This window comes from Larus michahellis, chromosome 1, assembly GCF_964199755.1.
Source record: "Larus michahellis chromosome 1, bLarMic1.1, whole genome shotgun sequence".
NCBI lineage: Eukaryota > Metazoa > Chordata > Aves > Charadriiformes > Laridae > Larus > Larus michahellis.
This window is the reverse complement of record NC_133896.1, coordinates 102333836-102405924: the sequence shown is the minus strand read 5'-3', so window position 1 is coordinate 102405924 and position 72089 is coordinate 102333836. Positions and strand designations below refer to the sequence as shown.

The 72089-nt window shown below is 39.8% G+C and overlaps 1 protein-coding gene across 1 annotated transcript; it reads left to right on the top strand.

Annotated features, from left to right (window-relative positions):
- Positions 1-24422: 24422 nt before the first annotated feature.
- Positions 24423-59778, top strand: GUCA1C (guanylate cyclase activator 1C). Its single transcript, XM_074572841.1, has 4 exons — positions 24423-24626; positions 53613-53762; positions 56523-56610; positions 59648-59778. Exons 1-4 carry the CDS (start codon positions 24423-24425, stop codon positions 59776-59778), a joined length of 573 nt encoding a protein of 190 aa, XP_074428942.1.
- The last annotated feature ends 12311 nt before the right edge of the window (positions 59779-72089 follow it).

The following is a 72089-nucleotide window of genomic DNA, read 5'->3' as shown; positions in this document are numbered from 1 at the left end:
AGTGCACCCAAACTAATTTTCCTTGAGGGATCAGTTCTGTCATTTCTGTGCCTAGACAGCTGTAGGGAGGAAAAGGCCACATGCAAATAGCAGGCTCTAAAGGTGCTGTACTTCAGGACAGAGACTTCCATCCCCAAAGAAAACTAGATCACCTAGATGACCAACATACTCTCTTTCCTTTTTGAACCATGGGGAGCATGCCCATGCTCCTGAGGTACAGCATTGCAATCCCTCATTTCCCTCCTTACTTTAGTTCTGTGTCTGCAGGGTGTTTATTTTGTAACCAGGCAATTTCAAATGTGCTTTCAGAAACATTAAAGATTGTGCAAATACTACCAAAAGTAGTATTCACCGGACCTAATTTGAAGTAATATATTTACCCCTTCTTTGCGAGCCCAGGTACCTCTGCGTGATGGCTAACGCACGCAGCTAGCGAGAGTCTGTGTGCAGATGAGAAGCACGCGAGTGTCCCCCAGCAGCCTCGGCGGTCCCCTGTGCTGCCTTTTGAGTTGTGTTTTTACGCAGCTGCCTGCGGGCTCTCTAGTGACTAGCTGCTGTGCCACCGTGGTAGCAAACGGTTTCTTCACTAAAGCTCTGCGGACTAAATACCAAGAGATTAAGGCAAGACAAACCTCAGAAAGAGGTTTGTTATGTAGCAGAGTCTGATGTGAGGGGACATCAAGTACTGAATCTTGCTTGCTTTAGACACATTACAGATGAAGTTTCTTGAGGTTCGGATTGTTCTCTGTATTTTTAAAAGGGTCCTTGCCTCCCAAAAAATGTCCTTAAAATGCTGTTGGAGTGTGTATAGTAAATGATTTTGTGTTTTCCTTTCTGACAACGTGAGAAACCTCATTTCACGTTCTGAGGCAGTTTTTAAATAAGTAAGAAATCAAAGATTTTCCCCAGGGGATCTGCATTTGTGTTCACAGGCCACAGTGTCACTGAAACACAAGTTTTCCCTTTGTCATTGGACAGCCAGAGCCACAGGGAAGAGGGGACGTGGTAAAAAAATCTGTTCTGTCAAATACCATACAGGCAAGACTCAAAAAATGAGATCAAGCAAAGAGCAGCCTAAGGTGCAAGGCAGTTACTGAAACTTGTGTACAACCTAAGTGGCATTTGATTGTACAGGAAGAATTAACACATTTAGTGTTATGCTGGTTTGGTTAGGCTTTCATACATAAACGATAGCACTGCTTACCATTACAATGGGTTCTAGTTTCCCTTGAAGAATCTCCAGGTCTGCCAGCAGTAGGTATGCACTCCTCCTGCTGTTGTTACACACCTATTTTTCATGTACCTCTCCGTTTGTTTGACTCACATTTACTGCACACCCAAACACAAATGTATGGTTAGCTCTTGCTGGTGATGTTATCATGGTGGTGGTTCAGGGAACCTTTAATATGTTTCCCTCAAGCATGCAGAAGTTGGTGTGTCTGCTAAAAAGTTGCTCTCCTACGACCTTTACCCTGCGTGGTGTTTTTAGAATTGTAAATATGCTGATTAAATTTTAACATATCTCATTTCTCAGTGAAAAGTTTCCTTGTAATTAGAGACACCAACTACAAGTTTTAACATCTTCATTTTGAAACCAGTGTAGCAGTTAAGAGCACGATGATGATTTTTTTTACTGCCCTTGACACTGGCTTTGTGAAACACCAGGTTCAGGAGCATGTGTTTGGTATATACAATATAGTTAGCAAGCGCTTTGGAAAAGGACATTTGTATGCTGAACCACAAACATTTCCACTCATCTTTTAGCTCATGAATGATGATGAAGCTCCTCTTCTGCGTTGGTAATTTTATTACAGTGATCAGATCAACTCAGGATTAATGCTTCTTGGATTTGGCAATAGCCTCTTATGCTGTGATATTGCAGGTCATGCCTTTGACAAGAGGACTAATTACATTGCTCCTGTGAAGGTTTGTCTGTATTTATGTTTTTTCATTAGAATAGCTCCTAAGCCATTTTTCAGTTAGCTTACAGTACTTTGCTACAATTTTTTATTCAGAACAAAAAAGTAACTTTTCTTGAATTAGATTGTTCTCACATTCCCTCAAGCGTCAAAAAGACAGAACCACTTTTATTTCAGATGGCTGAAAATTCCACCCCCACATACATCTTCCAAGATTAAGGGGTGGTGGGGGGGGGAAGACTAAATAAATGGCTTTGCCTTGGATAGAGACCAGGCCTCCAGCACTACATATTTCATTCCCAAAAGAAAAGGATCAGAATGTTAATGTATATACAATTGGGAAAATAACATTGTGGTGTTATAGCTCCTATAATTCAACTTGCCCAACATTTCTACGTTGTGCTAGAAGAAATAGAATGTCAGAGAGCAGTAAATAAAGTTCTATGTTAATACGAGTCTAAATTATAAGGCACGGCATGAGTAATGCTTGTAGTTAAACTGGCTGGGATAAAAACTTATTGGTGCTGTCAGTCTTCATGCTTCAGGATGTACATCGATCACTCAAAAAGGTCAGGAAAAAATTCATCCCCTCGCAGCCCATTCGTCCTCCTTTCACTGCAAGTTTGTCGAGTATGAGTGTATTGATTGTTTGCATCCTGGTTTATTTGCTTTTGCCTGTTGTTGACTCCTGCTGAGGATTACATGAAATATTGGCTTAACCTGATAAAATAATTCCTGGTCATATCTGCAGCAAGCAGTGGTGAGGAATTATGTGGCCACGTGTGAACCAATTAGCATTTTATTTGTTTTCTGATTTCCTGAGAAAGAGGTGCGTCAGATCTCAGCCTTCGGAAGATTAACCTGTCATTAAGCTAAGTGCTACCAGCAAGACAGAGGGTTGTCAGCCAACAAACTGTTAATTGAAAACCTGTTTTTTTCTATGACAGTCAACCAGAGAAAGGTAAAAGCATCCAATTTCGACTACATTTTTCTACAAAAACTGCAAGCAGGATGTTGCACAAGGAAACGGTGCTTTAAAGACAGAGGCCGCTTGCTTGAAAATTTGGCCCTAAAATCAGAACTGTGAACCAGGATGTTTTAACATGGAGGTGTGTTCCCCAAAAATGTCATTTAACAATTTGTCTTAGGTTCTTGTAACTTAATCTATTATGGCAGTGGTTTGTAGGGGAATTTAATGATATCTTTCTAGACAGATGAATCTGTGTTGCTAAACGGGCATGAGGCAGCTCTCTGGCTCCACGGTCCTGCTCAGCTCCAGGCAGTGGTGCAGTACACAGTCCAGAAAGGTCCACGCAACATCTCTTCCACGCACCCCAGGCTTTGAGGTATTAAGTTGCATCTGGAACGCAGGGGTGATCCTAAATCCCCTGCTGCTTAAAAAACGTTTTTAAAACTGCTGTCTTACAGTATTGTACTATCATCGAGGATTGAAAGCAGTTGTGTATAAATATGAATTTACCAAGTTTCTTGTAAACTGTGGTGGGTTGACCTTGGTTGGATGCCAGGTGCCCACCAAAGCTGCTCTATCACTCTGCCTCTTCAGGGGGAAAGAAAAATATAGCAAAAAGCTCATGGCTGAGATAAGGAGAAGGAGAGATCATTCACTAATTACCGTCACAGGCAAACCAGACTTGACTTGGGGAAATTAGTTTAATTTACTACCAATCAGATCAGTAGAATAATGAGAAATAAAACCAAATTTTAGAACACCTTCCTCCCACCCCTCCCTTCTTCCTGGGCTCGACTTCACTCCCAATTTCTCTACCTCCATCTTGGAGCTGGCTGGCACTGGCTCTATCAGACATGGGGAAAGCTTCTAGCAGCTTCTCACAGAAGGCACCCATGTAGCCCCCCCCCACTACCAAAACCTTGCCATGCAAACCCATACGCAAACCATGATAAAAGATGCTGTGGCAGGAAAAGTAGCAGGGATGAGCTCTAGCATGGATGGGCTTTCAATGGCTTAAAGCCAGTAATACTCTTAACACAGTGACTGAGCACTCTAAATCGCTGGCTTGGGATATCATTTGCCTTAATTACTTGTGGATCATCTGTCTTAAAGTGCTGACTCGTTCTTGTAAACATGATGTTGGTGATGCAGTGAGAGACAACCTACAAACCTGCTAGAGAAGTTCTTCCTTACAATTAGTTACAAAAATATAATCAACCTAGAATAATATCAAACCCTCTACATAGTAGGTTTATCTTTCCCTTTCTCCCCCTCTCCCTCTCTGAAAGAAAAAAAAAAAAAAGAAAAGAAAGAAAGCCCACTGATATAGTATATATGAGGTGAAGGCATCTATTATGTATTAACTTTCAGAAATGGAAATCTGATAGCCAGAGGCTAATTTACAAAATTATAAAGAAATACAGGAAAAGTAATTTCCTGACAATAGTGTGAATTGAACACCCCAGAATCAAGAGGGTAAAGCATAAGCAGAGGATAAATCAGGCAAAGTTTAGAAGGTATTAGTAGGTTATTTTCGTGAATTTGTTGTAGCGCTTCACTACAGCGCACAATGGGTCTTTTAGAGTACAAAGAGTATAAAAAAGCCTTCCTAATGTAATTTTTAATTGAACAAAAGAAATCTGCACCAATTTATGACACCTTTGGCAGAGAAAGAGAGGGACTTTCAAGTTGAGGAACAGTTTCTATAATAGCAGTATGGATGGATAGCAGGCTTGCATTAGGAATTAGCAAGTCAATTTAAGAGCGGAATAATCCTGAGCTGATTGAAAGCAAAATAATTTCCTTCCATTAAACTAAATGTCAGTAAAGTTTTGAGTGCTTATAGCACACAACTGTTTCTCATAAGGAATACACGGTCTGGCACTGAGCAAGGCACTAAAGCTGCGTGTCATTTATTATCAAACCTTGGAACTTATCCATTTTGGGGTGATATCGCAGGAAGCTGTTTAGGTTGCACTCCTTTTGGTCAAAATGAACCATTGTTGTGTTGCCTTCGCTTGCATTGTGTTCCATGTTTTTCCTACAAATAAATACCTGTCTATATACAAATAAAGTAACTTTTAAAAGGCAGCGTGTGTGATAGAACTGGAATATAAGTTAGTATCATCTGGCCCAAATTTACAGGTCTTACCAAGTCATGTTACAAATGAAATTGGCTGCTGGCTGTTTCCTCTCTGTAATAGCGGATCTGTGCTGCCGATGTGCAAACAAAAGTCGAGTCCATACACAGTAGTTAATGCTGCTAAGCCAATTCCATCTTGTGAGGACACTTTTTTGTGTTACACTGAAATTTTTATTTTATCACCAAGAATTCACCACGATACAAGTTCTCTGTATCATTTCATCCTAATCTGTCTTTAATGACGGCTTACACACTATTCTGGTTGTCCTATAAATGACAAATAGCTCTAAGATCCCTACAAATGGTTGTGCTTGAAACATTAACTTTTCAAAGCTACCGCATAATTCTCTCCAGGTATGCTACCCATTACTATGCTTGTCTTTTCTGATTTTTTGTGGGTTTCTTTTAGCCCTTATGCTACTGTCTCAATTTGTTTAAAACATATGTCTTACCCTAAGACTTGTCTAAACCACAACTACATGATCACCGCTGACAATCTAGTCTCAGATTGTTGGTGAACAATCAGGTCAGCTGATCACTGCCTCATGTACCTTTAATTGCTTTTCGATTATGCTGTTCTGTGCTAGAAAATTAACATAAGTTTTAATTGCTTTGTGTTCCCTTAGCAGCTTCTGTTACCCTAAAGCTGGCAGGTTTTAACCCCACTTCCTTTGCTTAGCTATCTGCACACAGTTCTTCTCTCATTTTTATGTTTCAAAGCCATGAAAACTCTGGCATTTTGGCAGAATAAAAGAAGATAATAATTTCCATTACTACTAGGCTCAGGCTCTTTGTTTGTGAAAACTGGCCTGGGTCATCTTAAGTTGCTGGATATCTGGCAATTTCACAGGCACTGAAGCTCAGCCATTTAATCTGTCAGATGGAATAATGTAGGATAGGTTTGATGGATAGTTTGCAGAACACATATTATCCCTGTCTCAGGGCTAGCTGAAATGCCTGATAATCATACATTATATCGTGCTTTACCTCATTTTCATGTGCTCAGATAGGTAGTTCATTATTTTTAACGCTTCTCGTCACGCCTGAATGGTGACAATAATAGTTTCAGTATTGCTTTATATTTGTAGGAATGTGATGCTAAGAACTGGAGTAAATTACAACTGTCTTGATCCTTTCTTTCCTTAGAAAGTATGATTTCACTTCCTTTCCACATCTCTTTAATCGTCTGTTGGGCCTTGTTGTCATTAGCTATGTCAACACACTTCAGGGAAATGACATAGCTAAGCCTTGTCTAAACTGACTTGAGAACTTACTGTGGCCGTCAGAGGTGAACAGGAGCACTTAATGCTGTTCCTCCTGCCGTCCCCTTCTCATCTATTAATAGCATCCTGCGCTTCAGGAGCTCTTTGTTTTCTTTTCTTACATCTTAAAGCTTTAATTGTGGGGAGTTTGAGGTGTTTGTTTGTTTGTTTTTTTCTTTAAGCTAGAAGCTTGCCTGTCTCCTTTTGCGAGCTAATAATTCTTGACTTACCATGACTTCTATACTAGACATCTAGACCTGTAATTAACTTTTGTGGCTGGTCTGATTCGTTCGTAGGTGATAATCAACTTGCTTTTACCACAAAGAAAGTTACAGTACTGTACACGGACACTTTATAAAACCATCGTTCCAGGGTATCTGTACTGGTAAATGACAGTGCACATGGATGGAAGATAATCAATGTCAATTACTCTGTGAGAAAGCCTCTACTATTCTCAAACAGTAACTCTTCTATAATAAAGGCCTGCTGCTACTCTGTTCATATACTCTAAGATAAAGCTTGGTATAAAAAACCTAATATCCAAGAGCAAGTGTGAAATTACCCACTCACTTTTCAGTAGGCAATAAAACGGGGCAGTTGAAGCAGTTATGTGCTATATATAAATGACAGGAAACTGTAGGCTAGTACAAATCTATACCTCTGGTCAAGCAGGGGATTCAGTTTCTGTCTCTGATAGACAGCCTGCAAAACCAATCTTGCTTCTGCTTCTTCCTTTTGGACTTTGCATGTAGAAGGGCAGAATGAGTGAAGAGGCTGACCTGCCACTGCCTTGGGCTGTCGGGTGGGAGGTTTGAGCTCTTTCACTCAGCCTTTCACAGCAGATGTTAACAGCATTCTTCCACTTGCAGCACCAGCTGAACCACTTCCCTTAAAGGTCTGCAGATCTGCTTATGATAGCTTTTTAGTAACTGTCAGGATATAGACACATTTAAGATAATTAAGCCAGTCAAAGAGCTTGCAAAAAGCTTAATCTTTTTCACCAACTCCAGTAAAATGCTTTGTGTGTGCACATATATTTCTTTGTTCTATATTGTGGCCGGCAACTGAGTACCCACCAGCCACTTGCTCACACCTCCACCCACCTCCATCCCTCAGGAGACGGGAGAGAGAATGGGAAGAGCAAAAGTAAGAAAAACTTGTGGTTCAAGATAAAGGCAGTTTCATAATCTGTTTCATAATAATAATGATGAGCTGGTGTCTGAAAATGCATTGGATTGAAATAGGAAATAACTAGCAAGGAAGTATTTATAGCTCAGCTCTGCCGTTTTGAACCCATTAACATCAGTTTCTGATGACAATAAAAGCAATGGTAAAGTAGGATGCAGTTGCACCTGATGAACCAATAGCATCTGACTCTTGTTAGCTATATCCATGCTTTTATCAAAAGTTAAGTAGATTAACACATATAAAACTTGACTTTATTGTAAGTGACATTTTATAAACTTTGCTTTAAGATGAGACTGAAGACTTACTTTGGCATGAGGAAAGTTAAGAATAGGCTTTATTGATGGCAGGGAAAAAACTGATGCTCTGAGCTTTAATTTGCATTTGCAAGATTTTATTGCTTTTGAGTGTTTTTTAACAAAACTACTTATATAATAAGACTAAAGCTTCATTTTTCTAGTATGTCATGTGGAACTGCAACTAACCAATCTGAATGCCATCTGCTTGTTACAGATTATTTGCCTTAAAGAAAAGTCATCCTGAAGAGCCTTTTGTTCTGCTTGCACTCAATACAGAGCAATATGATTCTTCTGAATAAGTTCTTTGAAAGAAATGATTGGTAATATTTTTAAAATAATAAGCATGTACAGCTTTACAAAAGGTAGATAGGTTTAAAAGTTCTTTACAGATACCATTTTCAAATAATTCAACTGATGTTCTTGCCCAAGTCTGCAGACTTGTTTGAGAGCAGTGAAAACGTTATGATGTACAAACATGTATTTGATGGGGAAGAAAAGGGAAGTAGCTTGCTGCTTCTAAACCAGACAGGCGAGAAGAGTAGCCATGCTATTTGGAATAGCTGCAGCTAATGATACAAAACATAATGGGATGCATAACATAGATTGTTCTATATGAAAGAATGAGTTAAAAACTGGGGTTAATGATGCCCTCAGGTTTCAGTGATGGGATCTTCCCTGGAGAATTATGTCTGATGTCTTGTATTTATGCTTTATTTTTGGTGACTGCGTAACCGTTAAATCTATTTCATCGATCTTATATACCAAACCAACTGCTAAAAATGTCCTGATTTCCAAAACCATTCAGACTGTTTGGGTTTTTTTTCAGTCAACAGGCACACTGATATATTGGAACAATCTTCAGTATGACATTTAATTTCCAAAATATAAATATTAGAGTATTAGTATTATCCTAGGATTACATGATCAGGCGTATCCTCCTGAGAGTTTACCACCTCCTCATCCCAGAGTCAACTGTGTCATATAACTCCGTTCATAAACCAATTTAGATCCATCTTTTAGTGCAGCAGACAATCAGCAGCCTCTCCTTTTACCAAAAGAAACAGAACATGTTCTCTTTGCTAGCAACCCTTTCCTAGATTTGAGTGTGATCTTAATTGAGCCTTATGTAGGAAATTTGGCCTTCCATACCCATTGAAATGATTCTTTTACCCTTTTAAAGATTTAAATCATAATTCCAGTCAATTTTGAGAAACTAATAATGATTTTACTGTTGAGATTTTTCTGTAAATATATGCCTCTTGATGTGAATTAAATCTATAGAATTCTTGTTTATTCTTGTTCTTCTTAATTTCCTGGTACTTTATTTGATAAATATAGGGTTAATACAATAAATCTGACATTCTTCATGAAAACACAGCCTCAATTATTTTCAGAAAGAAGACTTTAAAAGCAGTGATTAAACACCTATTCCCTAAAATGCCAAAAACCAGAAAAGGTTCTTCTAAGACCCTGCTGTTCATCCAGTACATTAAAGTCAAGGACTTGCCCAAGGTTTCAGATTCCTTAATCGTGCTAGCTTAGCTTCAGTTGTACATTTTTAGCATGTCGTTAGACCAATATAATTACTACTTTATGCAGCTGGGAGAAAATGTGTGTGCCACTGTAGCTGCTTAACTCCAGTGTGCCAAACACAACACGTAGTCTTGCAAAGCTTGGAACAACATCTGCTCTCATAAATTTTCTATAATAAGACTCCCTAGGCCAGGGTTGTTGGATGCCTGACCCTAGTCTTGTCAGGATGGTTAAATGCAATGCAGCATTCAGCCAACTGTCTTGGCTTTGGTGGATGAACGAGTTTAAAGACATGTAGTGTGTTGCTGCGCGGAGGTAAGATACAGGGAAAAGGCCCTTCAGTAACACTAATGCAGGTATTAAAATAATGCTATATCAGAATAAGGTAGCATCTGGGCGATTAATTTTTCTGCAGTACCTTAGTCATTTATCTTTATGTGGTATCTTGGACTGCTGTTGTCTGCATTATCAATTTCTGCACTTTAGAGTATGTATCAAAACTGGCAATTTTTACTTTGAATTCCTCATGTGCTTCTCTTAAAACTCGGTGAAAGGAAGCCCACTGAATACAGTTTTATTTTTAGCAGATTTCTCAAAGTAATTTAATTTTTTTTGAGAGAGCAACAGTCAGAATATTGGCTTTTCAGTACTAAAATACTAGATATTTTAGTGTAAAATATCCAACATTTTAAGAAAATCCAAAATGCATAACACTAGCTGTTTCTTAAAAGATTTAGTCTGTTTCCCATCTTCCTTATTTCTTTGCAAAAGCACCTATTCACCTGTTACTTGTTTGATTTTTGCACATTTGAGCTAATGAAGTTCTAAGGTTTCACTCCACCAACCACTTCTTATTTGTTCTTTAGTAAAATTTACAACTCTTAATTCACTTTTCTTCCTAGTCCGAAAGTACCTGTCTCCTGTTGGATGGAAGAATAGGTTGAGAGATGCCTTCTGTTCATCCCTGTCTGACATTATCAAACTCCAGCTGGCAAAACAGTTGTTGTAATCAATGTTTTCCTGGCTCAGACTGTGCGTATCACACTCTACCCTACACAGCCAGGCTGTCAAGGAGACCATGCTTTTCCAAGCAACGTATACTCTTGTTCCAAAAGCAAAAGCAGATACTTAATACTTGGGCTGCTTTCAATACACTTCCAAACTCTTCCAGCCCTTTCTGTTCCTGAGAGGTATTAGTACTTCCATAACTTGGAAGGGCTCAGACATATTTGGCCCCATCTGCAAGCCTTTCTGTCAGCCCTTTGTTTTCACTCTGCAGTCTGCTCTTACGACTCGAAATGCACTTTTTCGGCTCCCTGGCTGAAGAGGCTGGGGCAGCCATCCCTTACTCCCTGCTTTCAGGACAGCGTGGGCTTTAGGTTTGTGCTGCAGGGTTGGAGAAAACTGGAGTTCCCCAGTCCAGAGCCCCGGGGGCCAGTGCCCTCAGCCCAGCGGAGGTTTTACTTCCTTCCACAGCCTTGACTCAAAAATAAGGACGGTGCGGTCTCCCTGATTTCAAGTTTTAGTTTGACACTCACTGTGGTGGCTTTAACACGTTAACTGTTAAGAAGGGGATAGGAAGGTTACCTCTGGCTTTCTTTAAGTTTATTCTGTTCTCTGCTTAATTAGAGTATTGAAGAAATCAGTACCGTTAGACGGGAAGCTGATGCAGTGACAGCATCCATGGGATCTTCCCTGTGCATGTGCAGAAGGACACTGGAAACGCCAACCTCTCATTTAAGGTAAGCTTTTCTATGGCAAATACCTGAGCAATCCCACTGTGCTCATCTTGCGCGCGGGCAGGTTTGAATCCAATTTCAGTCTGTGCTTCAGAGCCTTACGCAGAAATACAGTCAAAGTTTGAGCACTGTACAAAATACCCAGAACACAATAAACATCTGGTCAAGTTTTCACCAGTCTAGGACGTGTCCCCTTGCAGTTTTAGTTAAGCTGAAATTTTCAGGTGCACACGGATCACCTGGTGTGTGATCTTGTAAGACTATGCTTGGGTGAGCATTATGGTTTTGAGGACTTGGCTCCTCTGTGTTGTTTGTTCATGTTGGGGCAATGCTATTCAGGTGCAAGAGCAGATTCGAAATAAGGAAGGGAACGGAGAGATTCGTGCCTTCACAAGCTGAATTCCCATTTTACCACACTATCTAACTCTAATCCTGGTTTCAGCACTTCAGCAGGATGAAAGTGGCAGGTATTTGGCTCCTTTCCTGTCACATCACCATAGTGTAATGGTGGATTTAGCAGGGTGAACGAGGATTTTCATCTCTTACTACCTCTTATGTCTCTCTCTCAAGCCGGTAATAGCCATGCTCCCCGTGGGTGTTCAGGGCTGTTTTTCAGGGACTGAAAGACTGTTCCTTCTTCTGGACAGTGAACTGAATTAAAAGTAAAGCTGCAACTAGTTTGTCCTTGGATGAGGGAGGAAATCTTTGGTTTAGTGCTGAACTCGGTGGTCAGGAAATAGCACAAATTGAATACGTACGTTTTTGGCAGATGTTGTGTTTCTGCTGGATTTGGAGGAGGAACAGAGGCTTGAGAGTAGAACTTTGAAACATTGTGCTTACAATTTAAACTATATGCGTTGTGGCAGCAGTGATATCTAAAGTCTCTTTGCAACTCTCTCTCACTTTTTACTGCATTTTTAATTTGGCTTGTCATACACTATGTGTTTCACATAGGGAGTAAAATACCAAAGAGATTCACCTGCAGATTTGGCTTCTGCGACTGTCTGCTCTGTAGTAAAAAGGAAAGTGTTATGTCAGGTTCTGAAGACAGAAGCAAAACCAGTTTTAAATATTTTCAGACCATTTATCTCCTGAAGCAAAAAGGAGTGATGTACTAAGCAAATGACAGAATTAGGGCCATATTCCATACTACTATAACATCGATGATCAAAACCAAGAAGCTCTAGGACAGGTATAAAGAGCACCAGGTCCCATAGTAGGCTTCTGCTCTCCAGAAGTATTTTACATTGAACAATCACTGGGTAAAACAGAGCTTAGTAGATTCTTCTTAAGCTAAACAAAAAAATATAGTCAGGAACTAAGATTAAATACATAAAACTTAACCAGGCTTCTTATTTAAGGATTACCAACTTGTGAAGTGAAAAAGTAGAGAGATGAAGAGCTTTAAAGATATTTGTTAACAATATGACGACATTTTTGTTTCAGTGAATATAGTTGCTGTGTCCAGCTACATCATTAAGATTGTTAATATAAGTGCTCTAAGTCATTTTCTGAGAGGAGAAAAACAATTCCTAAATTAGAAGAAACGTTGAAATCACTCAAAAACCTTTTAATAACTTTGACAGAGGAAAAACTGTTGTGTTTTGTTTTGTTATTCTTTGATTCGGTAGATGCAGTTTGTAAGAGCACGAGCACGCTGCAGCTGAACCGTCAGATTTCAGTTCATGCACTAAACAGTCTCTTCAAATGTGTGTTATAAGCATGATACAGCAACCTTATCGTTATTATGTGCATGAAACTGAGCAGATGTCCAATAAAATCGCCAGAAGTACCAGTGGTTCCCCAAGGTGATTTTTTCTGTCAATAGAGAGAATTGCATTAAATCCAGCCTTTCAACACTGTTCTGTGGGAAAGCACAACTGCCGTAAGGCCAGAAGTACAGGCATCTGAAATGCCACCAGTGTCAGACTTTTTGCAGGTAAAATTAAGCTTGTAAGAAACCGGCTTCCCTTACTCTCTAAGTGCAGTGGCACAATAATTGAATGTGTAAGGTAGGGTCTCACATCAGCTTGCAGTACAGTTTCCAGGTGTGTTAAGCCTCTGTCTGTGATTTGGGTTGCACTTCATTTATTGAAAATAGCATCCACGATTGATTTGCATCCATCTTAAGGCATTCAATAATTCAAGCAGGGTTGTTAGGCAATGCAGACTAGGCAACATGAATATTCTGTCCGAAAGAAGATCCTCCTTCATTCCCTTTCTCTGTTGCTACTAGTACCCTCCTTATCGAACTCACAACCACTGCGTATGCAGATAGTGACATGAGTAAATACACTGTACGTTGTTCAGTGGAAGCTGTCGCATCCCTGCAGCAGAAGGCAGCTCTTCTGCACCCCTTCCAAGGACGGAGCAAGTGGAATGGGAGGGAACCTCGTCCCTGAGATGCCAAGTGAATAAGTCCCGTGTCAGATTTGCACATGCTATTTCTGACCCCAGAGTGGTTTCGCTGCAGCTCTGAGGCAAATCTCTTTCTGTGCTGCAGCGTCTTATCTGAAACACAAGGAAACATTTTGTAAAACATGGAATTTTTCCATCATTGATGTAAAAATAAAATAAAAAAAGCTTTATGTTCTCCTGCTGGCACTATGTGGAAAATACATTGATGGCACCGGATAGCACAGACACATAGTGAAGACACACTGGGTAGCACAAATAGTTGGCCTGCCATCCAGTTCGTTAATTTTAAACACAGCAAGTTACACACGATGGCTGCCAGGTGGTTTAGTATATCTTTAGTATTCATGGTTGAAAAAACAGAATTAATATTCATAAAATTGAGAAGACTTCTGCTACTTAAAAGTGAACTAAATAGGAAACTGCCCACTAGGTAAATTTTCTGCTAGCTTTTCTAACGGGATGGTCTGCACTGAAGTCTTGTAAGTGCACTTTGCCTGTAGGAGGCATTTTCCCAATGTTTCCTTACTCTAAACAGGGGCAATATCCTGCTCTCTTTAGTACTTCCAACAAATAGATGCAGGCAGGGTTCCTATTTCATTGGAAACCGCAGTGACACCGTGTGTGAGCCAACAGAGGCAGGACACAGGAACAACCACAAAACCACAGATGAAATGTAAAGAGTAAATTTAATCTTGATATCTCGCCAACCAGGGTATCTCTGAAGCAGCACCTGGGCAGAGGCGCACAAGCAGGGGACGCAGGCACCGCAGAGCTCGAGAGTCCTTGCTAGAGAGTTTTTGCTTGTTAGCGAGAGAGTCCTTGCTGGAGAAAGAGAGAGAGAGAGAGAGAGCGAGCAAGCTCGAACCTGCTGTTCTTGCCTGCATATCAGGGATACAAGCAGGCGTATTTTTTCACTCTGCTTTGATCTTCTTCAGCAGCAGGGCAGGAATCTCAGGCATGTTTGACAAGGTGTCCCCAAGTCTACCACAGGCCTATGTTATCTAAGTGCAGATGTTCTACTTGTTGAGCACATAAGACTAAACAACAATTAGTGTGATACACGTATTTTCCGACACCCCAGGTGCAAGTCACTTGAGTGTGTTTTCAATCCCCCTCATCGATCTTCTGTTACTTTCACACACACCAACTGACACCTAGACACATGACGACATTACAGAATTGGTATCAAGACCTGCATTGACACAATTTTTCTAATGAGTTTTGTAAGGGAAGCGATTGGCCTCCTGTTTTTAAGTGTGGGCAGTGTCTGCTTCTATCCCCATCCTCAGCTGCGCTGAAATTTTGGTTGAAGCAATGTACAGGGTGCAGGTGTTGACGTGCTGGCGTCCAGGAGCTCTAGGGGTGGCTCTGACCGACCCACCACAGGGCACGGCTGAGCCCCTCCACCATAGTGATGGCACCCTGGGGAAAGCCTGTGTCAGAAAGGGCAAAATGCTGCACAGTGAGGGGAAGAGCATGAGAAACAGCCCTGCAGCCACCAAAGTCAGAGAAGGAGGAAGGGAGGACGTTCTCCAGGCACTCGCACAGAGATTCTCCTGCAGCCCCTGGAGGAGACCACACTGCAGCAGGCATCCACACTGCAGCCTGTGGAGAGGACCATGCTGGAGGAGGTGGACATGACCTGAAGGAGCTCCGACCCATGGAGAGCCTGGACTGGAGCAGGTTTATCTTGAAGGACTGCAGCCCATGGGAAAGAGCCACCCTAGAGAAGGAGACAAGAGTGCGGAGGACAGAGAGACAGAGAGGAGCTGTTACGGACTGATCACAGGTCCCATTCCCCATCCCCTGCGCTGCCCAGGGAGGGGAGGAAGAGGAGTCAGGAATGAGACAGTGGAGTTGATCATGGAAAAAAACGGGGCTGTGGGAAGGTGTTGCTTTTATTTGTCTGTCTTTCTCAGCATGGTACTCTATTTTAATTGGGGATAAATTAAATTAATTTTCTCCAAGTCAAGTCTGTTTTCCTCATGACAGTAATTGGTAAGCAATCTCCCTTGCCTTTATCTCGACCCATGAGCTTTGTCATCTTATTTTCTCCCCCATCCTGCTGAGGAGGCAGAATGAGAGAGCGGCTGTGTGGGCATCTGGGCAGCCAGCCATGGTCAACCCACCGAAATAATGTACAACAGAAATTGGTACACTTTAGGAGTCCCTCTTGGTAGGTACAGGTAGTCAGCTTGATTATTTTTACCAGTCCATATTACATGTGCTTAGTTGCTGTGTTTTGTCTCCGTGAACAAATTGTTACCCGCTTGTTTCTAAAACTTTGCAGATGTATGATGAACTCGGAAGACAGAATTACAGTGCCATTCAGAGAAGCTGCAGCTCACTCTACCCCTGTTAATAAGCTGCTTTCCTCTGCCTTCTGCATATTGCTAATCCAATTTAGAAAGGGAAGAGCTTCCAGACATCTTTAAGGTGAAAGGCAAAGATCGGATATTTTCATGCGAAGTCTGAATTGCTTCCCCATCAAGGACTCAAGGAACGTATAGATTTGTTTTCAGGAATCCTTTTATATTTTGTCCTACGCTGTCTCGCAGCATCAGGAAAGTTTACTAGCTATGCGCGTTTTCTGGGGGCTTGTGTAACTTTCAGATGCCAGAGGTTTTTTTGTCCAAAGTGCACATTCACATTCTCTGACATTTGTTGCAGTTTGTTGAAAACAAAGGTTTTCAAACGTTTCCAGGAATTGATCTACAGAATTAAACAGCCTGTTATGGTTCTTCTGGTGAGCTTCATTTTAGATCAAAGGATTTGATACTTATATTGGTATCAGAGGGCAGGTTTACCAGTTGCTCTGGCCTTCTTTTTCTCCAGTACTGCAGACTTATAATTTTTTTAAATACTCCAGTGTCACCTTTAAGGTAAAGGAGGATAACTCGGTTTTGAACATGTCGTTATTCAACAGCTGAGAGTAAAGAGTTAGTTTGCTCACCTAGGGCTTCCATACCCTCCTGAATTTAACTGGTGTTCTCTCCTTTCTCTATTTGCTTTTGTTCAGCTGTTGTTCCTTTACAAACTTGACTCCTTTTATACATGCACATACTACTCACCTCCTGAACATAAATTCTAATTATTTTTCCTTCTAAATAAGAACAACCAGAGATTCCTCCTGAACAATTAAAGAAGTCAGAATCATGCTACATCCACGCTAATAAAAAAAAAAAATCTAAAATTAATTTCTATTCCAAGATGATGTGCCACTAGATATGTGTAATTATTTTTCGTGGATGTTACTTTCCAAGGAAAAGAGCATCCTTTGGTTTATTTTCTTGAATATATTAACAAAAGCATGATTAATACTCCAAAGAGCCTTCTTAAATTATGTGAAGTAGACAAAAAGGTTCTGCTATGGAAAAGAATTTGGTAAAATCTTCATGTTCGCTGCTGCATGCTGAACATATGATTTTTAAGGAATAAGAATTTTTTCTTGTCATACCATATCTTCCTGACACTTTCTACCAGTGCAGTGGATATTGTTATTCTCTAAGGAAATGGAAGTTTGGCACAGATTAGAGACTTTATTAAAATGACAGCTAATGAAATTGTAAGACCAGCTGAAGGCTCTATTTCCACCTAACTATAATGGCTGAGAGGAACCTTACTTATTTCACAGAACATGTAACTTCCACTTCTTAAGCTAGAGAGCACTTTTCTTTTCATGAAATTAAACCTTCAAACAGTCTTGGAACACAAATCACTCTTTTCCCCTTTGTTTCTTTTCAATTTTGATTGCAAGCCTGAATCCAATTTTTCAGAGCATAGAGTTCAAGTGGTTTACTCTTAACAGTGAATGCTCCTATGCTGACCTACATGATGATGAAAATGCTTTAAAAATGCAAAAAAAAAAAATTGTAATACATCAGCAAATTTGCTTGGAAACAGTGATCTTTACTTTCTAAACTCTATGAGATTTCCTGTGCCTTTATTTTAATTGCGTGTGCAATTAAAATAAGCACGTACATTCTTCTTCTAAAAGCATCGAAGTTGTGCCTTCCTACTCATAGAGTGCAACTTCTTAGCGAAGAGAAGTACTTCTCTAACATGTGTTTTCATCAGTTTTTCAGGCTGAAACACAGAGGAATATTCTTTGTCAATACTCAGTGAAAAAACACTTGAATAAATGTTGTGCCTACTGGGTTTTTTCATATCTTAAAATTTGTCAAGAATTACAGCAGTCAGGAACTATCTTGGAGATTGCTGTGGCGGTGTGAGACAACTTTGCAGCGCAGTCAGTGCTGCATTAGCACAGTGGTGAAGAAATTCGTCTTGAGGAACATAAAGTATAAAAGGTCAAAAGATTTTCCTACATCTTTCTTTTAAATTAAATTCCATGCTGGTTGTATTTTTTGTGTATGGCCTCTCAGGATGTAATACCAAATGCTGATAGTAAGATAAAAAGATACCAGTTTTCTTTTTGTTTCCTTTGTCCTGTCCTGTTAACAGATCTTGCTCTCAACTATTTGGGGTCCTTCTGACAGAAAAACAAGAAGGAAAAACCAAAACTTACAAGGTTTTTCAGTCTGACCTCAATAATGTAAAAAACTGGCGTTGTGGCTATCAACAGGCTGGCAAAGGTTCAGAAAAAACTTTTTGGATATGCTATAAAGTAAGTTACTGTAATCACCTGAGTCCATTCTGCATCAGTTGCTGTTGACCAGACGTGAACCTTGGATGCATCTTACAGGCCATTGTTTGCATGTCCTCTGTTATGGGTTGTTAACCATGATGGGTTATTAGCTAGTAATTTATAGGAGTTCTCAGTAGAAATATATTTTAAGGGGAGTATAGGGTTGCCTTTATCCAGGATATAAAACAAAACAGACTCTTTAGATTTGAAAGATTATTTCATTCAATTTAAAATAAAAATTAAAAAAAAAAGAAAGAAAGAGAAAAATTCCGTCCCTCACTTGCTGCATCTACAAAGCAGAGTATGCCAGCAAACCACAGCAAAGCTGTGAGCTGCAAACACAGCTGTTCACGGAAAACTTAGTAGCCTGAGAGGAAAGATGTCAGAATTACTTAATTGCCCTCACAGGGTAAATGACATTTAATTTCAAGTATTTCTTGTTATCGAACAAAAGAAGAAAAATGTGGCCTGACCTGGGCTTCCAGAGTTAGTTGCATGTTCATGTATACACATAGATGCATATAGATAGCATAGATGTCCATCTACGGATTATTTGTGGTCTGGGAGATCTGCCCTGGTGCACTGGAGCTGAATCTGCTCCTGTTTCCCACCGAGTCCCTCTGCACCCAGGTGCTCAGAGGGAACATGGTGCTTTGTGCGCTGTGAATTCCTGTGCCCGTTCACATAGTGCTAATCCCGCCGTTTAGATAATCCCAGACTCTACCCCAGCAAGGATGACAAATTAGATGCAATTAGTGCTGTCAAATCAAATTATGACTCACTTATTAAATGTAAGATTTCTATTCAAGGCTAGCGGTGCTAAGCATGTTATGTACGTTCTTCAATTTAAGTTTGTATAATTACTTTACAAATAATAATTGTTAATTTTTTTCATTAATACCTTCTGGGGAATTTTATGATATTTAGTGTCCTTCTGAAGGATGTATAACTTTCATTTATTCTGTCTCTTTTTTCCACTTATGGTGGGGAGAATGGGATGATTGCCTTTTGTTTGACTGTTTTAAGATAAAATAGTGTCTGTGTTGTATAAGAGTCCCAGAAAGACAATGATGTCACCTTAATACTTTATAAAGGGCTTTAGTAGCATTAGACTATTACTTCAGTAACCTTACCAACAACTTAGAAACAACTTACTGAACTGATTTTAAGACGCATCTAATAACGTTTATGAGAACCACGCAAATTAATTAATTATAACAATAAAAACAATAAAAGAGGAACAATTACAGGTTAATTGCCATCTAGTCATCTCCTCAGTGTAGGCTATCATGACTCTTTCTGATTTTTGTTCTCTCATCTGCTGACATCAGTAGAACCCTGTTTTGTCCCTCTATGCATCTTGACTTTGGTAGAAGACAGATTTCTGCATATGCATTGCTTTGTCACTTAAGAAAACAGATATAGTACATAACACAATAATAAGCCACTAATTTACGAGTTTCTTACTATGTATTCAGAGTTGCATATTTTCACGTACAAGCACACTGAGTTTACAGGCAAATTAAAACAGAAAGGGTCCTAATAAGGAAGCACTAAGCCTGTGTGAAAAAATGATGGGAAGATGCAAATAGAAACTGTACGAAAAAAATAATTTACATCAATGCTTTTATGATAAATGTGAAAATTACAAATAAAATGGGTTTGCCTGCATTGTACCCAGACATCCATCTAAAATAGGATGTTTGAAATAGATTGCTCTTCATTTGGCCAGTCTAAGCACCCGCTGGATAACTATAAACCCATTAAACATTCTTTGGATCATGTCTGGTGTATAAAAATAGCCATGCTTCACTAGTCAGGTCAAAAGTAATCCTAGTCCACTCTCCTGTCTCTGTCAATAGCCAGGAGCATGTGCCTAGGGAACAGGTAGCCCACAGTCACCCTCTCTGCTTCCAGCAGCCTGTGGCCATTCAATCAAATAATCAAATAACAGGTTCAATAAATGGGTTTAATGGGCTTTTCCTCCATGAAATTGTCTAATTGCTTTTTGAACTCATATTTACTTTTAGCCTCCATACCATCTTTTTTAAAGAAGTCTGAGTGATCCTTTCTCAAATTATTTTGCAGGAATATTTCAAAGAATTCCAGAAAGGCTGTCTTGAGGTTAAAGGAAAATAAGACTTTTCAGTTGGGTGACCTGAAATTTTTATGGCCACAGTTAAGATCGTTGCCTGTCACCGTAGCAAAAGGATCAGATAAAAATTCTAAATGGCACTGTCTTCCTGTGTCCTTAAAATCCAAGCATCTTATTCCTGTGGATTTCAGAGGCTGATGGTGCTAATATATAGCACTGAGAGAGACTTAGTGAGAATTTTGCTATGGGGAAAAAACTGGGGTCTGAGTTTTGTCCCTTGAAACTTCCCCATAAAATAGCTGTTGATTTCTCTGTCCTGATGTTGTTGTTCTTATTGCCTGCGATTTTCATGTTTCGAAGCCTTCATTATGTTTTCCCCTATACTTCATAGCATCATGCATAGAAGACCTGAAACTTCCTAGATGCAGTTTGTCAGGGCCTCAAGGGCCTTTATTTTATAACCTGTGTTAGTGGCCTTGAGTCGCTTCTATTACATATGAAGGTCTAAGCACAGGTGCCATCTGGTACGGTGCTGAGAGGCTCCAGGTGGCCTGGCTTTTTTTTTCCAGCCATGTTCAGAGGAAACTAAGCACATGGTATATATTTGATACAGGCACTACTCAGGCAACAGGTTACTGTGTATGACTGTTGATGCTGGGTTGAAGTCTTCGGAATTAAATTCTGTGTTTCATTCTGATGCGCAAGTTCAGTTTCTTCTTTCCAAGGCTCACACTTATTTTATGGCAAAATTTTATTTTTTATCCTTTCTTGAAGTGCCTTACATTCTCAAAGTCCTGTCAGTCTCTCTGCTATGTGTTTCTTTTCCTCTTCGAGCTGCTTTCCCTCCCCTTTACGTTACATGGCCTGCAGACCTACAATTCCAGTTCTTCACCGCTTCTGCATTCTCCCTCATTCTACTTCTGCACTTTGCTTGTAGGGTCATACGCATAAAGAAATATAATCCTCAGCTAACCTGGATGTGCCGATATGATAAATCGGAGAAAACTGTGCTTTAACTAGAGAAGTATCTTCTCCTCAGAGTGAAAGAGAGGATAGTATTAAACTGCTAAAAAGAATAGTGTTGCCAGGATAGCCCTTCTCATCTGCGTGTTCTTCATGACTATAGTCCCCCGGTAAAGCTGTCCTAGCAGGAACGTGGCCTACAAGAACTCCTTTAAAATCAGTTTCTTCTCCTACTTGCACTCAATTCTAGCTACCATGTTTCCATTTTATTCTGGGCTATCGCACTGCTTCTTCAAGTCTTCTGGGTGTTCTCGTATTTCTGTTTTTAATTATGACTTTTGCTGATACGCATTTCGTGTTTGTTCATACACTTATTTTGTCAAATGCTGCAGTGTAAAATTTAAGGTTTTTTCAGATCCTTCAAATAGATAATTTAGAACAGCTTCATGATTATCTTGAAGAGTTACTTAAATAAAATGTGGATTTCTCTGATGTTTTAACCTTGTCTTCTGTAAGGACAAACGCAACAGAATTAGGAGATTCTTCCATGCCATATGAAAGAAATATGCATGTTTTCAAGCACTGCGATGGCTTAGTCTTTGATACTCACATTGATGCTGTCATACTTTTCAGAAAATTAAAAACATACAAAAAATGATTGTAGACTCCTGTGTTTACAAAAAAATGGTCTATGACTTCTGAAACCTATGGCTGAAATCTTTGATTTTTTTTTTTTCCTTTGAATACTGCTATTACTTCTAGGGGAAAAAAATGGAAGTCTGAGTAACATTTGAGTTTTAAAACAATTTCTCTTTTTGTTGAACAAGAAATTTGGTAGGTATACGCTAGAAAATTCTGTGTCAGCATTTCTAATTACTAGCTATTGAAAATTTAGATTTGATAAGCAAAGATAAAAGACTGAAGATTGCTACTTCAAGCTACCTTTCTTTTGCTTGCTGTTCTTGGTTAGTAAATATACAGTATTCTTTGCCTGCTATTGATATTTTGAAGTGGAGTGTTTCCAAGTACTACTTCATATGTTTCAGATTTATTCTGGTTTTATTCAATATTTTACATAGGTAATCCCTGCTGCTTCTCGGTATTGAAGCTTGATCCTATAACTGACAGCACACTAGCAGACAGCTATTGTTGCTCTGGGAAGACAGTTGAAAGAGGTACAAGGAAAGACTAGAGATTAGAAAAATCACCTTTTAATGATAGCTACAGTATATGTCGCTATTGAAGTCATCCAGGCATTCATGTGTGCCTTTTTACCCCTTCTCCCCCTCCTCAGCAGCATTGCCCTGACTGGCTGCAGACTTGGGTTTATGCAACATAATTATAAATATACGCTGAAAGCCTGTAGTCACAGCCCAGCTTCTTCCAGCCATCACCTTTTGCATTGAAGGCTTATACATACTTCTGAGAAATATTTCGCAATTCTGATCTCACACCATTAGTGTCTCCCAGCTCTTGAATTGCCTGTAGAATCAGAGAATTCAAAATACTGGATGGCTACGTGAAGCTGTATGCTGGGACATAGAGCCTGCCCTAAACCTGCTGTTGCCGGGGCAGCTTGCCCAGGTTTGTTACGCCACCCTCACTGTGCGCACCCAACGGATGCACCATCACTAGTGCCTCCTGTCACCAGAAAACCAGGTTTCATGGCACGTCCAATAGCAGCATTCCATTTCTTTGCAGTTTTGAGATCAAATTTGTCTCTCATGGCTGTTGATACCACTTTTCATAGAATAGAATCGTAGAATCATAGAACCGTCTAGGTTGGAAGAGACTTTTAAGATCACAAAGTCCAACCATCAACATAACACTGCCAAAACCACCACTAAACCACGTCCCTGAGCACCACATCTACCTGTCTTTTAAATACCTCCAGGGATGGCGATTCCACCACTTCCCTGGGCAGCCTGTCCCAATGTTTGATAACCCTTTCGGTGAAGAAATTTTTCCTAATATCCAATCTAAACCTCTCCTGGTTTAGCAAAAGCTTCAGTTTTGCAACTGAACCAGCCTGGACCTTGGCGCAGGGGAAAATTCAAGTCATGCAGCTGCACAGCGCTCCAGGGGGCATCCGGACTGCCTTCTGCTCTGCAGAGTGAAGGAGAAATGCTGCTCAGGTAGTGCTCACCTTTCCTCTTGTGAGACACCACATGTGAGTGCCACAGGTGAGACAACACCTTTACGGTTAAGTGTAACAATTATATTTTTACATTCCAACAGTTTAGTCTTTGACTACTGTGTGCCATAGTATATAGTGTAATAATACTATAAAACTGCAAACTGCTGTGTGCCACTACAAGTTTCCACAAGTAATTTAAATCAGCAAAAGAAGCAGTCCTCCACCCCCTCTACTGCTGGCCACCCTCTTCTGTCCTTCCTTAACCTGTTCTCCTGTACAACCCAATGTTTTCTGTGACCAGGAAATGCAAAATTTAAGTAATGTTTTCTAAAGCTAACTACATTAGTATTCAATTTTATTGCAAGCTTTTGCCTGGATCTGTTCTTACAGTTGCTCCCAAGTGCAACCACAAACACTCGTGCTGGCCTAAGGGCAGGGAAAGCACGGGATTAAATGCGCAGTGGCAGTTGGGGAGCAGTTTTTAGGACAATATTGGCTTATGCAAGCCTCAGATGCTTGTAAGACTGCTTTCTAAAAACAATGGTAAGTATTTTGTGCTTAGTGTATAGCTGCTTTCAGGTTTTTTTCAGGATATCCAAGTCAAATCATGTTGCAGTTTTGGCCTAAACTGAGATTTGGACAACAGTATATACAGAAGTAATAAAAATGAAAAGTCAGTTGCTACAAAACAGCTGCACAAAAGGTATCAAAATAGTGAAATGGGGCTGAAGGTTCAGTTAAAACCTTGTGAATTATTAAAACAAAGGTTTAGAAACTACTGTCAAAGTCCCTGTGTGTTTCTTATTCAATATTCATCCAGTTTACTTAGCTTTAGCACCCCAGAGGCCAACGCAAGGTAAGAATCAGCATAATCAGTCCTCATGCCCTGCTGAGGCTCTGCAAACTGACTGTGCACAGACTGTAATCAGCTGATAAAACCATGGTGCACTAAAACTGGGCGCCAGTAATCTTGCTAGGGTGCTATATTTACCTATTCTATATTGGTAGTGATCTGTAAGAGGTTTAAAGTAGCTCTCAAAGGTAGATTTGGTGTTTGAATGATCATTGTTGGGAAGCAAGAACGACTAAATACTGAAAAAGGTTACCTGGTATGTTTGATGCTATGGGTGCTGCTGGATCAGCGGATGATATTAATGCTATGGAAATTCACCACTGGTACACAAAATTTATGAAGGAGTGCCCATCTGGACAACTTTGTCTGCATGAATTTAAACACGTCCTGGATCTACATGGACTTACTCCAGAAGCTAACAGCTATGTTGAACAAGTATTTCACACATTTGACATGAATCAGGTAAGAACTCATGCTTAACTTGCTGGTTTTCTTATGGATGTATCATTTGATGCATTCAGCGACACGTCTCAGAGGGCTGGCAATGCTGACTATTCAGAGGTAATGGAAGTGATTCAGAGGTGATTCGATAGAAAACTACCCGCAAATAAACAGGAGTGGCAGGCAAGCAATTTTGAATGTTCTGTTCCCGGTACATTTTGCCACTTTGAAAATTGCATACAGTCATTCTAATACATGTTGAACAATTTCTCATCTTTGAAACCCAGATTTTATTATTATTTTTAGAGTTTGTTAATAATTGAAAGTTTCATTTATATGACTCTGCTTGGAAAATCTTTTTTTAAAGCAGTAAATGTTTGGCTGGGTCCATAGGTACTATGGACGTTTTAAGAATATGCAACATAGACACAACATGATTCCTTCTGTTGCCAAATAAAATACTGCTGGATTCATTCCAAGCACCTTCTGCGGCTTAGTTCGGTATCGGTCAATCCCCCTTTTCCAAAGATGCATTTGTCTGGTTTTGATCCCTCATCAGAATTTTACTGCTTAACCTCACAGGTCATCCCAAAGGCATCCAGGGGCTGTTAGCTGTATTGCTGTATTTTCCAAATCGGTGTTCATAAAGGTTCCTTCTAGTCATGAGACCCATCCAGAAGACTGTGCCTTGTTATTTTCCCCTTAAGCCAAAATAACACTTTCTATCAAATGCTACAAAAGAAGAGGAGAGTCATCTGTAATTGCTACAAAAGTGTTTGTCCTTGACTGAAATAAGGTTTAGGCTGAATTGCCAATACTACACAATCAAAGTCTGCTTCCAGCTAATAGAACAGATGGGCCCATCGTGGTCTAAAACCTTATTTTAAAAAAGTAAAATAAAATAAAGCATTAGTGTTCTCTACCTATGCCATTGATCTCAATGAATTCAGAGATATAATGAAAAATGTGTTATTACATTATATTAATGACTTTAGTGTCAGGTTAAAACTGGTCCAAATTGTAGCCAGAACTACTCCAGACAGTTTCAATTTCCAGAAACGTCCTTTCTGTTTTTTATTATTAAATGAATTATATTTGTTTCAGAGAATGCTGAGAGTATGAGGTACCTTGTGTGTTTTTACATCCAACTTGTAATTTCTTGTATGGTGCCCAGTAGACTAAGAATTCCCAGAGTCAGTACCATTGTTACACCAAGTTTTCTTGTTATGCTTTTTTCCACACATACCCCCATCCCCAATTCAGCTTGCTTTTTTGGTATTAGGTAATTCTTTCTTACATAATCTTCAAGTAATGTTCCTATAAAATCAGACTCATTGCACGCTCTTTTATTCCCCCATGCCAATTACCAGATGGTTAGATAGAATGGAATTTGATTAAGTAGAATCACCTAACTCAATACATGTGCTAATTACAGTTGGTGAGCAAACTTCAAGTCTATCAATATGAAATTTGAATGGCAGGAATTGTCAGCTTACTGTGTTCTTTTCATTTAATAAATCGATGCATTATGTTCCCCAGTAAAGCTTTAACAATGCTAACTTTCCTGAAAAATGCACATGGACAATGTTTGAGCTCATCTAACAGCTTTTTCAGTTTAGCTTTAATGTGCATTGCAAAAAAAGCCCCTGACATCTGAGTGCTATTGAGAAATATTTGGAAAAATTTCCAAAATTTATTTTAGACAAATACTTCTAAAGCAACTAGTGACTTGAGGATGTTTCAAAAAAATGAGCCCGCAGCTTGTTTTGGTTACTTTTTTAGAAAACTGGAATGTGATGTGGACACTTCTTGAAAATCAGGCTTCTGTCAAGATCATAGCATTCCAGTGCAGGACCAACCACAGACATTGGGAAACTAAGTATTTGCCATGGAATAACTGAGGGTGTGGAGAGGGGAGAAGAAAGCGCCCTTCAAATAATTTTGCACCAACAGAAATGCCTAGGAGAACTTGCCACTACTATTGGTATTGAGCTATATATTTGAAAATATCTATTGTACCCAGTGAACGGTGCATCCAGCACAGGCAGAGAGAGCAGAACGAATTAGACACAAACTTTCAAGTTATGATTGCTCTTTACCACTACTCCATTCAGCCGTCTCTGTAATTTGTAGTCCTTGTAATACTTCGTGTAATTAAAACTAACAGTTTTCTTCACGTGTTTATATTACTTATTGTATTGAGAATGTGCATATAGACACTGGCGTTTGCTTTTTATATACTTGTGAAGAATAATTTTCCATATCTAGTTTCTTTAGAGTACCTTTCTGTAAGGTAAAACTATTTTGCGAAAATAGCTAGTCATTCGATATTAAGATATATTAAGTTATTATTAAGAACCTGAGACCTGTCTAAATAGGGAAAGAGCTCCAAACCAAAAAGGTGGGGAGGTTTCTGAAGTTTCAGGTTGGTTTGTGGGTTTGGGTTTTTTGCGGGGGGGCAGGGGTGGTGTTGTCTTTTTGTTGGTTGTTTTTTTACAAGTTACTAATCACAGTGCCTCCCTCCCAGTACAACTAGCTTAGCACCCAGGCAGTAGCTCGGTCAAGTTATCTGATGGATATTAAGACACATGCCCTTAAATTTGTCAGGTTATACACCCATCAGAGTTTAACTGTTACACAGTCCTATCCATCAGGATCTGATCCCCTTGTCCTGTTTCCCCACAACTTTTAAATCAATTGGCATATTTCAATGACATTGTAAAGAGTAGGCATTTCAGATAATTAGTTTCTAAAGTTTTCATAACAACGGCAGCTGGGTGGCAAGGACACAACCATAATGAATGCACCACTCGTGCAGAATTCAGTTTTTATTCATTGTTTAAGGCAACAGCTGGCTGGCAAAATAATCAGGCACTTGTTCCCTTTTGCCTGGTGAGGATACCGGGTGGAGCTGGGGTACTAGGGTGAGGAGATTCACGGGACAAAAGACAGAGTCTGTACAAATCTAGGCTTTTGTTTTGCTGTTCCCAGAAGAGCTTGTTTAATTAATGTTCCACATTAGACAGAAAAAGATGTTTCAATGTTTTATCCATTTGGAAGTCTTCCCCCCATTTTAATGAAATTAAACAATGACTTGGCCTTTAGGGCTTCATAAAATCCACTATAAAAACTGCTTATGCTTGGCTTATAACTTCATTATTTAATAATGAGCTGCCACTAAAGATCTGATACTCATTTCCAGTTCTGCGAGATGCTGTAACAATCCTCCATTAGCTACTGTAATCTGAGGCATAGATTTTATTGTATATTTTCTTAATTGAGCTGTTGCAGCAATAGGCCCAGGAAAAGTTATTTTAGAAGGCAGGAGTCGAATGGCACATTTAGAATAGTCATATACCTGGGACTGTCTGTACATACCTATACCTATACCTAGTCTGTATCCTTTGCAATGGGAAATAATACGAAGAATGTGGCATCTACTCCCAGATAAAAGGCTGGCAAGTTTTTTTATCTTGTCCAAACTATTTGTATACTATAGTGTCTGGAAACACTTAAAAACTTAGAGAAATTAATCAAACAAACCATAATGTCGTACCTGGTTGGTTTACTTTCTCATTTTTAATAATAGGAAAAAAAATCAATTTTTGATTAAATAGCAACAGTATAATTTTTAATGAAACGGCAACAGTATAACTAGAAGAGTCAGATACAACACAGAGCATCTAGATAAGCTGTAGCTCAGTTTGATTTTTCTCTTGCCTTAAATAAAGTCTTGTAAAAGCCTCAGTGAAAACCCTGTGGCAAACGAGGACCAGGACCTCTCGAGCCGCATGCCGGGATTTCATAAGCTTCCCCTTTGGTATTCACACCACATCTGTTTAGTTTGATATGATGTGTATATTTAATTGCTGTAACGTATGTTTCCTGTGAAGTCATTCTAAGCGGCTTCAGGCTGGCTTAGGGAACCAATTTACGTAAGAAGAATAATGAGCTGTTGGTATACCAGCTTGCCAAGCGTTAACGCATATGGGATTTTTACAGCTTGGCACCAGCTTTCTCCGTAACAGTACCCTCATACTATTCTTGATCATTCTGACTATATCGACACTTCTCTAACAAGAGCGTGACTTACGTGTAGTACAATCAAAACTCATTTGTCTTCTGGATTCTGGTCTTAATACAGAAATCCAGCTCAAGAATCCTTTACACGCTTATTAGAGCTGAAGGAGCTTATTTCAAGATGACTCAGCTCTTTGCAGGTTAGATGAACAAAGTTTCTACATCCTCTTCAGTGGAACAACAACCTACCTGATTTGGTCCATGGAAACTATTTAACTCTTTCTTAACAGAATAAGCAGGTATAATTTTTTTTGTGACAGAAATGTCGTGGTTTAACCCCAGACGGCGACCAGAACCACACAGCCATTCATTCACTCCCCGCTCCCCCCGAGTAGGACAGGGAGAAGAGGGAGAAAAAGGAAAAAACCTCATGGGTTGAGACAAAGACAGTTTAATAGAACAGCAATGGAAGAGAAAATAATAATAATAATGGTAAAATACAAATACAAAAATACAAAATGAGTGATGCAATACAATTGCTCACCACCTGGTAATTGGTTGCCCAGCCCATCCCAGGCAGTGATCGTGGATTCCTGTCCCCTGGCCAACCCCCATTCCTGTACTGAGCATGATGTCTATGGTATGGAATATTCCTTTGGCCAGCTTGTCCTGTCTGTGCTCCCTCCCAGCTTCTATGGGAAGCTGAAAAAGTCCTTGACTTAATATAAGCATTACTTAGCAACAACTAAAACAGTATGTGTTATCAACATTATTCTCATACTAAGTCCAAAACACAGCAGCTACTAGGAAGAAAATTAACTCTATCCCAGATGAAAACAAGACAAGAAACTACACGTAAGTCAAGCTTATGAAGTGTCATAACAACTTGCCCACTGCAATGCAATTAAATTTTGAAGTTGAAAATTGCAGCGTTAGTTTTCTTTTTTTTTCTGAAGTTTATATGTTATTTTTTCTTCTGTTAGAGGATCAGATTTTGTCTACTGCCATGATGGGTAAAAATCACTGCCAGGTCTTTGACATCACTAGATGAGGAAAAGAATTTGAGATTTAATCTCTTGCAGCATGTATTCGGCATTTAGGAAGTGAGATTTCAAGCAAATAGCAGACTTTGGTGCTGCAAGCTTCTCCCTGGACCTGAAATTGATGAAGGTGCCTCTGTTAGCTTCCAGTTTCTATGATACTGAAAGTGCCATGCTTTAAATATTCAAATTTATATCACTGTATTATCTGAAAACCCATCCCTGAGACTGTGAACAGAATGCGTGTGCTAAGTGGATTATGCAAACGAAGCAATATGATTACTTTTTAGTGCCTCCCCACACTCCTACTGTTTCAGAATTATATAAATAAGGACATGTTCCAAGTTAGTCTTACCTTAAGATTATATGAAAAGTATTTATCACATGCTTGCTTGAGATGAAACGTTAAGTCAAATTCAAAGTACGTACTTTTAATTGGAGAGTCATGAAGAGTCTGCCTTCAGTTAAAAAGTCCCCTTCCTGAGTTTCTCTAGCTCTGATTTATATCCTTTCCTCAGGTTCTAGTCTGTGAATTTCACCAGTTTTTGTATTTAAATAACCTGATATTTCCTGTGAGACATTATCAGAATATCTGTTTTCTGCTAACGTTATGATTCTGTATGGTCTGTTTATATATCTTCCTTCAGCTGGATGAACACTTCCTGGCACGCACCAGAGCCACCATACACATCGTTAGTATTTTGCAGGATTTATGATTCTCCCTGTTTTCCAAGGGGCTGAATGCAAAGCCCTCCAAACAAAGCACAGCAACGCCATTTCACGGTTTGGGAAGCATTCAAAGTCATCTTAGCCAGAGCATTTTCAGTGCAAAGCACTGTAAGTCTGGCACATGTAGCGAGGCTGCAAACCTGACATAGGATCTTGCACAACATGAGCACAAATTTCGTGTTTTGTAAGAGCCTCTGCAGAAGCAGGTTGAGCCCTGGGAACACACTGAGGTGTTGAAGTAGCTCTGGCCAGAGAGAAGCACCCAGCTATTCGTAGGCCTGCTTGCGTTCATACAGATCATGAAGGATGATCCTGTGCAGTTTCTATTTTTGCCTAATCCAGATCTGCAGGGATCTTTAAGAGGTTTATGGTAATTTTGCAGCTCCTAGTTTGTTGGCGTATTCTAGCTGGAGGTGAGCCAGGGCACATAGGAGCACTGCGCAAAGGCAAACAGTGTGGCATGGATGGAGAGGAAGGGTAGATGCTGCGATGGGTGCTGGGGAATCAGTTGATGTTGCTGCAATAGACAACAGTCAATGGTACCAGAAATTTCTGAAATACTGCCCCTCTGGGCAACTTACTCTCTATGAGTTTAAGAAAATACTGGGTTTACGTGACATGACCCCTCAGGCGAACCAATATGTTGAGCAGGTGTTTCACATCTTTGACAAGAATCAGGTAAGAAATTTTCTTGGACTATTTTCACCATAAAATGTGTGTGTTAGCATGAAGAGTAGAGGACTTTGGCCTAGTGATAGCAAATAAGAAGTGTTGGGTAACCAGGAATTGGCTTTTTTCTCATTAGTTTCCAGCAGCTGTGCAGCATTACTTAAACTGAGAAAACTGGATTTGCTGGACTGTTTTCAATGTCATTTAGGTTGCTTAAGAGAAGAGCTCTTAAAAAAATCTACTAAACAAGATTGATTCCTTCTAGGTAGGACTGGGAAAGAGTCCTAAAACCCTCATGGTCCCTTCTTTCGCTATTGGAAGGTTGTGTGACTATTTCTGTCTTCCCTCTCTTTTTTAAAAATCATTTCCCCCACCATTTCCAAAGCTAAGTCTCTTCAGATCTATTGAGCTGCATTTTTGGACAGTTACAATGAATCTTTTTCTGGTTTGTTTTTGGTTTTTTGTTTTGTTTTTTTTTTATTTTAGTTTATTTTTTTATCACCATTTTTATTCTTATTTGTAAAGTTTGTAAAAGAGTGATACAGCTGTTTTGCTTCCGTATCCGCCCCTTAAAAAAAGCCTTTAAAGCTCAGCAACGGAAGGAAGGTAGACTTGAATTATTGCATAGATCAGAAATCAGAAGACTGTGTTACTTCTTCTGAAAGATAAATGGAAAGAATCAATAAATGCAGTGGAAAATGTACAGTCAAAAACAGGAACAGGCAAAAATAAGAAAAGTAGATACCAGCCCTCCAGGAGGAGGAAGAAATAAGTGAAATATAAAACAAACAAAAAATCAAATTAACAAAATTAAGAGACAGGTATAAAGAGATGGAAATAAATCACCAGACAGAAATATCACCGTGCTCTTTAGCAACCGCAACAAACCCTTGCTTTGCTAACCGGAGCCGCTAGGAGATGCAAGTTGCTCAGTGTCTGGCTCAGTTTGGGGAAGACTTCAGACACCAAGGAGGAGATCATGTTGAATCAAAACAATGGTACCTAATTAAGGAAGACAGCCTCTCCTTTTAATTAAATGATTACTGGTGTCTCTCTCCATTGGCTCAGTTCTCCCTCTTCCAAAATGCTTAACTCTGAATTTTATTGCAGGGGGGGGAGAAAAAAAGAAAAAAGAACAGAAAAAAGGATGTTTTAATATCCAAAGTTCTTCCAAATAGCTGTGCTGTGTAGGCAGATAAAAACAGGAAGCTGGGATTTAGAGTTGTGTAAGGAGGTATACGTAACATCATTAACTGTAAAAAATCCAATTTGTCTAAGCTGAAATCCTTCATGAAAACTGACTGTGGCATCAAAATGTTGTTGGGATGGGGGTTAATGCTACCCTTAATACTACTAAATACTACTCTGGGGACTCTTGAAACAAGACTTTATTAACTTAAATTGAAAATTACTTTTTATAAATTTAAACTAATGGTAGCTACAGACAGTTGAAAATCAAGTATTTTTAAAATTTCAAAATTAAGTATTTGTTTGTTTTTCCCCCCTCTTTCCTCCCCTGGTTATCAGCATGCAAAAGTTGAGGAGTTTCTTTTCTATTTATTTCTCCCAGCTGGAGTCAGAACATTTCATTGATCTCCCAGATTGTCCCTGTATGAGAGGCCTCTTTCCCTTCAGTTCTAGTAAGGCCACTTAAAGTTAACAGTTTAACAGTTTCTCTGCCCTTAATCAGAGGTTGTTAGTCCCCTTGGAGTTCCCTGATGCCCACAAGGCAAAGCACAGCCCAAGCTCTTTGCCAGCCCTGAGTTCAGGAAAATCAGTGAATTTGCAATAGCTACAAAAAGAAAGTATTCCTGACTTACTCACCTGACAAAGGAGGCTGCATCTCTTTGGCAACTAGAAACCTTGATGAAAATAACAGCTTCAGGAGTGGGCCGTCATTGTGTTAAGTCTTTAACTTCCAAATGGAAAACGTAAAGTCGGTATCTCAGAGCACTTCCCATAATCACTAACATGAAAACAACTGCACTTCAAATGGTTCTGTGGGAAGTATAAGACTTGTTATTTCATTATGCACGGTCTGCTGGTTATTTATACATACTGGTGCACTGGAGCGTGTGTGGCTAACAACACCCACAAAATCACATCTGGAAGTGGTTAGTTTAATGGCAAAAAAAATAGCCTGGGCACACAAAATAGCGCACACAACTAAGATAAGCACAATTGCTTATCTCATCACCAGGACATGGTTCATTGTGCTTCACTCATAATCTCCATGTCAGGAATAATGAAGCAGTAGTACAAAAAGGAATCAGACATAATAGGCTTCTATAGATGTATTTTTAAATGGTTACTGCCTTGTGTTTCAGTTTTAAATCCATACACAAACCCAAGGAATTAATTGCTTGTAAAAACATAGTAGCAGGCACACAAGGAATGCGATTATGAACTAACAAAGTTGTGCCAGTGCTTGATCAGTTTTTTCAATTATTAAACAATTGTATGTATATTCCTACATACTTTGCTGTGTATAGCATGGTTAAAATGCCATAGAAAGTAGCGATGACATCTCTTTTCCTCATTCCCGTGCTTGAGTTAGTTAGGAAGAATTTGGTGAGTCCTCTTCTCTCAGGCAGGGAGATTAGAAGTTGTGTCCTACTAGAAACTTGCCTCACTGGGGCAAGAGCTTTCTGGTTTATGAAGAAGAGAAAAACAGTCCTTAAAACCAAGCTACCATTCTGATGAAGACACAGGAGGAGGAAAGGCTAGCTTGGTCCTCCTCCTTGTAACCAGCATAGGAGAAGGAGTGCAGAATTTAGAAGCTAAACGTTCAAACAGTTAGAAAAGTGTAGGGTGGGCCACAGGGAGAAGATGGTGATCCTTGGGACCTCACAGTTTTGGACTTGAAAAAAAAAAGAAAAGTTAAAGCCTTCATAGGGTAAAATTTCTGACCAGGATAGGCCATTCCAGCTCTTCCTGGAGGATAACCTCCTCTTTTTATAATTTTGTTTCTTGTCCAAATGACTCTTCCATTTGGGCAGCCTAGGGAGTCCCTCTGAAAACATTTCACCAAGGTCTGCCTGAGCTGGGAGGTAGGTCACATCTCCCTTAACAGAAATAAATGGACTCTGAAGCTGGCTGGAGATGAGGAGTAGCCATGTGCGTGTGGGGAGCTGGCAATGAAGTTAACAGAGGGAGATGGCAGGATAGGGGGAATGAAAGTGTTCTTAAGTCAGCTGGCTAGGCTGGGACATGGGAATGCCTGCAATGGTGCGTTCTGTGCTCCTCTAGCTCCCGTCTGCAACTGGAAGGAGCAGTGGCAGATCTCCATCTCACTCAGCACTGGTAGGACACAGCATCTGATAGCAGTGAAGTGCAGAGAAGGAAGGGGATGGAAGAAGAGCAAGACAGGGCAAAGTTCAGAGGCACAAGCTGAGTCACGCAGGAGAGAGAAATGGCATTTTTCACAGTAAATGGCAGTCAGAAATTGCTGAGGAAGGAAAAAAGAAATGTGCTGGAGTGAGTCAGAGCGGATTAAAAAATCAAGAGGAAAAGACAAAAAGTTAATTGGCAAAGATGATGCAACTTTTAGATAAAAAAAATAATCTGTAGGTAAGCTTTTTATTCAAATGCATTTAAAACCTAACATTTGTTACTTCAAGTGCTCGCAGTTGTCTTTTTTGTCTTACACTTCAAACAGGTAGCATTCAATTAAATCTATCAGAGTGGAAAGATGTGCGACCTCTTTGTTTCACAAAACAGGGATTTAGCATCTGCTGCCTCCAGCTGAGTTACTGCTGCTTTCACAATACCCAAGAGAAAGAGAATGTCATCTTTATCATTTTACTTTTCTGCTATTATTTTATATCAAGTTCCTGACCACCCTGCTGTGCGGTTTTGGGTTTTTTTAATTAAATAAAAGAGCAACTGCCACTTTCAAACTCTGTCAAAAAGCTACCTCTTTTTCACTTTTAAAGAAATCTAGATGACATCATCCTTTCCAAGACTAATGAGATTTGATACCATTTTCAGAGCAAGATTAATTAATCTTTTTTTCCCTCATGTTTCCCTACAAAGAGAGTTTTGCTTTACCTGCAGTCTGCATTTTCTGTGTGCCCCATGTTCTTGCTGTGTAGCAACAGTCTGCCCTCGAACAAGCCATCTTCTTTATTACAGGACTGTCATTTTCAGTGCAAGTACATAGTTCCATTGTTGCCTGTTTGTATCTTTTTCTTTTCTCCAGAAAGCTTCTCGGCATCTCTAATGTAGATCTCAATAGATACTGTAATTTCATCTTCGTCTTTTAGCATCAGTTCAGTTTGCTTCAAATAACTCGTTTGGAATTGCTTCACTGGGCTTCCTATACACAAGCTGGTCTCTATACCCATTGTTTCAGCGTTCTTCAAAATGGCTTTGTCATATTAATTTCATTAGTTCAGCTCCACATTGTTATGAATTTTTCTATTTTTATTTATAAAAGTAGAAATGTCCCATTGCCGCTGGCTTCAGGAACAGGTGATTTCTGTAGAATTTCTACTATCTCAGCTCATGCTTTGTCTGTGAGTTTATTAAATGCTGTCAAACTATGCAGTGGGTTATAAATTCTAGCCTTGTGCTCCATAAAACTCACCTTCCTTTTTTTTGTCAGGTGTAATATCAGCTATTATATACTATTCCAGTCCCCCGCTAGGAGTGAGGGATGCTGTCAGACTGAAGTATAAATCAGATCACTTTTTCTTCAAGCATTTTTGCTGTCTTTTACAGGTATTTCAGTTATTGTTATTAAACTAAAGGGATACTGAAAACAGGTATTGAATTACAGCTGGAATGATTTTAAATTAACATTCTCTTGGAAGCTTTTTACCAGGACGTACGAAATCTGACAAAAATCTGGCTTTTGAGGCCCCATCTTTAAGTCAGTGCAGCGGTCTCTCTCATGTGCCACAGTGACCACAGGTACGCTTCCCCAAGACTTGCTATTTGGAAGCAAGTAGCAGTAATGTGGTTTTTTTCGGGGGCAGAAAACAGGAGGGAGGGGAGAGGGATGAGCAGATGCGAGCAGCTCCAAAGTTCCCTATGCCTAAGTGGGATCCTGTGAGCGGTGCTTGCACAAGGTCCCGTGAAGAGATGCGAGAGCGCTGTCATTTTCCAAGTGGAAGAGACAAAAGCGGAAGGATGACTAGCACTGGGTGAGTTACCTGATCGTATCATGTAGAGTTTGCAGCCTGCTTAAGTCATGTTCCTGGTGCCCTGTCTTTCTCTGGTGTTTGACACAATGACTGGTCATTGCTTTAAGAGCGTGGCATGATGGCTGAAGAAGAAAATTCAGGATTTTTGGCAGACTGTGCACACCCAAGAGGTTTGTCTGCTTATTTCCTTTCACCTCCCTTGTCCCTGCTTCCTTTTCACTCACCCCACTGCTCCAGCCGGTGCTCTCCTGCGGACGAGATGCCCACTGGGGTGACACATCAGCTCTAGGGATCAGAGGTGGTCTCTGGGGGAAAGGCAACACACCAACCATCCAGTTTGCTGTGCTGTATGTGCTTTGCCTGCTGGACCAGCTTTGGCTAAAATGATGGCGATGTCTGTATCTGCCTGTTTCATCTTCACAAGTTCACGGGCATTTGAGGTGTGTTCACGCCTTATTACTTGTATGCCACATTTAGAAGTATATGATATTAAACTTAATGATGTCCTTACGGAGAGAGCTGTAGCATAGCCTGTTAAGAGTACGAGAGTCCTTCTCAAAAATTGACCTGATCCTGTAAGGTATCAATTGCCCTCTGGCTTAAGTTGGGCTGGAGGGAGGTTGCCGTTCTTCATGAGGCACTCAGCACCTCACAAGACTGTGCTCTTTAACTTCACCATGTGATTATAGATGAAAAGGATAAGTGAGTGGGAGTGTTTTGTTCCTGCCTTTCTAATGTCCTATAGTTTTACACTGATATTTATAGCTCCGAATTTGTCTGTGCTATAGTAAAGCTCCTGAGCCGCTCATCTCCTTGTATAGAGGTTAATCAGTACAGGAGTAAAACTGATACCTAACCCCTTCCCTGACCATACAGAGGAAGAAGGAATTCAGCTTCTGAAAGCTGTAAAATCAAAAGCAGGACTACAGCACTGACCATCAGCAAGAAAACTTGTATTTAATTCGCTTATCAGACCAAGTCAATTCTTGTTAAATAAGTTACTGTAAAAGATTCCTCTTCCACTCAGGTTCTGTCATGAGGCTGGTAACCAAAATTGTGTGTTTTTTTTCCTGGGGATCCATGCTGAGAGCAAGGAAATAGATGCCACACAGCATGCTCATGATAAGTGCCTCAAGAAGGCGCCTAAAGGGCTCTGTCTTTAGAAAGGCTTAATCCACCTACAACAGAGAAAATGTAATAATGGGCATGTCTTTTTGCAATTCCAACCTTTTCCATCCTTATTTACAGCATAAATTGTAGCTATTCCTTACAGTCAATCCATGATTAGACTTTTACGTGTTGATAGTGGTTTGCAGATAACTCAAAGTCAACCACTTTGAGGACCTCTTCATTTTTCTTTTTCTAACGTGCGTGTTTGTAGTCAGTGGGAGAGCCTGGGTTTTCATGAACTAAAATTCAAGCATGGCTCTCTTTACTTCTACTTTAGGCATATTCCGAAATCCCATCTGGTTTAGAATTGGGCATTAAAGGTAATCTCACATGAGTACAGATAGTTACTAAATAAAAATAGATACTTATATTGTAAGAGGTTTACCATGGACATTTAAATGCAGTATTTGCCCGAGTTAGGTCATGAGCAAGACTCTGAATCTCGGAGAAATAAATGTGAATAGAAAAAAAAAAAAGAGACACTTTCTGCATAGCAACATGGGCGCCAAACAATCATTACCAGGTGACGGCCCTGCCCCAGAGATGCCCCATTATTACAACAAATTTATGAGAGAATGCCCATCTGGGCAACTTTACACAAATTCAAGAAACTCCTGGGCCTGCAAGGTCTGGATCCACAGGGAGATATATACATTAAACGAGTGTTTGATATCTTTGGCCTGAACCAGATAAACCTTCTTTTCTTCATTTCTTTAATCTCATGCTGTTGCTTTGTTTGTGAGTTGTAGCCTGCAGGTTCTTCTTTGCGCTCTGCTCACAAAACTGTTACTGGGGACAGGGTTGCCATTATGGTGCATTAGAGATGAAGAAGTGGGACTGTGCTTTGAGGGCTTTGAGTAGGACTCTTGTTAGTAATTTCCAGAGGCACTTAAAAAATGTTAAGAAACAATTTGGAAAATGAGATGTAATTTGCAGTTCACTGGTTATTTTTCTGTCCTTTGCTTGTCCTGTGCTTGTATGTAAGCATATGAAAATACGTGTATGCTCAAATACAAAGTTAATAAGTCTTTACAGCAATGTTAGGCAGAGAGGAAAATATGGTCTGCACTTAACTGATGATGAAGTGCAGCGTAGATAAACAGATGTCTAAAGCACTGTATTGAACCTATGGCAGAGAGGAAAATGTAACTCAGATGAGGTGATCACACAAAGTGCCCAAATTACAAGACCAAACAGACTACCGAATGAAGAGGTGAAGCAGCTTCTCCAGGCTGTATTTCTAACCTACCCTCCCTGCTACTGCAATAACTGCTTGTGATTGCAATCAGCTCTCCGTTATGTAGCTGGCTCCCAGACAGACAATACATGTTTTCCTTACATGTACAGACAAGGCCAAAGCTACAGCCATCTGCTCCTTGTGTGTAGCACCTTTCACTCTATGTAGAAGACCTTAGACCATGTCATTGTGGAAAGAGAGGGCAAAAGACATCAGAGAATCAAACAACTGACAGACTGGCAGACAAGTGTCGGCTGTTTCCTAGGTCTGTCTTGAGCATTGCCTTATGCTCATGAGATCCTGGAGCTGGTCACCTTGAGCGCTCCACTCATTGCAATGCCAGATTGTCCCAGGACGCTGCCTGTAAGCACATGCTCCGCAGAGTTGTGAAACCTTCAGATTTGTGAGACCTTCAGATTCTAGATTAATGTAAAAGTGGGGAGAGTGGAATAAAAGCAGATTTCAGAAAAAGCACCTTTAGTTGCTGTAGCAGTGGCGAAACACACTTAAAACAATTAGCAGGGAACCTCCTGCTAATTGTTGCTTCTCTATCTGGTGTTTCGGAGCTGTGTCACCCTGCTCTGCAGGCTGTCATCACTCTCATACATGAAGTCATCAAGTTGCCAGACAGCAAAGCAACTTTTCCCTTAAGAAGTAGAGGGCAGATGCTTGGGGGGACTTAATACATGTATTTTAAACATGGAGGGACAGTGTGTATAGTGTGGAAGACAGAGAGGCAGGAGGAGCTGCACCAGGATTGGCAGCTGGAGAACGGGCTGTCTTTTCAGCGTGGCTTTCAGGACCATCCTGAAAGCTCTCAGCTGCTTCATTTGTGTGACTGAACCGCCTCTTTCACCACGAACTTTCTTACTACATCTTTCTGAACTTTACCTTATCGTTGTTGCTATGTTAGGTATTGAGAGGATCAAGCCTGTTAGGGAAGGATGCAAGGCAAAAAAACTGTATCTATCTGGGATGTTTGAAACCAGCACAGATTTTTATTCAGAATAAGAATGGAAAGGAACAAATCAAGATGTAAAATTTATATCATAATCCCACAATTTTTCACAGAGCTTTACAGATTCATTGTATTTTAGTCTCTATTCAGTATAGCGATTGCATTTCTGTTACCATACAGCCTGAATTATTTTCTTTTTCTGACATTGTTAACAGCACTCTGTTTTCATAAGTTTAACTATATTTTTTTCCTTCATTCCAAAATTAATTACCACTATTTTTGAAGTATACTTTTAGAAATAAAAAACATCAGTCAAATGCTTTTTAAGTACACGGATATGATGCTTTTTGTGGTTAAACTGGGAATAAAGTGGCAACAGACCACCCTCTCAGGGCAGGGGAAAGGAACATGTTATTGATGAGGTAAAATAAGAGGAACTCCTTATTCCATGTGGTCACTTTTTGTTTTATACCCTTTTTACAGCTTTTTCTCCTCCCCGGGGTTTTTGGTAAAAATGTAGGCTTTGATCCTGGGAAGTGCTTCCAGCTAAGTACAAATTTGTGAAGAGTGGTCAATGGACGTCTGACTTGGAGTATCACGCTGTGGGCTCTGAAATGGCAGCTACGATTGTACAAATAGGGGGTTATTATCCTTCCAAGAAATTATGTAGAACGTTTAGGCACTGTGCAATAATAAACAGACGATAAGTTAATGGATGCAAGTGGTTGCCTGCATAATGCACAAATTCAGAATTAATTTGGTTATTTGAGTTTTTGCTTATGTTCAGTTTCCTTCAGTACTACAGCACCTTCTCAGGTTTGTAGATCAAACTTTTATTTCCTTTGCTATTTTATTCTTGTCTGGTTGTTGGTTTCTAATAAAAGGGTCATTACCCCAGTGAGTGGTGAAGTATACAAAACTTCTTGATAGAAATTATTTCCTTTTTCTTAATAGTACCCTTTACATAGAAGTGCTGTTTAGCTAGACAGCAAGCAAACTTGAACCTTTCCCCATGCTTCCCCCAGCTGACTTTTAAAGATACATGATGACCTGATTTTTTCCTTATCTAACTTTTTGTGACCAGGCAATACCATGGTTTAATAGTGGGACTTTTACAGTTTAAAATTATTATGACTTCTATTGCTGAAGCTTATATATAAAAGCGTATCATTTGGGGCCTAGTTTAGAGTTGATCTAAATCTAAAAATCCTGGAAAACTTAAATCATTTCATAAGGTCTTCTACTCTCAGCATAAAATATATTTTTCTTGTGTAGGCTTCTATTTTCTCACAAATAACAATCTGCTTAGAAAGCTGTGCTAAAGTGTTAGGCCTAAATTAATCTACAAGTCCAATTATAGCAGCCTAATGCTCATTAAGTTGGGGTTATCCATGCTTGGAGGTATTCTATCATACAGTAAGATCATAAAACACTCTTAAGAGGTGCACAGATTTTCTCCTCTGTGTTTCATGTATGCCCAGTTTAAAACCTCTAGCAGGTAAGGTGTGGAATGTTAACCTCATAAAACGCCAGTTCCACCTCCTTGTTACCCTTGTTGCTTCCAGCTGAAGCCTGTTACAGGCATCCTTCTCCTACTTAGGATTTCCATTTTTAAAAAAAACAACTTGCCAGTAAACTGGAAAGAGTTAAAAAGGAATTATGGCAGCATGGTAGGTTTTTTTGACAACTTGTGACAGATTGAAAACCTAGTGGAAGCTTGTTTCACTCAAGTCATCTATACAAATAGCAACAGGAATTCACTTACAAGCCAAACCTTATCATTCCCTGGATTTCTTTACGTTGGAGATAATAGAGTAGTTCAGCTCACCACTCATGGAAATGACTATGGTGAGTGTACGTACGACAGGGAGGGGTAAATCTTCACAGGACAATTCAATGTCATGTAGAGGTTGAGGTTACCTCTGGTCTTGGCAGCAGGCAGACGACGTAAGCGCAGAGCATTGCACTAACTTACCGTGCCAAAGAGGCAATGCTACTGTAGTTGTATGGCTTCTTGGACCCAGTTATTGTGCATGTTTATACGTGGCAAAGCATAGTACTGTGCAGGTATTCAAACCTCTGGCTCAACAGAGTGCATCTCTTCCTACGTACAAAAGCAGTTTCCAGTCAGTGCCTGTTTCCATTGGAGATTAGTGACATAGGCTATGTCCTAAAAGCTTTCTTCTCAGGAACATGCTACACAAATGCTAACCATTTCTGCTGTGTCTCTTGTGCACACCACCAGCTGTTTCATAATTAAATGACCTTATACACCAAGTATGCAAATGTCTTTAATCTTTCCATGTTTCTTAAAAACAAGGGTTCTGTGCCCAGGCTTTTCATCCCTTCCTTGACCTCCGTGGGATGCTTTGCTAATAATTAAGCAAACAAACAAACAAACAAATAAATATGCTAGTGAAGTTTGAAAGTTGTTCTTCATCATTCTTAGCTCCAGTGAAAAATAAAGTTGCTGAACGTTCAGAACTGCAATTACAAAGTTAACTTTCCTTGAGATTATCACTAGGAGTGCAGGAGGTAGCATTTAGGCAAGCGTTTTATTCGTGTCTCATACATTAATACTTGCAAGCATTATTTATATAATGGCATTGGCGATATAATAAATGGTGGGTTTATCTTTTGCCACAGCTTTCCAATGAAAGCCTTCAAAAATAATGTTTTTATTAAAATACAAGTGCAAGAGAGTTCATTTTTTAAAAGAGTCCCTATATTAGATTATTTTAGGGAAAAATGATCTCAGTCTTCTTCACCCTTAAGCTATTTGTAATACAAAAATGAAAAAGCTGTAACCACATACAAATAAGCTGAATTCCTCTTGCTTTTTTTATTCCCTCTGTATCTCAGTCCACACATAACTGTCATGCAGTCCCAGTTCATGCAGCCTACTGATGAATTTTAGAGAGGAAACAGTTATGTTTATCTAAAATACTTCAGTAGTTGCCAAGTATACTGATGTATACTTGGGTTTCTGTGAGAATATGTATCATATTTCAGAGAGATTATATCCTTCAAAATGAGTTTACACCAATGTTAAAGGAAAGAGCATATCTAGAAAATCGTCTGGGGTATCCATAATATATTGGAAGTGTTAGTTGCTCTTAAACAGAACTAAGGAAACATTCTATAGTCATCACTGCTACTATTTGACACTTACTCTAAAAAAAAAGTCCTCTTTCTTCAAATCAGAAACCCAGATCATTGCCATCCACTTCCACTGGCCTGCAGATAGGTTTTGCCACCACTAAAAAAACCCCAACTGAACACTGTAAGGATTGATTAATTGATAAATTGGGTTCTTATGACCTGTGAAGGATAAAATTTGCATAGCCATTTAACATGTGAAGCACTGTACTGAAAATGGGATACTGCAATTTTAGTTCTCTTATTGCTTATTTTGACATTAATTGAAACTAGCTGCAGGAATAAGTGTCCATGGATTTGTAAGAAAATTGAATTTTAAAAAGGCAGGATATACTGTGAAGAGTAAAGAAGATTAATAGGTATGTGGCACCAAAGGAAAATTATGCAAGATCAAGGATCTTCTGTTAACATTCTATAAAGCATTGGATAGTCCAAGAGACAACATTATTTTCTGCTACACTTCTTATGCACAGATAAAGTTGGTAGATGCAGAAAAATGGACACTCCACAGCAAAGAGTTTAAAAAAATCTTTAGATAAGGAGCCACCAACTGATGTCAGTCTTTAGTCATGCTTCCAGTTTGTGCTTTTTCATTTAAAATTTAAAGTAGTTCTGTGATAAACTAGAGTTCATCTGACATCACTATGCAGATTAGAACTATAAAAAAAGATTTTAAAAGGAATCCATTTTAAAATCTAAAGAAGAAAGTTAAAACAGGCTGTTTGATGTAGAACAGATAAGAAATGCAAAAATGTGTTACTTCAATAGCACTTTGTTGTGTGTCAAAAAGACTACATAGCAATGTAAACTAAATCACAAGCTACAGTTATTTTAATTTTTTTTTTCCTGAAGAGTAAGTTTCCCTTCACTCCTTATACATTGCACAATGCTGACAGATGTTGGAAGGCAGACCACCATTCCTTTTTCCTTATCCCAGCTCCTTCCCCACTGTCCTGCTGTGTCTTTATAGTTCTGATTTTCAGGTAGACTTTTCATCATCTGATTCTGTGTTCTGTCTCTAAATAGATGTCACCCTCTCTGATTATAAGGACATGAATAGGATTAGCCAAGTATATCTTCTCAGGTCTTGTAGTAGATGGAAATGCGAATCATTTTGCCATGAAATTCTCTATGAAAGCAGTGGTTGTACCTCATATTCCAAGAAAAGCGTGCCAATGTTCACAGAAAGATGTAATATTTTTCAGAGATGTTTTGATGATTAATGCTAGTCATTCTTCATTTGACTTTCAATTGTTTTCTCTCTCCACTTTTTCCCCCTTCTTAGGAATTTTGAGGGCCAGAGGAATATTCTTTTCATTGATATGAGGCAATTAGTTGCTAGAGATTCTACTGCAGACATTATTTTGTTAAAGACTGACAGGGCCCAACTATGCAATTGTTACCTATCACTATGTGATAGCTGCCTTCCATGTTCTTATTGAAGGCATGAAGAGCTCTTAAAAGATGAAATAAAATGACTGCTAGTGAGCAATACTTGGAGCACTACTAGTGAGCACTACCAGTGAGCACTACCTGGAACTGAAAAATTAATTATAATGGCTCATGACATCTTTGCTAACTGTCTTTTACTGGAAAATTTGATCTTCAGTTGGGCTTCTTTCTCATATTGTGTTGCTCTGATGTGTCCTCAGGACCAGGAATAGCTGCTGTGATATGAATTGTCAGGCTGTCTAAGGAACTGCCTAGACTGTTTGCTGCATTCTTACATGCTTGCAGGCATTACCAAAGTTGGCATAATAGAATTGGGTGCAACAGTTAATAGTTATCCAAAGCAGGGTGAGAGGGGGTGATAATTATAGAAATATTTTCCCAGACTTTCCTGAACAACTTTCCTCTTTTGTATCCTAAGTCTTCAAATAGTTGTGCAAACGTAAGTTCAGTTGCACACATAATTTTAGGGACGTCTTCAGGCTGAAGTGACTCTCTGGCCAAGTACACTTTTCTATAGCTTACTCTAACCAGACAGCTTAAGTCTTGTTAACTTAAGTCTTGTTAACTAACTCAACAGTAAGGTTGCAGCAGCAACATCTGCATTACACACTACACTATGGGGCCAAGAGCCACATAAGCAGGTATTGTGGTTGGCAAGACATGCCTCGTTTTATGCTATTCCTTTTCCGCGGTTCTTGTGTTGGCCCAGCACATGTGGATAGCACTACCACTTTGCCCAGAGAAGTCTAACTCTTGCTTTTTCCCATTTTGAACCCCAGGAGAAAATAAGAATCAATATATCTCTTGGCTAGAAAGAATTCTTTTGTCGGAAGTAAAAAAAATCTACAGCTCTTACTTCCTGAAATATTCGGGCTTTTTGGAGTTGACATGTACATGTACAAATCCTTTTCCCATTAGTTTCGGACACAATCCAACAAAAGCAACAAAAACAACAAAGCGAAACTATTTGCTTCCCCTTAATCTCAAGTAATGTTGCATAAAATTACCTCAAATGGAAAGTAACTAGCCTGATTACTGCAAATAAGAAGGAAGTTAAATTATGCTTTGCTGTGTTTAAGGCACTATAGTTACATCATTTTTCTCAGCATGCTGAAGTGACTTTGAAAGGTACTGTACCCTATGAGAAATTCCATGGAACAGAAACTATGTTCTATGAATATTTCACTTGGTTCCATGAAATGCTACTCTATTTATAGATTGCCTTAAAGAATGTCTTTGTTCTTCTTAACTACCTCCAGAATTTTTTTACATCCAATTTTATATATTGATTCCAAAAAGGAATCTATTATTTTGTAAGGACTTCCCACAATTATTGGTGCAATTTCACAATCTTAATTTTGTTTTCTAGTGGTTTGGCACAGGACTTACTGCTATGATAGTACTAACTTATGCTATAATAATGTGTCATTATCAGCTAAAAGCCTACATTAACATTATCATTAAAATCATCACTTGCTTAATGTCAGTACAGTTGAATTCTTGACTACAGGATTTGATGGTACGAGTTATGATCTAAAAGTTTTAGACTGGAGGTAATTCCCCAGTAGCGGCACAGCACCATCAAGCGTGGAAGGCTGATTCTTTACATGGGACATTGAAGTTAGGTCAGCCGCAGATTTCTATTAGAGGACTGTAGAATTCAGTAGCTTTTTTTTGCATTTCAAAAGGGGTAATCTGAATGTCCAAGAAACTTTCTCTTTAAAAACAAAATTTTGAAATATTCATGCAGGCAAGTGCTATTAAGTAATATTTCAGTTGAATTTGCCTTGCATCACAGTCTTGACGCTGGATTGGATAGGATTAAGCTATGCAATGGGGCAACGGTACTCACAGTGCACATCATGAAGTGTCCCCACCTCACCGAATAGCCCCTTTCTTGCCATCTGTGCAGAGCGTGTCCAGGCTCATGGCCTTTGCAGTAGAGATTTTCTGCACTTGGCCAGTAGGTCCATCACACTGTAGCATGCCTGGATCAAAGACACGGTTTGTGCATGGTGCAAGTCCAGATGAACTACATTCACCAACGCTCTGGCACCTGGCTGCCAGGAGTCCCCTTTCCCACTATGAGCCAGCACCTGAGATCCACAGGTTAAGAGCATGGACCGTAGGTCCCGTATGAAGCTGTAATGCCAACTATGTTGCACAAGAGACCTAGAGGAAATGAATCACTACATTGGATACAGAGAAATCAGTAGCAAAAACAACTGACAATGAAAATTAAGTACTTAGAGGTTTTGTCAAGTCATTCTTTGGCTTAATATTTTTTCCTTGTTTTTCTCTTTAACATGGATTAAATTAGTATCACATACATTTTTACTGAATGTCCTGCAGAAACAAATGTAGCAAAATTCAATATGAGTCAATATAGAAAGGGAGGAATATGAAAGAATGATGAAGTTCAATTTTTTCTAAAAATAATCTTCATTGTCTACGCAGTCTCCCATTGAGTTGTGCTACCTGCGTTCCTACACTTCCTGACTGTTTTTAAAACAAAAGAAAGGGTTTAGAGTTGTTTCCTCTGCAGTTACTCAGTGACAAATATTACACATCAAACTGAAGCAATTACATTTTTCTAACAACATGTTGTTGTGGTTTAACCCCAGCTGGCAACTAAGCACCACACAGTTGCTCGCCCACTTCCCCCTGGTGGGATGGAGGAGAGAATCAAAAGCGTAAAAGTGAGAAAATTCGTGGGTTGAGATAAAGACAGTTTAACAAATAAAGCCAAAGCCGTGCATGCAAGCAAATCAAAATAAGGAATTCATTCACCAATTCCCATCAGCAGCCAGGTGTTCAGCCATCTCCAGGAAAGCAGGGCTCCATCACACGTAATGGTTACTTGGGAAGACAAAATGCCTTAACTCCAAATGTCCCTCGCTTCCTTCTTCTTCCCCCAGTTTTATGTTCCAAGCATGGTGTGATATGGAATATCCCTCTGGTCAGTTGGGGTCAGCTGTCACGGCTGGGTCTCCACCCAACTTCTTGTGCACCTGCTGGTGGGGCGGTGTGAGGAGCAGAAAAGACCCTATGTAAGCACTGCTCAGCAAACTCAGCAATAACTAAAACATCCCTGTATTATCAACACTGTTTCCAGCACAAATCCAAAACATAGCCCCATACTAGCTACTATGAAGAAAATCAACTCTACCCCAGCCAAAACCAGCATGCACATGTAGGGTTTCTTTGAAAATTTCATTTAAGTGTAAACAAATTAGCATGTACTCTGCAGCTTTCACTGCAGCGCTCGGAGCATATTACTACCATTACCAGCTAACACTGTAATTTTGTCACATTACATGAATAGGCAATGAAGACTAACTTTGTACAATTCATCATAATTACTCTTAAATACTACTTGTTAAGTTATGATGTAGATAACAGGGAAAGTAATTTTAACAACATTTCAGGAATCTGCTATTTTATTTAAAGAAATTTTAAGTAAAACTGCAACTGCCTTTTTTTCTGTTTATTTCCTTATTTATTATGAATAGAGCAGTCAGAGGCTACTCTAGGTTTACGTTTTCTTCTTTTTGCCCTTTATCATTTAAGTGTTGCTTTGAAACATCCGAAACTATGCAATCATGACTCACACATTTGTTGGTGACAATGATGTTGATGAACCATGCTTTGGGAATAGTACTTGCATAAAAAAATGCAGCAGAAATTGGATGATCTGCTTTAACTAACTTGGCCGCAAACTCATGTTATGACAACAAATTGGTATCTGCTTTCTTGTGACAAAACATGATCTATAATCTCCCATTTTTTACAGAAATAAAAAAATGCCTACTAGATAAAGAAGGTAGAGAGTATTAACTTTTTCCTTCCCTGAGGTCCTTTATCTGATAATACTGAGTAGTTTAGGGAATGATAGTATATGTGTTTAACTCCTGCATTCATCCATTGAGACATTAATTTCTAAAAATGTTATTTAAGGAGCACCCGAGATAATCTGCCAACTAGAGCATCTTTGCCACTGGAAGACATGTATGTCTTCAAAGTGCTTTTCCTCGAGGTTTGTCCTGCTATGTTCTTGGGTTTGTCAGCCAAGAAAAATTTGCTTGAATTGTCAGCAAGAAGTTTTCTGAAAAATGCATTATGTGGTCATGGCTATGTTTTTAGTTTTCTCTCTCTTGCCTACCGCTTTGTTTTAAGTTGGGAAAGATGCTCCTAAGAGCACAGGCAGAGGCTCAAAATTAGGGATGTAGAAAGATGAACCCCACCATCCAGGAGATGATGGCAGAGGGCTCTGAGCACATGCTATCCCCAGTACAGCCCTCCTGGGCACTGCTGTGCCGCCCTGCAGGCTGAGCACAGGACCCAGCCCAATGCCTTGGTGACTTCCCCATCTCCCTGCTTCTCCAGTAATCTTGAAAGAAAACCATGAGTGTTGGCAGGGAGTTGGGGAGTAGTTGTTAATTTTATACAAATAAAATTGCTTGTCATCTTAACATTTTGGATTTCACCAGGTTTTACCAGGGCAGCCTACAAGCCTGAGAGCCAGGATATATAGCTGGCTTTGCATTTCCAGCTCCTCGAACACAAAGGTCCTGGTATTGGTCAAGTCCCCAAACCTTGCAGGTCCTCTTCATCTGGGCAAAGCAGAACCTTGTGTAACAGTCTGGTGAAGACAGCCCCGCTTCTTCATATGACTCTGGGCAGGCAACTATCACAGAACCACTTAACGAACTGCAACTCCTAATTCCCTGCTTCATTCTTCATCCTTATCTAATAGCCTTTGCTTGTTGAGAGTCTCCCCCCACTCCTGACAAGTGCCAGCTTTGTTTACTGAGGAACCTGGTGATTCTGGACACAGCCTGTAGGGAATCTGGAGCTCTCTCCAAGCCCCAAAGTCCAGTATCAGACCTTAGGGACGTGTCACAAGTCACAAGTAGATCTGTATTTCTTCAATAATGCCTGTGCGGCCTTTAAGGAACAGCTGAAAGTCTTCCTTCAGAAGTAAAAAGAAAGCAAGGAAATGGGGGAAGATGAAATGGAACAAAATGAATTCTCCTTTAGGTTTCCAAGGGCAGAGAAAGCTGCGCTATATTTGAAATTGAGTCTAGAGAGAAAGAGATTAGCTGTAAATTTCACAGTTGTTCTGAGCTGTTGTAATCTGCTGTTTGACCTGTGCCTCCTCCTTCTGCCTTATTAGGTTTAAGTAGTATTCTGAAAGACAGGGGGTGGGGAGGGAAGGTGGCTTAATGTCCTAAGCCCTACGTTTGAAATACCGAGACCATCTATATTTGCACACTTGTTAATCCTGTTAAAGCCTGTTGAGCTATTCTCCTGGTGTCAGGTTGGGTTTAGAGATTTTCCAGGAGCAAACCTGAAAACAAGACACTGCTTATTGTGTACAGACTCTTTGCAGAGTCCTCAGCGCGCCAAGTTAAGACGATGGGTTCACTCATCATAGGGTTTTGCGGGGACAGAAATCTGCCCTTTCCACACGCGTAGCCACGGTGTGCTGTGGAAGATGGCTGGCTCACTGTCCCAGTAGCACTGCATCCACACAGATAGGAAATCACCTTCCAGTAAAGTCCAGGCAGCCAAAACGCCGAGTCCAGATCATTCTGGCTGAACCTCGAGTTACCATGCCATTTAAGATCAGCTGCATACTCACAGCTGACAAGTCAATTATTTTTAATCCGTATTCAAACAGTTTGAAGCTGTAAATTTTTTAAGGAGCTGTGAAGATTAGCAGGGCTATTCTGGGAACCGTCGGGTAAATGCCCTCCTACGGCTCCAGGACTGGGGTACTTATGGACAGCTGTTGCGTAACGCTGACATCCCTTCCTGCCCAGCATTGCCCTCACAGGACACACCGAACAAAAGCGAGCAGCCTCCAGCAACTGCACGCAGGCTGAAATTCTGAAGCCAAAACATTCCATAAAAATATAAAACTAAATTACTTTCTCCTTGGGAGATCCAGTAGTTAATGAACAACTGAAATGCAGCCTAGGCCTGGGACAGGGGTGGACAGGGGCAGTCAGGGCTAGTGGTACCCTCGGGGCTGTGAGGATCAGTTTCATATCATCAGGAAATTCTCCTTCTTTCATCTTTGTTTTGTGAATCCAACTGTTCCAAGCAGTTTAAAAAACTCACTCATCAGTGAAAGCACAACAAGTTACAAAAACACAGCATCAAAGAGCACAAACACATGCACAACCATAATGAGTCTTTAAGCTTCTAGTTCATCTGGTCAAGCCATTAAAGAGACTAAAAAAAATTATATATTTTTATTAAGTCTACTATGGTAAGCAGAAAGTCCAGAAGACTTTGGGGCGTGTAGAAGAAGTTTTGAAACCTTTTTTTTTTTTTTTTGGTATCTCTCCGGCCCACTCCTCAGAATTGCAGGAGGAGATTTCTGACCCCCCATTTCACACCACATCCCGGGGGGGTAGGTACCCTGTGCCTTCACCCCAGCTGGCTCTGCAGGGAAGGGAGCAGGACCTCACTGTCCCTCCAGATTCCATGGTATCCCAGTGTAATTGTGCTGCAGCTGACGAAGGCATGGCCAGCGCCATACAGACATGGCAAATAAGCCTTCACAGACAAAAAAACGCAGCCATCACCCAAATCTATCCCGTATCCTAAGCTGCTAAAGATGCAGGTTTCACCAGCATTAACTCAATTTAATAGAACTACTAGAAATTTGCCCTTTGGAATAACACAGTAAAACACCAAAAGTAAATTATTTATATTTTCCACCACTGGTAATCAGTTCTGCTTATTATGTTGTTGGTGGTTTTTTTTTAAATTTTATTTTATTATTGTTTATTTTATTATTTTTATGGTAGCCCTTTTTGCTTGTGAATTACTGACTTCCTAATGAGCAACAGATACTTTATTACGTGCACTGCACAGAGTGAAGTTTTATACAGCCTGGAGACACGTAAGGACTTACCTAGGTACTTGTATTGTGAATGGTTATAGAGCAGCAGATGAGTAAATCAGCACGGCAGTATTCTTTTAACAACAACATAACACATTTATTGTATTATTTTTTGTACTCACAGAACCACAGGACGATCTTCATAGGTTACTGTAATAGGTTACTATGATTTTTTTCAGTATTTAATGGACTGTTCTGAGGCTCTTGGATGCTACTCTAAAAAGTGCAGTATTTCTCCTTATCTGAGAAAGCTGTGTATATGTGTAACAAGATCACCATAGCCTTCTGCATCACATAAATGTTTTCTTTTTTACCTACAATATACGTCTGTTGGTGTAGAAAGGAAAAACAGTACATTTCTCATCAATGCTTTTGGGCAGTGCTTCTGGTTCCACATCCTGTAGATAAACATGTCTGCCTTCTCAGTATTTCTACTCCTGGTGCACTGGCTGCTGAAGTTAACGTGTCGCCAATGGTCTTTGCATGTCTACTGAATGTGGCTGGGGCTTTCCTGGCAACTACAATTTCTCTCAGGTGTTTTTCAGAGGTGGGAGATTTTTGCCATGGGCCTTCACTCCATCCCTGCTTGGGGCAGGCTAAATGATGCACCACATCAGAATTACATTCCCTGAACACATTAAGATGATTATGATGTTTTCCAAACTTCTGATATTTTGTAAGAGCAACAACAGTGACACCAAGACATAGGAAGAAAGTGAACAACATACTATTTTCCAAAATCCCAAGTGAAATGTAAGGGAGAAAGAAGAAAACTAATCTCCTCATGGACATCTAGCAATCCTAAAATTAATCTGTAGTTTCAATAAGTAGTACGAAATGCAATAAAAAAGCAGTAATGTGAAATGCATCCAACCACATTCTCAATAGATCTATCAAATCAGATGATGGAAACATAATCAGCAAAACAAACTTTGCCCTCCAGTAAAATACTTGATGAGATGGTTCTTGGAATAATACTTGCAAAATTGAAATTCAAGCTGGTGTGCCAAAAAGAAGTACAAAGTTTGTGGTACATGATGTGTCATTTTTTGGTAAAGCATCTGCTTTTAATACTGGGCGTAATCTTGTTTGAAAAGTACATGCAGTTACTGCCAACTTTCATTTAATCCCAGACAGTGGTTGAATGGCGTCTTTGCCTTTGCTGACTTTGCTGTGATTGCAATTACAGTAAATCCAGCAACTGCAGCAGAACCTGCACAAAGAGTCTGTGAAGCTTTTGTGCCTCAGTCTGCATGAGTTGTGCACACACCACTTCTGGCATGTACATTGAATCCAGTGTGTTTGAAACACTGGATTTACCTCTTAGGTGCCACTCTGCTGAACAGCATTGCACAGAAGTCAAAGCAAGCACTTAAAGTATGGCAATGACTCCCACTGCACCTTTACAGGACTTCTTTTCGTTTAGTCTCATAGTGTCTCGAGGGCAGATTAATTCCTGCTGGTTGTAAAATCTCAACTGGCAAGATTTGTATTTATGTATGACAATAAAAGTAAGTAACATACTAAACCCTCCCAGATGCTCATCCAACCTTCTCAATCACAGGCCATCTGAAACTGATGACAGTCTTTCCAAGGTTTTCCAAGTGATTGGATTCTGACCAACATAAAGATCAGAAGATTAAATTTAACAGCTGTTAATTCTTTTTATATGCGCATGAGAAACAGTTGAAACAAGTACTCTCCAAATTCAGCAACTGTTTCTTCCATCCTCACCACATTTTTACAGAAACAGAACTGTCACAGTGGCTTAGACCACCTGACCATGGAGGCCTGTCATGGAGGTTTCCATAGCTAGCTTTAGAGAAGGGAGCAGAAAATACGGAATTAAATCAATCTGAAATGCTAGTTCCCTATGAATATCCCCCAGTCCTCACTATTTTGAAACTAGTTTATAACTTGAAGGCTTTATATCCTGTGCAAAATGTGTAAGTTGAAGAGACCCGGTGTTTATATGGAAAAAACAGTATCTGGAGTTCACGCCAGGTTATTGGTTACCATGTACAACACTTACTACATGGCTTCTCAGATGAATAACACCTGAAGGAGCTCTGTTGCAATGGAAATCATCCATAGTTCTACAGTACCCATATGAATATAAGCAACTCTGCTGTAGACATCTCAGTAGTACCAAACCAGATATCCCAGACTCCTCTTTTTTTCACATGTGGAGGTCTACCACAAAACTGTTTCTCTTCTCCTCAGAAAATGTCAATAACAATTGCCCGGAACAGATTTGCCCCCCACCCCTACTGCCCCAAGCTTTCAGAGGAGAACAAAACTGTCTATATTAATGCCCCTTCCTATACTGCTTCCAGTTGAGCACATCCTTTTTAAACACCACAGGGGATTTCTGTGTTAAGGTCCTTTATAAATCAGTGTGTATTATAGCGAATTCGATGACCTGTTTCTGTGAAATTGCCAGAATCAACAGAAAACCAATGTTGTTAAATAGTTTGTGTTGTTTTGTTTTTTTTCTCTCTCTCTCTTAGGATGGATTTATAGACTTCTTGGAGTTCATAGCTGCAATAAACTTGGTTATACGAGGGAAAATTGACCAAAAACTGAAATGGTATTTTAAGCTATACGATGCTGATGGAAATGGATGTATTGACAAAAAAGAACTATTAAGCATATTCACGGTAAGGAGATTATGACCAATAGCAAGAGCATCTGACATAGTGCATTGCCGTGAAACAGTGGTTCCACCATGTGTTGTAAGTGGATTGACTGTACTTTACCTAATGTTTTACAGTTGTAAGACCAGAACTGTTCTGGCTAGCGACACTCCTGCCATTAGTTTCTTGCTTATTAAAGTAAGCATATCTAAGTAGTATTTTACTTTAAACCATAGTGCTACAGATATAATGCTTAACTGAAAGGGAAAAACTGTAGAAACTGTAGGGACATTATTGTGATAAACTATACTATAAGACAGGGTAGAACTGAAGCAGTATAATGAATAAAACAGCTGGCTACAAGTGTTTGTGCCAGTCTATTGTGGAAAACTGGCTTCTCAAACGGAACTTGCTGCAAGAAATGATATGCATTTTATCAAAATATTCCAACATTTTAATTCTTTGAAATGCTTTTAGATTTGTTTACTACAATGCCATTACCCCTATTTTAAAATTAAATGGGGGAAAATTAATTTTATCATTAAATCGTGCAGTGACATTTAGATACAAATATTGTAGAAAATTTTGCAGAAAATGGGTCTATTTCAAACCCATAAAACCAAAGCAGTGCAATTCTTTCTTCGAAATTATTTCTGTATCTTTCAACTTACTCTAGTGAAATAATATTTTGCAGTTCAGTAGCTGCTTTCATCCAAAAGATATTACAGGGTTCCTTGCAAGTACGAATGACTTAATACTGCTCCCTAAATATACAGGACTCATTGCAGATCAAGGTTTTGCTGCAGGGAGCATAAAATCTAAATAGGGATTTAATGTCATAATAAACAAGGAACATAATTTGCCTGGATTCTGTATTACTGCTGGTGCCTGGCTAGTCGCTGTTAGAGACTTTCAAGACTTGCTGCCCAAATTAAAAGGAACTGGAGCCAGATGGAGCCACAAGGTCAAACAAATAAAGTTGATGCATCACCTTCTAAAAAGCAGCTTTCTAAAGGTAGAAGGAGAGGCTGCATCTCCCAGATTTCTCCTCATTTAAGCCTAATGACGTCTTTCTTTTGCAGATATTCTCCATCATTTTTCACCCAGAGGCAATGAGGCGACTGTGCTTTGTCTTGAGCTATATCTGAAAAGAGAATTAAAATCCTTTTAATATAAAGACTTCTTTTACAACATACTTGATTTTAAAACCAGTTTAGAACATGTGTATTTTCTTCTCAAGTATGAGAACTTTAACTTAAACCTGCCTAGCTGATCTAGGCTAGATTAAAATTGGTGGGCTATAAACAAAAATAAAACTACAGGCTCACAGACATTAAGGGCCCTGCTTATACTAAGCATCAGTAAACAAGCACTTGTCCAAAAAGATATTTCATATTTGAGACATTAATTTAAATCACAGAAGTCCTACTAAAACTTCATCTGTCCCTACAGCTATGCAAACTTTGGACCAGCAGGTCATTACCAATCATCAAAATTCCTTCCAGACAACCATGCACCCTCTCAGTGCCTTTTATTATTTTATTTAAGGTGATTCTGTGGTAGTCAGTGATTTAAGTACTTCAGGAACCACTGCTTTACTCTTAGCACTACAATAAATGTAAGTGTGGCAGAGGTACAACCTTATTCTGAAGACTGCATCAGGGTCAGACATCTAAAATACCAAAAGTATCTAAAGAAGAAGAAGTTTATCTACCTGTTTTTGTAGAATTCTTGCTGTCTTTTTGAACTTATTTGTGCAAAGTAACATAAAGACAGTGATAGTCAAGAATTCCACACCAGTGTAGGTTTAACTAAATATAATGAGGTTTCATCTAAATATAAGGAATGCAGGTTTTATCTAAATATAATGAATTCTAAAAAAATATCAGGAATACTGAAGGAAACAACTCACATATACAGTGAATTATCTTAGACAACACAGTTCATCTCAAGACAATTCAAGTGTAGAAAACCAAATCCTATAGTATGCTCATTATAGAACATGTATGCATGTATGTTTATACATACATAGGTATGTATTTTCACGGTCACTTACTAATTGTGATATGACTGTGAGTCCAACTCTGTAAACATATGCTTGTTGCTTCTGGACCACTGGCTATTAACATATAGGCTCCCATTTTATTAATCCGAATGATCACCATAACGCAAAAACTACTGTCTCAGTGAACAGGATAAAACTTTGCAAAAATGTTCATGTATACCTTTACTCCAAACATTGTGTCCCTTTGCCACAGAAAAAGTTGAGGGGAGACTTCTGGTTTTCTTAGTTTCTTTGGAGGACAAGTAAATTTTGCCAACTTCCAGGACTGCTGGTCTGACTTTATTTGTGATTACTAAGTTAAACATGTCTTAATAGAAAAATTACTTAGGCTTTCTCCTCATGTGCTTTCAGCTGTGAAAAATAATACTATATTTAAATCACACAGACCACAGGGCACTCTCCAAAGACACTGAACTCTCTAGGGCCAGATAAAAATGCTGGTGTGGAATCAAAAGTGTATTGCAGAGCAGAGGTGTCACATGGTTTCAGAAGACCTTCAGAGATACGTAAATTAGTCTGTAATCGTCAGGCTGTGTGATGTTAATTAAATTTCCAATCCTCATTACTGAAGATTTACTTGAAATAGCTATTTATTTAGCGATTTTTGAAAGGGTTGGTGAACTAAGAGCTGCATCGCAATTACTGCAGTTGCCAGTGTATTGTTTTTACAACTTGATGGAAAAAAAGTCTGAAAGAACTTTCTGCATTTCTTCCTTCAGGCAATTCAGTCTATTAATGGCCACACCAACATGTCTGCTGAAGAGTTCACAAATATGATATTTCAGAAGATAGATGTGAACAACGATGGTAAGAACCTAGGTTTTCTTGGCATTGTCAGGGATTTTCCCTCATAAGGAAGTATGGGATCAAGAGGGGGGTCGAAGAACTGAAGAACTGACTTTTAGATGAACTGAAAGCATGAACTTTTTCTTCTTTACCCATATTACATCAGCTTTACAGTGAAGTGTAAATCAACCTACTCTATTAAGTTGACAGAGGGATTACGTCCAGTAAGAGTTAAAACATGGAAGTCTTGCACTGTTCATCCAAAATGCCACTGCTCTTGTTGCAGAGCAAAATGAAAGTGTGATGGAGGTATTTTTTTAGTGTATTTGTGCAGCCTTAATCTATTTAAAATGGATAAGAAAACAAATTAAGATGCATGGTTGCACACGGTTAGCATGTTCTAAAGATTGGACAGCATACTGGATGTCCCTTGAAGTCTGATTGTTAACACATGCTAAGACACATACTACTGTTTTTTCTCAAGATAGATAGATTAAGTCAATTGGACTTACATTTGGAAACTAAAACTTTAACTCACTGCTTCAGAGATGTTTCTAATAGAAAACTTGTCACATACAAATGTCTTCCCTCATATTTCTAATTATGAAGATTCTCTTACCACTGGGAATTACGTTTTACAACAATTACCGCAATCATTGGCAAATTAGGAATATTAGGAAAGCGTTGCAAACCAAAATCAGATCCCAGACGGGAATTTTGTTCATTTTTTTGTTCATTTTTCTGGTCTCATTTGGTGTATTAAGGTTACTTTTTAAAAAGCTGTTTGAGATATATAATCAAAGTATAAAAAATGATCTTGTGATGCATGGGAATAACTTGTAGAGGATTTTTTCCCCAGCTGCTTGGTTTATCTTTTGGGCGAAGGCAAATTACCAAAGGACTCCAAATACCTTATAATCATAGCCTAGAATCTAACCCAAATTCTATGATTATTTGTACTTTGGTCCCTGCTTTGACCATATGTGTACTGCAAGTAATAACTGTATCTAAGTTAGACCATCGGCTGAAAAAATAACTTCTGTCTTACATTTTAGCAATGAAATGCCAGAACATGAATTATTCAGAATTATCTTCATAATACTCCAATTTCAATCTGCTTTCCATAGTTAGTTATTTTTCAAATAGCTGCAAAGCAGCAGGACTAGCTCCACCTGAGGAATGGGACAAATTTTACCAAGTTTAGCTTAAACTATGCTACCTCCTTGTAGCTCCTTATCAAAGAAAAGGGCAAACAGACAAATAAATTGCAATGTTTTTCCTCACATTAAAATGCAAGAAATAATCCCACGGCTGTAGGGAACAATTCTTAAAACAAATCTCCTGATGGCTTTGCAATTTATTTTCATTAGCTCAAGGAAATCTGAGACCCGTCACAGTGAGTCTGGCATGCCAGCGTAATCACACCTCACTGGTAACTGCAGTGGGTTTTGTATGCTTGCATGCTGGTATTGGTACTTTGAAATATAAGCTGGGATCAGGAGGAGGGAATTCAAGACCAGTTGACCTGCATAAGCAGGAAAATGATGCAGCATGTCCATCTGATGAGTCCAGGAATCCCACGCAACTGAAGACCTCAGGCAAAGGCAATACAGAGGGAAGGATACGGGAAGTAAGAGAAGTGTCTGGGATAGGAGGAGACATCGGAGGAAGCGAGCGGATCAGGGGCAAAGCAGTAGGACGCAGACAAGTGTACAGAGATGCCTTGTTCGGTCTCTGCTCTTGGGATGACTATCACTTCCTTGAAAGAGGAGGTGTGAACATCCTCAGGGCACCACGCACCAGACCCTCTCACTGAGGCCTAAGACTTGTGTCAAATGATGTCTTTCCACTTTTAATAGCGTGTATATGAGCCTGCTCACCAGTGCAGTGAGGACACATATGACACATATGAGGAAGCAGCCTTTACTGCCTATGGGGCAGAAAGTGGGTTTCACATTTTTCAAATCCTGATCATTTTCCTTTTTCACATCAGATGAAGTTTCCAAGGTTGCCACAAACAAAAAACAAAACACAACAAAACCTCCGGGGAGTACTTAAATCCGAAAATAGCCAAAAGTCACCTAGCTAAGCATTCACCAGAAGTGCATGAGACTTGAATTGCTGCTCCCCTGCACCCCAGAGCTCTGATTCATCCAGCTATCTTCCTCTTTGCCTGGCCTCTTGTCATTTATTTCAGTGAGAAATCATTCACTGTTGTGATTTTAACAAAAACTTTAAACCGTTCTCAGAGGAAAGAACCAAGCTCTTCCTGTTAAACTAGGCTCTGTTTCCCCTTTCAGAGAAAAGCAGTATCACTGGAATAACTTCTAACCACAGAATTGTGTAGACTTCTGTGTACCATGTGAGCAGACACATGCCTACAATTGGTCTTTGCCTTTGCTGACAGGGAAGAGAGCAGGAAAAGTGGAATAATGCTAAACGATATTCCTGCTCCTCAATAAAAGAGATTTTACAGCTGGCATGCAACTTCCGAAGTATTAAATGACTTTGACATAAGCCAAAAAAATCACTCTCTAAACGACCGTTTCATTTGCTTGGAAGAATTTATCTAATCAAACCACTTAACCAATTTTTTTACTACATCTTATCGTGGCTCTAAATAATCCTAGTAGTCAACACAGGGAGTATCCCCGGTAATCCTCAGCAAATCACCCACTAATCTCCATTTAAACCAGCTGTAAGATAAATTCCAGTTAGCTCAGTAAGAATCGGTCCATGCAGCTAAATTCAGCCTTGATAAAGGCTTCATTAGTGCCCTTTTTCACACATTTCTGTCACCATAGATACTAAGCATTCATAGTTGTCTTGACTTCTATGAAAGGTGTGTTTGACCTCTTTTAACAGTTTTTTCTGGGAGTGAGTTCTAGGATCTCATGCAAACTGGGAAAACAATATAAAATATTCTGCCTGCATTTGCCTGTCAACAGAGAATGGGGAACCTTCTTGAGGGATTCAATCTGGCATGAATGGCCTTGTGTTGGGCTGAGAGTGATTGCTGGGTTCCTCTGTTCCTAAGGAGTATCTGATTTCCTTTCAGGGGAACTGACTTTAGAAGAATTTATCAATGGTGTGGAAAGTGATGAGGACCTAATGGAATTGATTACGAAAAGTTTTGACCTTTCCAACGTACTCAAAGTCATACAGACTGGAAGGAGACACAGCGTCTGAAGGATCCAGTGACAGATGTGGCATCTGTGTCACCATTTCGAGGATGATAATATTTGATATGTTTGGAGAGCTTTGATGCTGTCAAAGCCTTCCCAGTCAACGCCGAGCAGTCTCCTCCAGGAGTAACAATTTTCACTCTTGACTCCATAGCTCTCCTTTTCTTTATTCTTTCCTTTGCAAATGACTGTGGCAGCCACAACACAAACCTTTCCCACATATAATAGAAAACTATTTGATGCAATACAAATAACTTATTTGGTCTCTATGACTGTTCAGAGTAATCAGTAAGACACCGAAAATAATGCAAAATGCAACCTTGCTAGAAGACATGGAGTTAATAAATTTCTTCTTTTAAGTACGGGCTCTTTAACCTGCTATTTAAAGTATGGACATAAACTTCTAGGTAGGACTGGATTCTACCCAGATCAATTAAGAACGAAGCCTGGTTTGCATTAACTTAACATTTGCTCTAATCAGTACTCAAAATTGGAGTAAGTTCTCTGGCAAACACCTCAGCTTAATATTCCTGAGATGTGCATCCACCTTAACAAACTGTCTACCACTCCTGATTTTGTTACATCTATAAATTGAAATAATGTGATGTTTTGATGGTTTCGGCAGGGTTCAGCTATTGTGCTTTCAAATTAACCTTTCATAGAAGCACTGGAATGAAATTTTGTTATCTTTGTAGAGTAAAATTAGAAGTTCAAAGAATAGCTAAAACCAAATAATTTTGTAAGCACTCTGTTTTCCCAGAGATTTGTGTCCTTTGAATTGTATGTCCTCCTTTTCAAAACAAATCATTTTCACTGGGCGCTTTGCCACAGCTGAATGTGACAAAAGGTAAGAGGTATTGTGACTGGCTCCTGCTGATGGGACTGCTGGCTTCTGCCAAACAGAATGTTTAACAGCTGAATTCTTCCTGCCTTTCCCTGACAGGCAGTACTAATTTAGGTATCTTTGCCCTGCCCAGATACCTGGGCAAAAGCTTTTAGCAATTCTGTCTTTTTGAGACTTACACCTTCTTTCAAACTGGGTTTCAATTGTCTCTGAAGGTGGTAGCTATTAGGAGTGCAGGGAAGGCATTCACAGATGGCATGATCACATATGCCTCATTTTCTTAGGAAACCACACTAAAACCAATTCAACCTTACCTTATAAGTAACAAGATTAATTCTATGAGCTGAAATGGAACTGCACAAACTGTCTGCAAAGGGAAAAATATAGTTCTCTCTGGTTCTGTTGGGACGGATTCTCTCTCACATCTGCAACAAGTTTTATCAAATTACTACATTATATCATAAGAATAAGTTTTCCTTGGCTGACAGTACCCTGCAGGCATCACACACAATATTACTTACTGTTAGAAGCATCAGCTTTACGCAAAATAATTTGTGCACGGATCAGTGCAGGTTGAATGAAACAATTAAGACTTCGATATGAAAATGTTTTTCTTCCAAATCCACTTCAAATCCATGTCCACTTGCACATGAGGTGTGCTTCATCATCTGCAATTATTACCCCAGGTTCTGTTTTGATCAATGGAATATGCTAAGAGTATGCAACAAGCATCACTTGACATTATAAACAGTTCTGACATTATAGTTCTGACATTTGAATCTTTTATATCCTTTCCAAAAAAAAGGAGAACGATGTATGAGATTGCTGGTGGTTCGAATTTTAAGTTCTTGTATTTATTTATCATCGACACATTAATATGTCATTGTCAGTATCAGTTTCCTCACACCCAGACTTCAAAAAGTCACTTTTCTTAATCTAAGAGTTTTGCATTTAGATCCTATAAGGGTGGTGTCCTTCAGAATTGGCTTTAAAATATTTAAAATGAAATGGTCCCATTTAAGCAATTTGGGTGTATGGGAACAGCTGTGGTTTGGATTTTTGCTTTTAAACTAATGAAGTTACAGACTGAAAAATTACTACTATCTATGTACAGACTCTTTTTTTCATAAAGGGATGTTAGAGAGAGTATTTCCATTTAAACCTGTCCAATTTTTCTGTGTAACTGTAACTATATGAAGTGAATTACCAATTCATGAAGAGCGCCATGTGGTATTAAAAGAATTATCTATGTGAGGAAATTCTTAGCCGTTTTTTGTTAAACTAAATTTTAAAGGAGTAGCTGACATGCTCATTTTCCACACTTTAATCTAAAATCACCTAGCAGAAACCTGTGTAATTAAGAAGCAAGTATCTTTGCTGTTTAATGTAAAAACTCTGGCACATCATTTCAGGAAAGATTTACCTACAGTAACTTCACATGTGTTTGGGACTAGTCATAAGATTCTATCTAGTTTTTTATAAGTTGAATAACATAAATTTCCTTTAGCTACTTAAGCACCATTTGATACACAGCTGCTTGAGAAAGCCGTGTTATGGCCACAATTTTCTATTGGTTTCATTCTTCTAAATTTGTCAGCTGCTCATACAGCCCTGCTGAGAAGGACTTGGGGGTGTTGGTGGATGAGAAGCTCAACATGAGCCAGCAATATGCGCTCGCAGCTCAGAAAGCCAACTGTATCCTGGGCTACATCAAAAGAAGCATTGCCAGCAGGTTGAGGGAGGTGATCCTGCCCTTCTCCTCCGCTCTCCTGAGACCCCACCTGGAGTACTGTGTCCAGCTCTGGAGCCCTCAACACAGGAAAGACGTGGACCTGTTGGAGCGGGTCCAGAGGAGGGCTACAAAGATGATGAGAGGGCTGGAGCACCTCTCCTATGAAGACAGGCTGAGAGAGCTTGGGTTGTTCAGCCTAGAGAAGGGAAGGCTCCGGGGAGACCTTATAGCAGCCTTTCCAGTACCTAAAGGGGGCCTACAGGAGAGATGGGGAGGGACTCTTTATCAGAGAGTGGAGTGATAGGACGAGGGGTAACAGTTTTAAACTGGAAGAGGGTAGATTTACATTAGATATTAGGAAGAAATTCTTAACTCTGAGGGTGGTGAAGCACTGGAACAGGTTGCCCAGAGAAGTTGTGGATGCCCCATCCCTGGAAGTGTTCAAGGCCAGGCTGGATGGGGCTTTGAGCAACCTGGTCTAGTGGGAGGTGTCCCTGCCCAGGGCAGGGGGGTTGGAATAAGACGATCTTTAAGGTCCCTTCCAACCCAAACCATTCTATGATGATTCTATGATCAAGTGTACCAGTGAAATCAGGTGGCACATGGAAAAACTCGTGTGACTCCCCAAAGTCTTGTTCTAAACCTATGTGAAGCTGCAACTTGTTGTGGTGGAGGTGCTTTGTAATCATGAAGGTATATTGTAAGTTGACCTGACAATTGGAATGCTTATTGCTAGTTCAGCAGGCAGCAGAAAAGGAAAAAGAAAGGCTAATGTTAGCTCATGTTATGTTATACCCCTTAGGAAATACGTGAATGGTTAAGGGGCAGTGCTGAGCTGCGGACCCTGAGGGCTGCCAGAGCCCGCAGGAATGCTTTTGTTTCAAAGCTCTACATGCATGGGAGAGAAAAACATTACAGCACATGCTCTCAAGAAGAGCCTTTGTCAACAAGATTGATGCAGATGCCAGCTGTGAGTGTCTGGAGAAGCTGGGCTGCCTATATCATCATCACAAGGGGGTAGGTTTTAATTAAGATAGATGTGTACTGAGAATGGTTAATGATTTTGTCACTATATTCACCTTGGAAAGAATCACAGGTTTCAAATTCACTCTGTGCAGCTGGGTGAGCTTTGCCAATCAACGGGGTAATTGATAGTTTCTCTTATAATATAAGCTCTTTTACTGTTAAGAAATCCTTATGACTTTATGTTCTTTTTATTGCATCTAAACAGCTAAAGGTAATTAGTATGACAGTCCCCTTTTTCAAACAATTCTTAATTGTCCGAAAATTATCTTGTTTTCTTTTCTGGTCGCTCAATATGCTGGGAAAATACATAGGCACTTTTTCTTCTGAGAATCCAGGAATTCAAAGCCACGAGCAAACTGCCTTTTCTTGTAGATATGAAACTGCTTAAGCATTAACAGGCACAATTGAACCTCATGCCATAGTTATGCATCCCTGACAAAGTGGGAAGACGGCTTGCTCTGGTGCAGAAAAGATCTCGTAGCTGCATTTAATTTTTGACCTTATGTAAGATTAGCTGTACCATACAGATCGTAACAGATAAATATTCAACCAAATATTCAAAGCTCAGGTTCCCTGTGTGCAAGGGCATATGTCCATTTACTTGATACTGGATCAAGAATTTCCACGGGGGAAGATTTCTAGAAGTCTTGCGTGATTATAGAAATTGCTGACGATATCAGGGAGGGATTTTTAAACACTGTATTTAAAACTCCAGCTAAATACAGTAGAATATTCAAAAAGTTGGAAATGTATGTAGTACTGTACGCTGTACTTTTTGACCTGCCCTTATTAGAAAGCTGAGTAAGAAAACAGCTTAGGTATATGACTTTAACATGGCAAAATCTAACTGACTTTAGGTTTTAAGAACTCTGTCTGAAATAACAAGCATAATGAATAACAAGCCTCTGTTGAGACCCCACCTGGAGTACTGCATCCAGCTCTGGAGTCCTCAGCACAAGAAGTACATGGGCCCGTTAGAACGGGTCCAGCTGAGGGCCATGAAGATGATGAGAGGGCTGGAACACCTCTCCTATGAGGACAGGCTGAGAGAGCTTGGGTTGTTCAGCCTGGAGAAGAGAAGGCTCTGGGGAGACCTTATAGCAGCCTTTCCAGTACCTAAAGGGGCCTACAGAAAGGATGGGGAGGGACTCTTTGTCAGGGAATGTAGCAATAGGACAAGGAGTAATGGTTTTAATAAAAGAGGGGAGATTTAGATTAGATATTAGGAAGAAATTCTTAACTCTGAGGGTGGTGAGACACTGGAACAGGTTGCCCAGAGAAGCTGTGGACGCCCCATCCCTGGAGGTGTTCAAGGCCAGGCTGGATGGGGCTTTGAGCAGCCTGGTCTAGTGGGAGGTGTCCCTGCCCGTGGCAGGGGGGTTGGAACAAGATGATCTTCAAGGTCCCTTCCAACCCAAACCATTCTATAATGACTGACTGAAACAGGCTCTTTTCTCCAGTCCCTGCCCAAACTGTCTGCATCACTGGTGTTCCTACGTTAGTAACCAGGCTATGGTGAACCCTTGCTTTCTTCTCCAGTGACCTGACAACTTCTTCTGACCTAAAGATTTGGAAAGGAGTCCCTGCTAAGCTGGCACATGTAGCAGGCAGGGAACCTTTTACTTCTGCAGCACGACAGGGACACAAAGCTGAAGACAAAGCTCTGGCTTTGAATGACTCCAAAGGTAGATGGGTCGATTTGAAAAGTGACACCTTATGCTTAGGCCTCCACTGATTTTTGCCTTACAGCAGTCATGTGAGAGAAGGTTCAGCCATCAAAGGTAACTTAACTGCCAAAGACAACTGTTATAAAATTTTTCCTGTATCACTGTTTTTATTTTCACCTCCTCTGCAGTACAACTGTAAGAGAACTTAAGACAGCTTGCTACGCAGTTGTTACTGCATTTAAAAACAATACTGTAATGAAATACTAGCTTTTGAGTTGCTAAACTATCAAATACTACTGGCTCCGGTTTAAATGTCCGGTTGCCTTTAAAGCAAAGGCCTGAACTTCTTGTCGCATTAAAGCTGCACTGTTTACAAAAAACATAGATTAACCCACGTCCCATGCAGAATACTGGAGAGACTGGGAGGGTGGATGGGAGAGGATCGCAGAACACCCAAAAAGACCACAGGGACAAAGAAGCAGGGGAAGAAATCTGAGGAGGTAGAGGAGATCAGGCCCCATGAAAGGGACATCACGGTGTGACAACCTCTGGCCCTAAGGGATGTGCTCCTGAGGAAAGTCCAAATGTCAAAGTACGGAAAAGAGGAAAAGGAGAAGAGACAAGGCTGTGAAGAGGCATGTTCACACCGTGACTGATCCATGTCTCAGATGATACTTGACAACTCAGTTGCTTCTACAAGCTCTCAATGAAACCTTAAACAGAAAGTATACAGTATTTCTTCTGAGAGTCTGTCTGAGATTTGGCATTTCTTGCTGCCCTAATGGAATTGCAAAACTTTTCCAACAATGAACTGTTGAAGGAAGAGCCCAAAAGAGGTCATACGCACTACCCTGTATATGCATATCTCCTGCACAAAGGTACAAACCAAAATTGCCTTCTGAGATTGTCTAGCATTCAGAAAGAATCAGATTAGCAATGTTACAAATGAGGAATCTGAAACACTGATAATCTGCACCAGCAGTTTTTTCCACCTGAGGATAGTGCTAGGGCACTAGTACTATTTCTCAAAGAGCAAGGGAATTAACCACTCAAGATGTCTTCTGTTTCTTCGCAGAGGATGTTCAGCAGCCCAGCAAAACAAATGTACCTTTTGTTGTTCCTCTCTAGATTATTCTCATTAGCTGTCCAAGTTAGTAAGGTACCAACAGGTGTGCTGGCATGCAGAATTTTGCATGCTGTGGAAAACTATTTAGGAAACACAGTAATTTCTTCCTCACAGATCACTGTTCTCTGAATGGCAATGATACTCAAGTTCCATTTTTCACAATTGAGTCTGAGCAACTGATCTAAAGAGAAAATGGTTGGCATTCCATTCTCCTATCCCATGAGCCATACAACCTTCTGGCTTTTTCTATATACGTAGCAATTACAGATCTTTTAAGCTCCACCTTTTTTGGAAATCTCAAAGTACACTCAGAATGACAAACAAATTGGACTTACGGACAATTTGTGGTCCCATATATGTCAATGATCCCATTGATTGCATGCTGACATCTAAAGAATGTATCAAATTCTTGATTTATTCAGAATCTTATTAACCTTTTATGCAGCACAGTATTTCTGTGGGCTACTGCAGAAGGGTGTAAGGAAGGAATGAAATAAGTATTTTGAAAACACTTAAAAAAAAGAGTAATGTATTAGAGCCATGATCGTTTTCCTTTTTAAAACAAATGAAATATTCATGGAAAGGGCTGACACAGTTTTGAGTGTATCAAAAGAAACTAAACTCCCATCAGGCTCCAGGCACAGCTTTTCATTCCTAGCATCCATTTACATGTTCCTTCCATCCCTGTCCCCAAGGCAATAAAAATGATGTGTTTTTTTTTACACTGGTAGCATACCTCTGGCACATAGCTTCAGTCATTCTGGACAATATGGGAAGAGTTTGCACTTTTTCTCCTCTTTTTATTTAAATTACAAATATTTGACAAACTGCTTCTATCCTGGAGGTTTTCAAATCTCCTCAAATTTAAAACACAGCTCACTTTTAAAGAGCTGCTAACACTTAGAGGAAAAAGTTGAACATTTGCAATTAAACAGGTTTTTATTGTTCTTTCATTGTTCCTTTATTACACTAAAGGTGCTTATATCAAAAGAGGACCTTTATTCCCTTGCCCTCATTTTTTTTTTTAATTAGGTCAGTCTTCCCTTTGATATCCTGTTTATCAGCTCAGCCTCTTAACGTCAATGTCAGCTAGCAATCAACTTCTGGTGAAGATAATAATAATTTAGTCATCTTCTAAGTAATGCAATGACTTCCAGTAACGTTCCATAAATAGTGAACATCAAACAGCCCACAAAACACAAACTATAACTTAAGACCAGAAGTACCTCCAAGCAGAATACTTTTTCAATTTTCAAAGAAAGTTTGGGCTCTTCCCTAGAACTTCAAAGTGCACAGGGAAAACAAATAGAGAAAAAAAATCCAAGCTTCTTAATTATCAGTCAATTTTTTCTAAGTATCTAAGCTGGTGAGATTCCCAAGCACCCAAGCTAGGAGCTGATTGTCCTTAGATAGTCAGTGGAAAGAGGAAGTTCTTGTAGAGATAGGTCAGCACATCAGAACTACCATCTAAAGAAGCTGATATGAATAATCAAGCAAAATAAAGGTGTAGCGCTGCTCCCCAAAAAGTGAAGCTCCAAAAATGACGCATTCTGCCTGCCAGGCAGTAACTGCCTCTGGAGAACACAATTATAAATGTTAACTTGGTACTTCCTGGTGGGTTTGATTGTTGCAGAAAGCACATTTGTCCCCACTAAAATACAGGATGTGTTCTGCTGTCACCTTCTCTGCCTCCTGTCCAGAAAAGTGCCAAATGCTGCCAGGTCTCTGAAGAAAAGTCAAATGTGCACAACAGGTAAAAAGCTATTCCCAAGACTAACAGGCAGTGCCAACCAGTGATCTTAAAAGAGACCAAAGTGAGGGTGGACACGTAAGAAATGACTGTCCTGCAGGTACAGAATTTACGGGGAAATGGTTCAACAAATAAACTATATTCTTGTTTCAGATGGAACAGAAATCCTCAAAGCAAAATCCTTCCAGTCCCACCCCCCCTCCCCGAGTTTTTCATGAAAGTGGTGATGGCAAAGTATGTTTGTGGCAAGACGGTCTGCTGCTGGCAGGAAGGAATATTTTATGTGATGAGCAAGCAAATCAGATATGGAGTGAGATAGGTTGTTTGTCCATGTCTTTTCTTCCTGTTCCCACTGTTTTGGTCTGATGTGGCTGAGGTGGGTTTTTTTCCCACTAAATCCTTTCTGCTTTCTTGTCCAAAGTACTACTGGAAGCTCGAGGGAAAAGGAGTCAGACTCTGAGAACAAGCAGGAGAGCGCAGATAAAAATGGCTTTCCAGCATCCGGGGAGTAGCTTTGTGCTGGAGAAAACTGTTTACTCACAGATGTGCTACTCCTGCTGCTTATTTTGATTTCTTTCATTTCTGCTTTCCATCGGCATTCAAGGCACACTGAGAAGATGAACTCTCCTGTTTACTGGAGAGATAAAATAAAGCATCTTTTCCTATATATCTAAAACACAGACATCTGGAAATGTGAGCCATGGTGCAAGGAAGCCTTGTGACACTATTCCCATGATAAGGCTCTGCTTATCAGACTAAGAGAAGCATTTCACATGTGGTAATTTGCAGCAAAAATTGCCACAGATGGTGTTAGTTACTTTTTGTGGCATTTACGAGATTAGTATTTGGCTACAGATCTATTTCCACATGTTTCTGTGATACCAAAAAGAGTGCAGAGATAGAGAAGCATGAATAAACACAAATTTTTCTTAAAGGAGGTTTTGTTGAAAATCAATTTCACTATAAACTCTGTAGTAGTATGGTAACCAGATACAGTGAGCTATATAAATCCAGCTCTAATTTCCACTCTAAAAGTAATCCTAATCTATATCAGTAAATGATTCCTGATCAGCTTGTGTTTTCACACATGCTGCTAACCTATGTATGGTATTGCTTTTAAAACATATAAGCAAGAGCCTCAACCCCTTGACTAGCAGCTCCTTTTCTCTCCCACAGCACCCATCTCCTTGTTGAGATGATTTTACCCCCACCTCATGGTATAGGTCTGTGTCTGCTTTACCAGACCTTCTCTAAATGCAGAGAAATGTCTAAGTAAATAAATGTTAACCTCATGCATCATAAGAGTAAGGCAGAAAATTAGTGCAAAGCAATACTTCCTTTTTCTGTCTAAATTATTTGGGTATATTGTGCCGAAAGGCAGACCTACACTTTCAATTTAACCAAGCGTGGTGATGTGCAATTCTCTAAATATTGGGTTAAGTGATGGGGAGCACAGCATTCAGCTTGTCAAAGCAACCTGATGAGCACATATACAGCTCAGAGTCATGCAAAAAGCACACGTAGCTAAGGGTGTTGGAAGATGTGTGAAGGATCAGGGTATAATAGTGTAGACTGGAAATGTGTCTTCGAATGGGGCATTTTTAAGCATAAGTGCCATTAGGAAGCAGTGTCGTGGCTTGTGTAGCAGGTGTAGCTGGACTAGGGGTCCTCTACTACAAAGATCAGACACATGGTGCCACAGGTGCCTCAGGACACAACAGCTCTGCAGAACCCTGTGCTCTGCACTTGTCCTTCTGCTTCCTGTTCTATTTGTTTTCATGTGGGGTGATGTAGTTCCTCCTCATTGTCCTAAGAAAAGGGCCTCCAAGCATCCACAGTGTGCATCTGTTGATGGTTCAAGAAAGTCTTCCAGGCTTTCCTCATCCCTCTTGGCCCTGCTCCTATTTGTACCCACCTCCACCCAAGCTACCCCCATTAATGCATCACAATTTTTTATTTCCTACTCAGCACTTTGCTACCAAGTCTTTATTTATCCCCTTTGATTTTTCTTGTGCAACCCAGTCCTTCAGCCAACTTCACACAGACCCTATTTTATTTTTCAAGCCTTCTTCATATATAAAATTTCTTCCCACTTCCTTGAAGAGAGCCTACAGAAGGCGGCTGGGGGGTAAGAAAGAGGAAGGTCAGAATTCAGAACTCCACACACCAATGCAAGTGTCCTTTATGCCTCAGAAACTATAAGCCACCCGAAGAAAATTGAAGCCTACACGTCCAGATGGGTTTAATTGCTCAGTTTGTGGTCCACAGTGGTCAGAAGCTTGAGACAAGTAGGACTTGTCTGTAAACCTATGCTGCCCGCCAGCCCTATTCATAGCCATGAATTCTTATGAGCTTTGTAATGGGGGGAGGACACCCACCACACCTTATTTTGAGTAGGATGTAAGTGAATTGTACAACACACAGGTGTACGTGCCATGTACACCTGATTTAGCCAGGTACCTGCTATACAAAAATCCTTGAGAATATGGCAGTGTGTCTGCAGGCTCCCAGGTGTGTGCAGGGGGAGTCCATGCCCTGAGCAACCCTGCCGCCAGTGCTACAGTCCCACCTATTTGGAAGCCACCTGAGATACTGCTGCCCCTGCTACATTCACATCTCCCCTTGCCAGACAGACCCAGCAACGCTTGACTTCCATAAAGCTTGCTTCAGATATAAAAGAAGCAGAGGATTGAAGGAGGAGGGGAAATAATAGCTCAGACAGCTCTATTTTCTTTTGTTCTCCACAGCAGCGAGTCTAGCTTAGAAAAGTGTGAATCCTTGCCAACTGCAGCCCAGAAAAACCATTTCCTGTTTTCTCCCAGCAAGCACAAACTTCTTCTGTGCTCTTAAACCACATACAACTTCTATAACCAGACACTGCCACAGCACTTGTGCCAAAATAGGCCGTTCTGAAAATGGCCTTTCACTATCTGCATACAGCAGTTCTCTCAGGCAATGGCAAATGTCTATGAGCAGTTTTCTAATAAGGACATTGACATATCCTTTTAATGAAACTAGTCTTTTCTAGCTGAGGAACCATTATAATTTCATCTAGTTTGAGTGACTAGGCATATGTTGTTGAATCATGCAGACCAAATATTTATTTTGACCGCTTCAAAAATACCTTGTGGGCTAACTCTGGTTTGCCCAGCTCTTTGTTAAACAATTGCAAATGAGAAACATTCAAAAAAATCACAGCTTGTTTATGCATAATTTGTACACTCACAGAAGAAAGGACTATGTATCTCAGCTAAATCATTTGCAACAAATAATTCCACCATTCGGTACAGATGCAGTGTTGGAAGTTACAGAACATTATGGAAATGTATCTTCCGTCCTCAGGAGATGGGAGAATTTTAATTCCTGGCACTGAAGGCAGGCTTGAATGAGAATATGATTAAACTTTTATAACTGCTTGATGTTTTCTTGGCTCAATCAATATTCTTTTCAATAAGCCCTTGGCCTGTTTCAGAAGTGCTGCCAGTATTTGTTGTTGAGTAAATGTGGTTTTATTTTTCACTCCTGCTGATCTGATCAACAGAATGACATTGATCACAATGAGCGCTGTGTTCAAACATTTTAAAACAATTTAATCTGCTCATGCAGGACAGAGGTTAGGTAGCCATGCTGATTACAGCACATCTTCTAGTGGCCTGTTACAGATGAATATGCTTTGATATCACCTCCAATGTATCCGACTGCAATCTTTCATTTGTGAAAGCTGGCAGGAATGGATGGGGTCATGCAGAATGGTTGCTTCCTTTCTTTCAAAGAAGACCTAAAGAGACATGACAGACAGGCATGTCTACCTCGGGAGCACTAGCATACTGGGGACAGACCCTGAGCCTTCCATCCTGCTGTGTGTGACAGTGCCCAAGGGAATTGGCTACGATTGTTTAGATGTTAGTAGTGTCAGGCAGAGGGATGCTCGACGAATTTAGGATGTGGCTACAGCCTATTCACCAATCTGCCAACAGCATCTGCATAACCTTGGGCAAATCACTTCGCTCTGTGCCTCGGGTTTTCTATCTATCAAGCAAGGTTAGTAATTCTTACTATGGTTTGTGAAACAGTTCTCCATCTATGCAAGAGAGGCGTGCTGTGACTGTTGAGTTGTGGCATTCGTTCAGCACACTGGTGACACTCAGTTCTTTGCCAATCCAGGAAGGA

Coding starts and splice junctions, on each gene's coding strand:
- GUCA1C (XM_074572841.1), top strand. CDS start 24,423: ATGTTTGATGCTATGGGTGCTGCTGGATCAGCGGATGATATTAATGCT. Junction 24,627..53,612: donor ACACATTTGACATGAATCAG/GTAAGAACTCAT, acceptor TCTCTCTCTTAG/GATGGATTTATAGACTTCTT. Junction 56,611..59,647: donor GATAGATGTGAACAACGATG/GTAAGAACCTAG, acceptor ATTTCCTTTCAG/GGGAACTGACTTTAGAAGAA.